The sequence below is a fragment of the Dama dama genome, chromosome 15 (assembly GCF_033118175.1).
Source record: "Dama dama isolate Ldn47 chromosome 15, ASM3311817v1, whole genome shotgun sequence".
NCBI classification, from domain to species: Eukaryota; Metazoa; Chordata; class Mammalia; order Artiodactyla; family Cervidae; genus Dama; species Dama dama.
Genome location: NC_083695.1, coordinates 81,180,385 through 81,252,473, shown reverse-complemented (window position 1 = coordinate 81,252,473; position 72,089 = coordinate 81,180,385). Strand labels below are relative to the sequence as shown.

At 38.8% G+C, this 72,089-nt stretch overlaps 1 protein-coding gene across 1 annotated transcript; it reads right to left on the bottom strand.

Annotated features, from left to right (window-relative positions):
* Positions 1-30,202: 30,202 nt before the first annotated feature.
* TRUB1 (TruB pseudouridine synthase family member 1) lies at positions 30,203-59,040 on the bottom strand. The gene is made up of 8 exons (XM_061162735.1): positions 58,712-59,040; positions 54,991-55,089; positions 48,455-48,510; positions 43,385-43,466; positions 34,950-35,022; positions 33,404-33,543; positions 31,298-31,354; positions 30,203-30,537 (listed from the first exon to the last, which is right to left on the bottom strand). The coding sequence occupies exons 1-8, from the start codon at positions 58,998-59,000 to the stop codon at positions 30,278-30,280; spliced, it is 1,056 nt and encodes a 351-aa protein (XP_061018718.1). The 5' UTR covers positions 59,001-59,040; the 3' UTR covers positions 30,203-30,277.
* Positions 59,041-72,089: the final 13,049 nt, after the last annotated feature.

Below are 72,089 nucleotides of genomic sequence, written 5' to 3'. Positions count from 1 at the left end.
TGATGTTACTGAATCTATAAAGGGGACTTTACAGGGGCTATTATAATCCTAAGGATTACGGGAAACAAACATGATTTTCTGCTGCACAAGAGAAGATCATAACTTTGGCGAGAGAGACAAAAGGTGACGGCTCACAAGCTGGGAATCTGAGTCCAATCACCAGCACCTGGAGGTTTATACTTCATTTCTATGTTGCAAGTCCTTATTTAAGTCAATGATGATGAGCCATCCCATCTATATAATGGACATAGAAGCCTTTCTCTTCTACAGAGATACTAGAAAGTTTAATGAGCCAACGTTTCCTATGTGAATTCACCAAAACTAAGGTGCAAAAAAAGTGAACTAAATACAAAGTAAAGAAAGATTATTATGTACCCAGTTAAGCTTCTTGGATACTACTGAATAAGAAAGGATGATTTTTCTGCATATTATTCTTACTTGACCCTCGTTTTCATGGTTCCTCTTTTTCTTTTCTCTTGGTCTCCTTTACATGAAAACACACATAAGACAGAGTACAATTTTCTTCTTTTTAACAGGATCCTTCACAGCAAGACCATAGGGAAATAGATTGCTTCATTCCATAAACGTCTATCCCTTGCTTTTGATAGATAAAGTATAATATGTTAGCTACTAGGGAAGCTAGAACATCGCTTTTGCTTTCAAGGGGTCTAAAACTCTTTGAGGAGTCTAAAATCACATAAGGGCCAGTAAGGCATGAATTTACAAAGAACAAAATCAAGCAAGTATTGTGCCAAAAAGATTTGTAAAACCAAGTTTATGGATTTTCAGAAAAAGGAAAACTCTTCTTGGAATTTGAGCTAGCATTTAAAAGTCAGGTATGGAATTCAGCATGCGAAGATGAACACAGGACGTTCCGGAAAAAGGCAATGGTGGAATGAAGGTTTGGAGGGTTGGTGGATGACTTGATTCCACAGGTGACAACTCAGTTGTCTAGTTTGGTTAAAAGGTGGGTTGTCCGTGGGCGGCTAGTCCTGTATTAAGCTGGAAAGTCATTTAGAGTTTGATTGAAGAAGGAACTAAGTGTCAGGCTGAGTCTAAAACAGTGTTAAGAACATTTTTTTTTTTTTTTTTTTTTTTTGGCTTTTAAAGATTATTATTAAACAAAAAACACTCTGACCCTCCTTTAAGAAAAAAAGATTATTATTACTAGTAGTATTGGGATTATTATTATAAACTATTATTAATTGGGGCAGATGGAGCTGCTGTGGCTGAAGTGCTTCCTCTCATTACACTCACATACTTTGGTGCCTTTAAGGAGCCCCACGGAACTCTGAGGACTCTGCAGAGGACCTTTGTACTTTGCAGGAGGCAAAGGGCAGTCATTAAATGTTTTTCTTTTTTAAAATATTTATAGGAGTGTAGTTCCTTTACAGTGTTGTGTTAGTTTCTGCTGCAGAGCGAAGTGAATCAGCTCTATGTATATTATCTCCTCTTTTTCGTACTACCCCCCATTTAGATCATCACAGGGCATTGTGAGTTTCCTCTCACTAGTTACCTACTTCATACATAGCAGTGTATATATGTCAACCCCAACCTCCCAACTCATCCCACCCCCACTTTCCCTCCTTTGTATCCATATGTTTGTCCTCTATGTCTCCTCTCTTTCTGCTTTGCAAATAGGTTCATCTGTTCTAAGCATGGAGCTGGCATAATCAGAACAGAATATTCTGAATATTCACCTGGTAGGACTTTTGAATTAATTGCCAGGGGATGGACCAGAGACAGGAAAAACAAAACAAAATAAAAATGTGCTGGCAGAACGTTTGGTATCTAGTAAGCACTCAATAAATGTTTGGTGAATGAGTGAATTATAATAGGAAAGAAAATACAGATTTTTTTTTCAAGGAAATCAACAGCATTTGCAGATTGATTATGGGAGACAAGAGGGAAGTTGTGAAAACATTCAGTTTCAGGTCTGGGTTCCTAGAAGTGTGGTATCATGAATAGGACAGGGAAAGCTTAAGCAGAACTGATTTGATGGGAAAGATTATCTGTTAAGTATTTGACAGGCTAAATGCTGAATACATTAGAGATATTCAATTGGAAACAACGCCTAAGGACTTTTGTAATGGGAGATAATGGGAGGCTGGGGCTTTAGAGAAAGACCAGGGTAATTGACATAGATATAATAATGTGATAAAGACACGTGTGGACAGGATGGGCTTGGGAAGTCAAAGAGGTGAGGCTGATCCTCGGAAAAAATTACATTGAGGACAAGAGGAGGAGGAGGGAAGCTGAAAAGATAATGGCATGGCTGGAGAGGGAATTAAAAAAAACCTCATCACTTCATATCCTGAAAACCAAGTGAGAGACACTTTAAAGGAGAAAATAAACAACACAGTCAGATGCTCCAAGAGCGTAAGAAGGAAGAGAACCAAGAAAAGGTCACTAGATGTGGAGCTTATTAGTCACCCTCAGAGAGAAGTTTCAAGCAGTGAGAAAGGAGGCCTGATTATCCTAGATTAAGGAATAAAAATTGATGGAACAAAATGGAAACAATGATATAGGCCAGATTTTCAAGAATTCCAGCAATAAGTGGAACAAGGGAATCAGACAGTAACTGGATAGTAAGACTATTTTTTCTTTGCTTTTTAAAGCTTGGAGAATCCTGAGTGTGTTTATAAGCACATTGGCAAAAGGGAAAGAGTTGATGGAGGGGAAGCTGTTGGAAAAAAAAGAAAATTACAATCACGTTAAATTTTCTGAGTAATTAAAACCATACTTTTCAAATTTGGAGATACAGTCAGTGAGAAGAGAATGAATGAAATGTGAACATAAGTCTTGTAATTGGATACTTATTGGATATTACAGCTGCATCTTAAGAAATCCCAGGAAATATACTTTACCTGGAAAAATGCTCTAGCATACCCAGTTAGTCATCTGGCAAGAGAATAAGCAGCAGTGTTTTCAGTTGGCACAGAAAACAGAGATGTTTACTACCTTTAAACACTGTTATGAGCCATCATAACATGAGGCTGTTTGTTCACTGCATGAAAATATGGAGCTGTGAGCCTTCAAAGAAACTAAGCTAATGTCCACATACTTTGCCTAAGGCAGATTAAAACTCAGTCCAAGCCAAGAGGAACCTAGGGAGCCATGAAAATCAAATGTCATAGGGCATCCTGTGGGTTCTTGGAAGAGAAACGGACATTAGGTAAAAAAATAAGGAAATGTGAATGAAGGATGTGTGTGTAAGTCACTCAGTCATATCTGATTCTTTGCAACCCAATGGACTGTAGCCTGCCAGGCTCCTCTGTCCATGGGATTTCCCAGGCAAGAATACTGAAGTAGTTTGCCATTTCCTTCTCCAGGGGATCATTACAACCCAGGATTGAAACCATGTCTCCTGCAATGCAGGCAGATTCCTTACCAGCTGAGCCACCAGGGAAGCCTGAATGAAGGATGGTCTTGAGCTAATACTAATGTATCAGCATCGGTTCATTAATTGTAATAAATGTAGCACACTAAGGTAAAATGTCAATAATCGTGGACACTGATGGCATGCAGGGGAACTCTGTATTGTTGTCTCAATTTTCCTGTATTCTAAAACTGTTCTAAAAAAATAAAGTCTAAAGGGAAAAAACAAAACAAAACTCACTCAACCTCAGGGCCTGGAAACCACACCTTAACTCTGGCTGTTTTTAATCTGTAAGACACTAGAGCATAAATGCATGGGCCAGCTGGAAAACATCAGTGAGGTTAGTATGCACAAACACACACTAGCAGGGAGAATTCATCAAGACACGAGCTCTCTGCCTTGAGATTCTTTTTTTTTTTAAGTTGAAGTGAGATCTGATCATACTTTCTGTTTCGGCTACTGGAAAACACAGAGGCAGATTTGGGCCGCTTCTGCCAAGCTTGACACTCACTTCAGTGCCATGATTGAAAACAGGGTACCCAGTCAACTCTCAGGTTCAAATCCTGCCTCCACCACACATCAGCTATGAAAACGGGGTCAGTTGCTCAGACACTTTGGCTCTGTTCTTCATCTATTAAGTGGGGAGGATAATGCCTCCCCCAGAGGGGCAATGAAGTGAGTTAATGAATGCCAAGAGATCAGAATGGTTACATTGTAAGACCTTAGCTACCTATTTGTGGTACTTTTGTGTGTTAGTCTGATCCTTTTCTTTCATTCAAAACCAAATTTATTTCCCAGCCCTCATGGTGCCTGCGCCCCAATGTCCTCATTTATTTATTTATTTTGTTGACTGCTGTGGGCAGCATGCTGGATCTTAACTGACCAGGGATCAAACCCGTGCCCCCTGCACTGGGAGCATGGTGTCTTAACCACTGGACTGCCAGGGAAATCCTTCATTTATTATTCTTTATTACTTTATTCTATCCTTTTGAGTATATTTCATCATGTCATTTTGAGTCTTTAACCACATTAATTTTCCTTTAGGTAACTTAGGGTTGATTGTGGAACTACTGATATTTTTCCTACTAGCATTTTTTTTTTTTTTTTTACAATTTTTAAAATTGTAAAATACACATAGAATTTATCTTAGTGGGTTTTAAGTACACAGTTCAGTGATGTTAAGCACATTGTGCAATCATTACCACCATCCATCTTCAGAACTTTTTTCATCTCGTAAAACTGAAACTCTGTACCCACCAAACAGTAATTTCTGCTCTTCCCCTCCCCACAACCTCAGGTGACTACCATTCCACTTTCTGTCTCTGTTATGATTTTGACTACGTCAAGTCCCTCAAATAAGGGGAATCATATGGCACTTGTGTTTTGTGACTAGCTTATTTTACTTAGTATAATATCCTTCACGTTTCATCCATGTGGTTGCATATATTAGGGAAGCTTCCCTGGTGGCTCAGATGTAAAGTATCCACCTGAAATGTGGGAGATACCGGTTTGATCCCTGGGTTGGGAAGATCCCCTGGAGAAGGGAATGGCAACCCACTCCAGTATTCTTGCCTGGAGAATCCCATGGACAGAGGAGCCTGGAGGCTATAGTCCATGGGTCAAAAAAGTTGAACATGATTAAGACTTTCACTTTACTTCCTTATCTATTCATCTGTCAACAGACACTTGGATTGCCTCCATATTTTAGCTATGTATTGTGAATAATGCTGCTATGAACATAGGTATATGGATATCTCTTCAAAATTCTGTTTTCAATTCTTTTGTGTATATACCTAGATGTGGAATTCCTGGATCATATGGGGGCTCTATTTTCAGTTTTTTGAGCTACCTCCACACTGTCTTCCACGGCAACTGTACTGTTTTACATTCCCATCCAACAGTGCACAAGGGAGCTAGTTTCTCCATATACTAGCCAACACTTGCTATTTTCTGGTTTTGCCTTTGTCTGTCCTAGAGGATATGAGATGTCTTATGGATATAAGATGGATCCTTATGAATATAAGGATATCTTTATGGATACAAGGATATAGGATGTCTATATATCCGAGAGGATATATTATGCCTATCCTAATGGATAAGAGATGGCATTTCATTGTAGTTTTGATTTACATTTCCTTTGCTATTAGTGATGTTGAACATCTTTTCATGTGTTTATTGATCATTTGACTGCCTTCTTTGGAGAAATGTCTCTTCAAGTCCTTTGCCCATTTTTGAATTGGGTTATTTGTTTCTTTGCCATTGAGTTTTAGGAATTCTCCATATATTTTGGATATTAATTTCTTATCAAGTGTATGATTTTCAAACATTCTTTCCCATTCTGTGGGATGACTTTTTATTTTGTTGAAAGTGTTGTGCTGCACAAAATTAAAAAAAAAAAAACTTTAATGAAGTCCTACCTGTCTTCTTATTTCTTCTGTTACCTGTGCCTTTGGTATCACATCCAGGAAATCATTATCACATTATGAGTAATTTTTAAAACACAAAAGTACAAATTTTATATGCATGTCAGTTGTTAGGACTTAGGTTGTTTGACATTTAGGACTGAATTTTAATATAATTTCTAAATGTCTGTGTTTGTGTGTATATATTTTATCTAAGCAACTAAAATCAGTCTGTTGAAGAAGATAGTTAACATAAATGAAATGTATTATTTTGTGAGGCTAAGCCAAGATCATTTTGATATGCTAAAAATTCCCAATATAAACTGCATCTGTTGGTTCAGTAAATAAATTTAATCATAAAAGCGTCTAAGCAGTATACTCGACTAATTTTGCTTGGTGTTAATAGATGTCAGAATGAGCTCAACTTTAACTCTGACCCCCCATATGCAAAGAACTGTCAGTCTCCTGGTCCTTCAGGTATAATGCTTATTTTTAACAGGGTTGAAAAAAAAAGAAACTGGTCCACCACTTGTTTTTTAAAATATAAGAGGTTCCTATATTGAATGGGATGACTGAGCTCATCATATGATAAGCCAACTTCCATATTAATGTTCAATCAGGGAGTCAGGTCAGAATGTTAAAAATAAAATTCTTTTCAGGAAGAGGGAAGGGTGGAGAGGTAAGATAGGGGTAAAGGATTAAGAGATACAATCTACTATATATAAAATTAATAAGCCATACAGATATATGGTACAACACAGAAAATACGGCAAATATTTTACAACTATAAATGGAGTATGGGACTTCCCTGGTTGGTCTGACTGTAAAGAATCTGCCTGAAATGCAGGAGATGTGGCTTCGATCCCTGGGCCAGGAAGATCCTCTGGAGAAGGGAATGGCTAACCACTCCAGTATTCTCATTTGGAGAAGTCCATGGACAGAGAAGCCTGGTGGGCTACAGTCCACGGGGTCACAAAGAGTCAGACACAACCAAGCGACTAAGACTTTCACTTTCTCACTTTCATAAATGGAGTATAAACTTTAAAAGCTGTGAATTACTATGTTGTACACCTGAAACCTATATAATATTATAAATCAACTATACCTCAATAATTTTTAAAGTAAAAAAAATTTACTTAAAAAAATTGTTTAAAGACAAATGTGTGTAAACTATCAATAAATGACACCCAGACCTTCTAAAAAATTTTCATAAAAATGCTTTGATAAACTGGATCTGTTTTACAGTTCTGCAATTCTAGTTCATCAGTAGCATGGTTGGGTCCAGAAGATATTAAAAAATAAATATTTTCAATGTATAGGTGTCTACATAGGTGTCTTTTGCATACATGCTTAGTCGCTCAGTTGTGTTGAACTCTTTGCAACCCATAGACTCTGGTCTGCCAGGCTCCTCTGTCCATGGGATTCTCCAGGCAAGAACACTGGAGTGGGTAGCCATGTCTTCCTTATAGATGTCTTTTCTCCATCTCCAATTCATTTAGTATAAGGGATGAGGTAGAGAATAAGCTTATTTCTCTCCTAGTGACAAGGCAATTATCTCAATATCAATTATTCCATGGTCAATTTTCTTCCACTGGTTCACCATATTAGCTCTATTTTATATTAAATTACTTTATGCATTTGAGTCTATTCCTGGACTTGATGTCTGCCTCATTGATCTGTTGGGTTTTTTTTTTTCCCTGCACCAGTTCAGATTTAATAACTGTTGCTTGTGGCTTCATAGTCCATTTTGATATCCTGTATTTTACATTACAGATATGCAACTTAACACTTCCTGGGACCAGGATCCTTTGCTGTGTAGGTGGAGATGGGTCAGCAGCACATTGTAAACCTCTTAGAACACCACACTTCTCTCTCACAGAGCTGCTTTTTTCCTTTTTATCTGACATTTGTGATTTCAGAAATTGAGTAGGAAGAAATCCCGGGTGTTCTGCCAGGGAACTGCCAGCTCCCTCTTGCTTTCATTCTCTCTTTATAGTCTTTTCCCCCAGTTTTATTGAGATATAATTGACATTTAACATCATATTCATTGAAGGTATGTAGTATAATGATTTGTTATTTGTATGTTTTGCAAAATGATTACAACAGTGAATTAACACCTAGCAGGTCATACAGTTACAGATGTTTCTTCTTATGATGAGAACTTTTAAAACTTACTCAGTGGCATTCAAATACACAATGCAGTATTTTAACTGTAGTCACCATGATGCTTCACATTACACCTCCAGAACTTATTTATCGTATAACTAAAACTTTATACCTTTTGTTACCTTTATCCACTTCTTCTGCCTCCCATGCCTGCCTCTGGCGACCACTAATCCGTTCTCTGTTTCTATGAGTTCAGTCTTTCAGTGTTCCATGTGTAAGTGAGATAAGTATTTTGCCACTATTAGTCTTTCTGTGTGACTCATTTCACTTAGCATAATGCTCTTGAAGTCCATTCATGTTGTTGCAAATGGCAGGATTTCCTTCTTTTTATGGCTGAATCATATTTCATTGTGTATATACCACATTTTCTGTGTCCACTCATCCATCGATGGACACTTAGGTTGCTTCCATGTCTTGCATGTTGTAAATAATGCTGCAGTGAACATGGAGGTGTAGGTATTTCTTTGAGACTGATGTAATTTCCTTTGGATATACACACAGAAGTCAGATTGATGGATCATATGGTTAGTTCTATTTTTAATTTTTTGAGGAAACTCCATACTATTTTCCACAGTGGCTGCACCAGTTTACATTTTGCAATTTACATAATATATAAACTTACATGTAAATACAGCTTATGTATATTAATTACATTAAAGCTGAGTCCTAAATACTACATAGTTTAGAAGAGATGAATAAGCATTCTGGGTAGATAGAGCATCTGCTATGGTTTTACATTTCTTTGAATCTCTTCTTAATTCTACTTGCAGGTCTCTTTATTCAGAAAGGATCAGATATGATCTCCATAAATTTTACTCTATAGAAATATACCTGAGTGTAAGCAATATCAACTTTCTTTGATGTTATTTTCCTAACAAGTCAATCATTTTTCCCTCCCTATCAGTTTCTAATTGAGTCAAGTATCTTCTCCTTGCTGTTAGTATCCTGCCTAATTTATGCTTTCATTTTCACTATCAGTTCTTATATGTTCATTCTTTGTTCAGCAGAAGGTAAGCAGCTTCCTTGTCTTTCCATCTCTAACAGAGAAAAGAGAGAAGGAAACATCACAGCATAATTAGAACAGGCTTTGAAGACAGATAACTCAGAAAAAGGAAAGAAGGGGAAGGCAAAGAGAAAGGAAGAAAGCCAGTTTATGTTTTCTTGCTGGGCTGGCTGCCAGATGGGGTGTCAACTTTTTCCAGGCTGTCAGAGACCTATCCACCACATGAAGAAGAAGAATCTTCCATCCACGCTTCTTCCTGCTGGGAAAGGCCCCTAAGTCTTGCCCTGCAAGGATGGGATGACTTTCTGGCGTATCATATACTCCAAACTCTGATTCGAAGGATGAGAAGGAGAAAAGGAGACCTGGCGATGGGAATGCCCATGGGCCTTTGGCCTCAGAGTCTTCTCATAAGAATGATCAGGATGGGCTGAGTGGCTCACTGGTCCTACCAGTGAACCAGTTTCTGAGTAGGATATGGTGACAGCCCTTTCCTAGGGCCTGGTTCTGTGTTAGTGTGACTGCTCTGCAGGGAAGAGGACCCAGCAGACTTGTGGGTCCCTGAAGGTGGTCACATCCCAGTGTCAGGGAGTGGATGCGAGAAAGCAGCCCTAGGAAGCCAGCAGGGCTGACCAAGAGTCTCTCCAGCAGCTGGCAGCTCACAAGCTGCTCTCTACAGGGGCCCTCCCTGAGCCCCGGGCTACACAGGGCAGCTCTGAACTCTTCCCCAGTGTGGATCAAGCTTCATCAGGCGTGTCTCTTGGATCCCTCCTCTGTCTTCATGGGTACAGACTATGTCGGTTTCACCTCAGGACCTTTCAGAGCCTCGATCCATGACCCTATCGTCTATGGCTCAAGCCCACAGGGGCCTCTTTCCTTCCAATTTTTGCTATGTCCATGCTGGTACGCATTATTGCATCACACTTTGGCATTACTTTCAGAAGAGGGAAGTAGTCGGTGTGGTCTGTGAAATATTATAAAGAATCACAATAGTTGAGTTTGTTACTGGCATTTAGTTGAAAGATAAGACATACAGGAAAAAAGAATCTGTTAGAAGCTCTTTATTCTATGAGCCAATCGGATCTACAAGGTAATAAGAGACCTGAAGTTTGATGACCAGAAGTGAAAATTAGTCAGTACCAAGTTAGACGTATGCTTTAAATCCTTAGTTAAAGAAACAAACAATTTGAAAGAAATACAAGATCAGTATTATTTTTGCAGACATACTAAAGGAACCAGAGAATTTTCCAAAATTCCATCTTTGGAAGTTTTACTTAAATGCATTACTTCCAAAATGAACAATAAGGTAGAAATGAAGGCTTGAGAAACAGAATATAAGATCTGAGAAAACATAATTAAATACTTCTCTGAAGAATTTCAACACTGAGGTAAGCTCTCTTTTATCACACATAGTTAAAGATCTCCCTATATTGGGGTTCTGGAGCATTTTCATGGAGTTTGGTTTGGGAGTTACACTGGATATAGTGCAATTGTTTGTTCTAGAAGATTCACGTGGGAATCGAGACATAAAAGACAACCCTTTGACCATATCCATGCAAGAGTTCATATCCCGCATAAAGAGGCTATTAATTTTTACACACTTAGGATCTGAAGTCGCAGCTTCTGGCCTCTTGTATGAGATTGTTAGATAACACTCAGTGACACACGCCACCTCTCTCCATCCCACCCTTGAAAAGGAGGCAACTGAGATCACAAATAATAGTCTGTTTACCCAACTGGTTACACCACTGAAGATGCATTTCCTGTTCTGAAGCTAAAATCTCTGTAATTTCCTATTGGAACACCAGACTTGGGCCTGGGCTGAGCACCCTATGTTTAAGGGGCACGAAAGCCACTCTCAGCTTCCATAAAATTATTCTTCCAAGAGAATTTACATGGATTTCAGTGCTTGTTATAGCTCCTTTGAACTTCAGTTTCCTCATCTGTAAAGTGGGGACAACAGTATCCTCCAGATTAGGTTGCTGGGGACACAAAGGAAGGCTGTGCAAGTGAGCTGTGACACAGGGCTGAGCACCCGAGGGCCCTGCCCCATGGATGCTGATCATTCATGTCCTGGCTGCCTGGCAGGCCCAGCCCTGCCCCCATACCTCCCCTCCCCTTGGGTCAGCCCTGGGTCTGTAGGATCCCCACAGCTTCCCCCAGAGTGTCCTGTCTGGGAACTCAGCTGGGGGTCAGTGCATCACCCATCAGGGAGGTGGATGGTGGACTGACTCATGGAGGTGACCACCATATCCGTCATGTGGTCCAGAGTCACGGCCCCGCACCCACCAGCTAGAGAACCACAAAGCCATGCATCTCTTTAAAGTTCCCATCTTAACTCAGGAAATTGAAGTAACTTTCAAGGGCAAACCTTCAAATAAACAAAAGGAAGACAAGAAAACTTACCTGCAGTTTTCTCCCCCAGAGATGGCTGTTGGCATTTCCAGTCTCTTCTGCTATGCCTGTGTGTATCTATATTTAGATAAAAGGGACCAAGCTGTTTTTCCTTTTAATGGAATATAGTGTATGTCCTCGGTATTAGGTGGTTCCCAAGAATTATTTGCTGAAATCATGAGTTGAAATCAGCAGTATTTTGAGGCCAATAGAAGAGATGAAGCAAGTTGAGGCTGCTGGAGTTTGCAGCCCCTGAGTTATGCTGAGCAAATGCTACTGGCTCCAGGCACACTGGCCTCACTCTATCAAATCTCCTGTCGTGATGCTGATTTGTTCCACTCAGTTTGAGGATCTGACCAAAATTATAGTACCTTGCTCCTGGGCTGTTGGTAAGATCAAATGAGATCATGCATCTAAAACACTTAATATAGAACCTAGTATATAGTAAGAACCAAATGGAGAGATAAGAACTGTGGAATATTCTGCAGCAATTAGAATCAATAAATGTGATATGCACACAGCAACAAGGATAAATCTTAGAAACCTAGTGAAGTAAAAACAGAAAAAGATATGTAACACAGTAAGTACCATTATGTAGATTGATAGGACAGGTTTACACCATTTGTAAGAATGCACACAAATAAACAAATACACAGTAAACATCTTAGAGCAATCACCTATTGGGGCAAGCAGGGCGTGGTCAGTGAGAGAACAGGAATGTGGCGTAAACAGAGGAAGGAAGAGCAGGCACTGGAAAATTGGCACTAAAAGGGCCATGGGGCTTCTCTGGTGGTCCAGTGGTTAAGAATCCGTTTGCCAATGCAGGGGACATGGGTTCGATCCCTGGTCTGGTTAGATTCCACATGTCACAGGGCAACTAAGCCTGTGTGCCACAACTGCTGAGCCTGTGAGCAGCAGCTACTGAAGCCTGTGTGCCCTAGAGCCCGTGTTCTGCAACAAGAGAAGTCACTGCAATGAGCAGCCCACGCACCACAGCTAGAGAGGAGTTCCCACTCACTGCAATGAGAGAAAAGCCTGTGAAACAACAAAGACCCAGCACAGCCAAAAATAAGTTAAAAAAAAAAAGTGTGCCGTGAACTGAGCAGTATAATTAACTCCATTCCCTGCATCTGAGGTTAAAAATAAAAAAGATAATAATAGTTATTATTAATACTCCCAGACCTCCCACATCCTTTCAACTGTAAAACATCGGAATATCCTTCAGACGGCATCCTTCTTGCCCCTGCTCAGGAAGGAAAGCGTTTTCCTCCAGCTTTCTGGGTGATTTAACACATCAGGGAATAAGTATCTGAAAAGACATGGAGCTCCCGTGTAGCCATTTCTGGACCTCAGAGCTAAATTGCAAAGTCGGTTCTACACATGTGGTTTCAACTATGAAATTAGGGCAAGGTAGGAAGCTGACACAGAAAAAAAAGGAAAAAAGATTTCTTATAGTGTTGCTATCCCTTCCAGTGGAAGGTCACCTGCCTCTTTTTTTTCCATTAGTTCAAGGCAAGATTGACTGTGGCTGCTATAGCATCCCTTCAAAAGCACAGCCTGTGAATAATGCTTCAGCAAATATGGGAGTGCATATTCACATTGGCCAAAAATGGAAACAGCTCAAATGCCCATCCACAGATGCATGGAAAAAACACAGGTGGTACACATACATAACAGTTTAGTTGTGAGAAAGGAGGATATCCTGCCAGTTGTGACAACATGGCTGGACCTTGAGTATATTATACTAAGTAAGATAAATCAAAAGACATGTGCTGTATGATATCACTTATACATGGACTCTAAAAAAGTCAAACCTGTAAAAAAAAAAATAGAATAAAATGCTGGTTACTAGGGAGATGAGGAATGGATAAGATTTACGGTATTTAAAGGTACAAACTTATAACAAGTAGTAAATAAACCATAGAGATCTAACGCACAGTATAACGGATGTAGACAATAATGTGCTATAATTATGTAATGTCATAAATATCACTAAAGATCATATTACAATACATAAATGTATCAAATTAGCGCATGGTATATCTTCAGCATACACAATAATAGGCTTCCCTGATGGCTCAGATGGTAAAGAGTCTGCCTGCAATGCAGGAGACCCAGGCTTGATCCCTGGGTCAGGAAGGTCACCTGGAGAAGGAAATGGCAACCCACTCCAGTATTCTTGCCTGGAGAACTCCATGGACAGTGGGGGGAGTCTGGGGGGCTACAGTCCATGGGATCACAAAGATTTGGACATGACTGAGCAACTAACACTGTACGATGTTACATGGTAAATTAATTCAACAAAAATTTTGTTGAAATAAGAAAAGAAAACCTATGGAATGGAAAAAAAACAATTGCAAACCATATATTTGACAAGGGGCTAGCATCCCAAACATATAGAGAACATCTACAAAAAAAAAGAAAGAAAGAAACCAAAAGCCCACAGCCTGATCCAGGAGCTGTGCTGTCCCCATCTGACGGCCAGTTGCACAGTGAATAATTGTGGGGTCTTGATGGTGCAGATTCGCACTTAGCTTGATCAGTGCTGGCACAGCAGAAAAGAATGGATGGGAAAATGTTTGGATTTTAGCAGTAACAGAGAGAAGTTGGAAAACAATTATTGGCCAAGCCTGAGAGCTCTGGTGGAGGCTGGTGTGGGACTGTATTTTCTTGCTGACAGCCGAAAGTGAGCCCAGCTTTAATGGAGCTATTTTTCTTCCTTTTTAAAGTTACCTCCAATTCTAATGATCAGTTCTCTCAAGAAAGCAAGAAAATGGATTGGGGAAGGGGGAGTTTGGTTTGTTGTTCTATTATCCGTAATAGGACTGAAAACATGTTTTCCCACCAGGTGTCTGCTCGTAAACACACTACTGCAGGTGCGCTAGTGTTTTTACAAAGGTGAACAGGTCTCAGCAGTCCCGGAGGGAACCCCGTTTCCGCAGCTCCAGCAGAACTGCCACCCTCTTCTTAGATGAGACATCTCACCCACTCCCCAGGCTTCACTACGAATCCTGTCCCATTCTCCTGCCTTGGCCTCTGACTGATCCTCTCTCAAAAGCCTCATTCTGTTCAACTTTCTCCTCCCACCTGCCAAGTCAGGGATGCTCAAGTGTGTGTGTGTGTGTGTGTGTGTTTGAGTTGTCAGCCCGTGTATAGACACGTTTCAGAGTCTGGGAGCAAGAGTTGAGTTTGAAAACAAAGTGGCATTTTGTCCTATTGCTTTGATTTCATTCACCATATTTAATGGGACTTTCTGGCTCAGACAGTAAAGAATCTGCCAGCAATGTGGGAGACCTGGGTTGGATCCCTGGGTTGGGAAGATCCCCTGGAGAAGGAAATGGCAATGCGCTCTAGTATTCTTGCCTGGAGAATTCCATAGACAGAGGAGCCTGGCGGGCTACAGTCCACGGGGTCGCAAAGAGTCAGACACGACTGGAGCAACTAACACTGGCATTAGAAATAACATCACCGGTGGATACGAAGTCCTTGTGCTCATCACAGGGGGATGTGAGTTTTTCAGAGTCTAAGAAACCTGACTCCATCATTAGATATTTTCAAGGGTCTAAGCAACAGCCAGTGATCAGCTCACCATCCCTGCCGCTGTTACTGGTGTGTCTCTCTCTCTTCCATATATTTAATTTCACTCTCCTCACTGACCTCATTTACTGTTACAGCTTCAGTTTTTATTTCTGTGTAAACAACTCCTAATCCTCTAGTCCGGAGATGCTCCCTCTCTCCCACCCAGCTCCTTCTCTCTTCCTCTCGTGCTCCCTTCCCTTCCCTTCCCTCATTCTCTCCCTCTCTCTCATGATCTTCTACGAGCATCAGCCTAGTAACTAACAGCAGGGGCTCTGGAGTCACAGTGCCTGAATGGAAATCTTCGCTCTGCACTAATCAACTGGTATAACAGGCAAGCTACTTAATTTCTCTATGCCTCAGCATTGTCATCTGTAAGATGGGCATACGGTACTTTCCGTAGAGGGCTGCTGGGAGCAGGACCTGCAGTAACTACTGGTTGTTTTCCTGGTCCCTTGGTCTGGAGAAATGCACACACCCAATAAATCTTACAAATAATTTTGAATGGCCTTTGAACCTACTCTTTTCAAGATCACCAACAAACTCTGGGGCTCCAGGCTCAGTGATCACTGGTCCTGATCTGACTAGTGCCCCCAGCAGCACTGACCAGTCCCCTCTTCAGTCTCCCCAGGCTTCCTCCTACCACCCTGGCCTGATCTGGGATGACTAAGGACTCAGGAGTCATTTAGCTTCTCCATCTGCACTCTCCTTAGAAGGATGACTGGTCCTACCCTACAGTTTTGAGCAGAAGAAAGGAGCTGAAGAAACTCAGCTCCTCAGCCTCCGTCTCTCCTCTGAGACCACGCCACCTGCCAACTCCTGAATATCAGACGCGTCTCAGACCAGCACAGTGGAGTCTCGCTGTCCTCCAGACTTCCACACTTGCTTATCCCTCAGTCTCGTCTCTGCAGGTGCTCAGAGAGGAGACCTGTGTAAGGAGAGAAAGGAATCCACTGTGGGATCCAGTCGAGAGCTGTGTGTGGCTTGGACTGGAGCTGTGCTATGGAGAAGGTGAGCGGTGGGCATGTACCAGCTTGTCTTGGCAAAGGATGGGGTGAGGAGGGGGGAAACCTTGGAGGCAGATGCCAATATGCAGTGTATGTGAGATGGGCAAGGTCGAGAGAGAGCGAACTTCACATCAAAAACAGTTAGAGGCAAAGGACAAGGCACGTTCTGGGCACCCGAAAGAATGTGTGTTGTGCTGCCTACCACTGGATACGTGTGGGAGATTCTCTCTTTTCATGAGAGAATTTTTAGGGAAGCTAAGTTACAGCTAAAGGGAATGGAATGTTGCAGAAAAGGGTAGATAAAGCCAACACAGATCCTTATAACCAGATATAATTGCCCAGTTCCCTAAATTAATTCTCCCAGTACTATATACAATGCTATATACATTAAAAAAAAACTTTTAAATGACATTTCAAACATGCAGCAAACTATAGGCTTGTGTTATAAATATCTTTATACCCACCACTCTGCTGTGATGTATATATACATTTTTTCTACTTTTTTATTTAAATATATTAAAATTTTTTTACAATGTTGTATTGGTTTCTGCCATACAACAATGTAAATCAGCCATAATTATACATACATCCCCTTCTCTCTCTGCCTCCCATCTCTCCAGGTCATCATGGAGTGCCAGACTGGGATCCCTGTACAACACAGCAACTACTCACCAGCTATCAACAAATATACACTATCAGGTGTGAGATGTAATCTATATATCTTTTTGGGCTTCCCAGGTGGTGCTAGTGGTAAAGAACCCACCTGCCAATGCAGAAGACATAAGAGATGATAGTTTGATCCCTGGGAAGATCCCCTGGAGAAGGAAATGGCAACCCACTCCAGTATTCTTGCCTGAAGGATCCCATGGACAGAGAGCCTGAGGGGCTACAGTCCATGGGGTCACAAAGAGTCAGACACAACTCAAGGGATAAGTATCTTTTTAACGGCACTTGCCTCTGTAGCATTATTGTGTTGTTACGAATTCACTTTATTTTCTTGTGTTATAGAAAATGCCTTGAGGGCAAAGCCTCACCTCCTCTTCGTATCTCAGAGGCATCTTACATGATGCCTCTCACACACAGTAGGTCTTCTAATCTTTGCTAAGTTAAACTGAGTTCTTGAAAGACCTTGAAGAAATCTTCAGGAAAAAAGAAATTGTGGCAAGCAGCGTATACTATTCTTATAGATTTGAGAATCTGCAGCTATTTTTAAGAGATATTAATTCAGAAGGAAGACTGTAAGAAAAAATAGGACAGTAGCTGCATCTCATGACATATAACTAAGAAAATGTATTTCATTTGCTGACATCCTTGGCTAACATTTCTGATTCTGGAATCAAAGGCACAGGTAACCCAAATCTCAACTTTCCCCTGTAGGCTTTCAATTTCTGTGCCATCCTACGAATGCTAAATATATTTGATTTATTAAGAAAGATTTTAGGCGTGTAATATGGTAACAATTTACTATCAGCTCTGGCAGGTTTATCGTTAGGCAATGTTAAAGCTTTTGTCAAGTCCCAGTTGCTGTGTCTCCTGCCCTAAAATGTCTTTTACCTCCTACACATTCAGGGAAGTGTTGTACTGACTGATCTATTAGAGCCTACCATTGTGCTCCTTGACACAGAGCTACATCAGTGACTTACCAGAACTCCCGGAAGAACTTGTCATATACCATGGTAAGTGAGACTTTCAACAGCCGTGGCAAGTAGTTAGGGTGACAGAGGCATCTGGTTGTCCGGGATAATCCCAGTTTAGACCTGCTGCAGATCAATAATGTCTCAATTATTATTAGGAATCCCATGTCTCATGAGCATCTGGGTTGAGATAATAAAACTATCTGGTCACCCTATCAATTATGACCTAAACTTTTTATATCACATGACTGCCATATGTGAATGAGGTTTCCATTGTTTTTATTTGCGCATTGTCCTGACAAATGGATTAAATAAGACTTTTTGCTTTGTTTTAGGAAGTCACACTAGACATCACAAACAAGTCTATTTTGGGCAAGCTTTCTGAAGAGAACACAAACTGAAATAAATCCGCTCACCCAGATGTTTCCATCACAAATTGTGCCGACACGGCACAACTGCCTTTCCACCGGGACAGAGCAAAGCGTCAAAAAACAGTAGGAACACAAACTTAAATTACACAGTAAAAATGTTCAACATTTAAAGTCTAGAACTGTGGTTACAGAATTTAAGTCAAAACCAGCTTAAATTTCAGAAACAACAACAAAGACCCAGGATGGCTTTTTATTAGAGAAATGATCTCTCTCTTTTATTTCATCTGCATCAGATTCAAAAAAGGAAAAATCATACAACATTAGAATAAATGTAGTTATAACTATGTTTTCAGCCTAGCAATTTCAGCTCAATTTTCAGCAGCAACGTTTCACTAGAATCAGAGATTTCTTAGATGGTTTAAAAACACAGTGAAAATTTGGCACTTTGGAACCTTACGTGAATACAGCTTTAACTTATTATTTTCAAAGAAAAATGAGATTTAACATTAAAAAACTAAGGCAATGCCCCTTAAGGTCCTTAAAAAAAAAAGAAAAGAAACTCAACCTGCTGTACACATTAAATAATTCAAATCAATGATCCTTTTAAGCCCTTAGCAATGCACGAACCAATGGGGAAAAGCAATCTAATACTTCATGCATTTAGGGGATTGCATTAGAAAGACTCTTAGCCTGCTTCTGCTTTTATAAATGCAAATATATGCAGAGCAGACAGATTGGGATCTGTACAATTTAGCAATGATCGAAACTTGTAATTTTTGAAAATGGGACAGATGTCCAGACTAGTTATATTAAGATGCTGCTTATTGAGGAAGAAACCAAACAAACAATCCAATTCCACCTCCTCCTTAAAAAGGAAACAAATAAACAATGCTACGACAAATTAGAATAAGCTGTATGTCATCTTGTTTCTTTTATAGAATCTGAAAGCTGAAAGACAGCTTAGGGTAGAGGAATAAATATTTCCCGACTGTATCATTCACTGCATTACTCATCTTCCTGTCCCTAAAACACAGAAATGGGGGGAAATGCTTCCCCATTCAAGGGCCACTGAGAGTCTAAAGGTTAGAGATCAGCTAGATCTCTGGTCAACAAATAAGGGCTGAATGAATGCCATCTTACTTTATTCACTCAAAGTTGTTGAGTGCTTACTGTCTTCCTATACTCGGAATATAATGGCTCCCAGGGCTTATTTGACGATATTGAGTGCCTACAACGTGCCAGGCACTGAGGAAATATGATGAAAACAGTAATTGCCCTCAGTCTCATGGGGAAGACAAGTAAATAAAGACTTGATTTAAATGGGGTGCTAAGTATGGTAATGAATGTATATGAGGTACCATGGCAAATGAGATGAGGATGGATTGATTCTGACTGGGTCATGAAAAAAGACTTTATTACTATACACTTGGGCTTTCCTGAGTGGTGCAGTGGTAAAGAATCCGCCTGCCAATGCAGGAGATGCAAGAGACGTGGGTTTGATCCCTGGGTCAGAAGGTCCCCTTGAAGTAGGAAATGGCAACCCGCTCCAGTATTCTTGGATAGAGGAGCCTGGTGGGCTCATGGAGACACAAAGAGTCAGACATGACTGAGCGACAGAGCATTCATGAACTATACGCTTTGAGACTTGAAAAATTGCTGAGTATGTTTCCTAAGAGTTTAAACAGAGAAATGTCATGATCGGTTGTGTTACAAAATAGCCACTCTGGAGGCAAAGTGGAGTATAGTAGCATAGGGAAGAGGCTAGTGGTGAAGAGGTCTAATTGTGGCAGCTGCATAGCCCCAGTAAGAGGTGACAAGGGCGTGAGCTAATAGAATGATGCTGGGCCTGGAGAAAGGATGTCTAGACATGAGATTCAACCAAAGTTGTCCACCACTGAGCTTCTGCTACATTTCCAGAGAGTTCCAATGGCTACAGGATCCACTCTTACACTGAGCTGGAATCAATCTCACTCCAACTACCATTTGCTGGCCTAGTTGTGCATTCTGGAGAAATTCAGACATGACAGATCCTCAAATGCTGGCTCTGTGTTCATGCCTGATTGCCATCAGTGAAATTCAGATAAAATATTTATATTCCTCTAACTAACAAAACAGCAGAGTCGGGACATACATTTCAAACGTGCCCTAAATCTCCTGCCCTAAACATTCACCTTCAAGGTAAGCTGAGATCTGCTCTGAGAGGCAAAAGCAGAGCAGTTGGTTTTTTTAAATCTTAAAAAAAAAAGAAAAACTAACAACTTCAGTTTCATAGATGTTTCCTGGGTTTTGAAATCATTTACCTTATGAGTTACCCCTCTTCTTACTTTACAGAGTCTACAAATGAGGTTCTTCATTCAAGAGAATAGGATATGGCCATTCTGAAGGCACCTGCTTCTCTGATCAATGGCCAGTGCTTTACACAAATAACAGACAGGAGCGCAAGAGATGTCATTCACGGTTCTACAACCCTGCTCTCTGCACTTTCACTGTAGAAATTCAACCTGCTGAAGCCACCACCAGAAGCCTACAATTCTAAGAATTGTCCTGGATTTCCCTCCGCAGTTTTACAAAGAGTCCTTCAACCCAGCCCAATCTACCTCCCAGAGCAAGATGGTGAGCAGAGGCCCTGGTCAAGCAGAAGTCTCTGTGTATGTCATCGGTATAAGGTTTTGTATTCAGGGAGGCCAGGGATTAATAAAATACTACTGAGTTTTGTTCAGGGAAACACAGATTTTTTTTTTATTATGAAAGTTTTCAAATATATATAAAATAAACTCACATATGACATTCCTTCAGATTCAACATTACCAATATCCGCCGCTCTTGCTTCATTTATCCTTTTCATCCTTTTTCTTTCCCCCTCTTTAACTTCCTTTTTTCTTTCTCTTCCTTCTTTTCTTCCTCCATTCCTCCTTCCTTTCTTTTGTGTAGTATTGTTAAGCAAATCTCTTACGTTATGTTGTTCTATCCCTATATGTCAGAGTAACTCTAAAACATACTTTCTAGGGACTTCCCTGGCTGTCCAGTGGTTAAGCCTCTGAGCTTCCACTGCAGTGGGCACAGGTTTGATCCCTCATCAGAGAACTAAGATCCCACATGCCACAGCCAAAAAAAAAGGGCATTTTCTTATACAAACACACTGACCAAATTCACTATCACACCTGACCAAATTAATGATCAGTCTTTAAAACCATCTAGTATCTGGAACACAGGAAAGTTTTAGAAGCCTTGCAATTTCTGTTGTTTTTCTAGGGAAAGACTATGCCACAGAGCTTTCTTAGATTATCAGGAAATTTCCCCTTATATTCAGCTTAAATTTGCATCCTATCACTGTATACTAGATCCATGTATCATGCTAAATAATTAATCTACCTTTTTAATGTCTACACATTTTGAGTATTTGTATATAGTTAGCTGGTTTTTCCCTTAGTCTTTACTTAACTGAACTATACATATTTAATTCTAATCTTCCCTTATTCATTGATGCCCTCAACCCCTTAATCATTTCAGTGCTTTGCTTTGAACCTCATCCAGCTGGTTTCCATAAGCCCGGTGATGAGTAGCCCAGAACCAGATGCAGTGTTCCAAGAGTGTTTGCACCCAAGTTAAACTGCTCCCCATTTCCCCCCCTGAATATTCAATCCCAAACCACAAGAGCCGTGCTCTTTGTCATATTATAACAGGAACAAATGTCTTGTTTTCTGCTTTGATTCCCAGTTATTTTTTGGCATTGCAGCATGTGTTTCATTCCTCCCACTAAACATCTGTGCTTCAGATCACTTTCCTCCAGATGTAACACAAACAGCATCTGGGAATCCAAAGAGCACAGAGACCCAGCTCTGCCACCCCAGCGATGCGGCTCTGCCGAGTCCCTTACTCCTCAGCGCCACTTCAAGTCCTTCACCTAAATAACAGGTACAGACATTCGTCCTACTTCACAGGACTGCTGGAGGGTCAAATGAGATGATGTAAATGAAAAATGTTTACTAACCATTCTTTAAAAAGATTTTTTTTTAAGTTAACTAATTTATTTATAGCTGTGTTGGGTCTTCATTGCTGCATGCGGGCTTTCTTCAGTTGTGGAGAGCAGAGGCTACTCTCCACCTGCAGTGCATGGGCTTCTCATTGCGGTGGCTTCTCTTCTTGTGGAGCACAGGTCCTAGGTGCATGGGCTTCGACGGCACCCAGGATCAGTAGTTACGGCTTGTTGGCTGCAAATCACAGGCTTCATTAGTTGCAGCGCAGGGGCTCATTAGTTGTGGCTCATGGGCCCTAGAGCACGCAGGCTTCAGTAGTTGTGGCGCACGGGCTCCGCTGCTCTGCAGCATGTGGAGTCTTCCAGGGATTGAATCCACATCCCCTGCACTGCCAGGCAGATTTCAATCCACTGTGCCAGGGAAGTCCAAGGTTTACCATTAACAACTTTAATGGCATATGTGTTTATGTGTGTGTGTTTATCTATCTATATCAGTACATGAAATATAGAAAAGGTGAACATTGACATTCGCTAAGGACTTTTTCTACTTGTATCAACAGCCTATTGTATCATTTAATAACCTCTGGTATCAGGAAATTCTTTCTTCAGCCGAGTTCCTCTCATCAAAACAGAATCATATAAAGCGTCTTATATACCTGGACTACATAAGCCATGAGAATTTCAGGTTTATCCTTCACTTACATGTAAATCAGGTATAGGACATTTGCTTCTGTTTACTACTTACTGAGTTCTAGGGAAGTATGCTAGAACTTTCAGGTAAATGCTGAATAAATAAAATAAAATGCTTTCATTTTACCTGAAAAATGACCTAATTTGGACTTCATAATTTCATCAAATAGTCACCACTGATATCCCCAATTTACATATGAGGAAATTGGGGCTCAGGAAAGTTAATTAACTTTCTTAAGGTGAATAGCTGAAGATAAGCAGTAAAGCTTGGTAAACCTAACAACTCCAGAGCCCTTGCTTCAACGATGGGCATGAGTTAATATCTCAAATAATAATCAGAAACCCCTAACTACAGATTAAATTCAACAAACCTACTATATGCCAGACACTTAGAGAAGTGAAAAGGAATAATTCTTTTCAGGAGGCTTACTGTTTGATCACAGAACTCATGGCTATTATAAAGGAACAAGTAATCATGGCTGTTACAATGATGACTCATGCCCACGGTTATCAGAGGCAACTGTACCAACTATCCAGTGCCTAAGAAAATGCTTGAAAGTGTTAGTCCCTCAGTCATGTCCAACTCTTTGCCATCCCATGGACTGTAACCTCTGTAGGCTCCTCTGTTCATGGGATTCTCTGGGCAAGAATACTGAAGTGGGTAGCCATTCCCTTCTCCAGGGGATCTTTATGATCCAGGACTGAACATGGGTCTCCTGCACTACAGGCAGATTCATTACTATCTGAGCGACACTCATGCAAAAAATCAGATTGGTTTAAGAAAACCTATTTGATGACTATTGCTAATCATTTTTCCTCCAGTTCTCTGGCTGTCAATTATCTAATAAATCACTGAATAAAATCTCTTTTTCTTTAAACTGTCCATTCAAAGATGTATTAACTGAGAAGGCTCTAGTTCAGACTTTTTATTATCCAGACTCAGTCCTGGATTACTGCATTAGACTCAGTTCCAACTGACTTTCTGTCTATTTCTACCTACTTTGGGCTTCCCTGGTGGCTGACTGGTAAAGAATTCCCCTGCCAATGCAGGAGATACAGGTTCAATCCCTGGGTCGAAAAGATCTGCTGGAGAAGGAAATGCCAACACACTCCAGTATTCTTGCCTAGGAAATCTCATGGGCAGAGGTCCCTGGAGGGCTACCGTCCGTGGGTTTCAAAAGAGTTGGACATGGTTAGCAATTAAACAACACTTCCACCTCTTTAGTTCCTGCCAGACATCACTGCTAGATAAACCTCCTTAAAATAAAGCTTCCATATGAACCAGTCCCTCCTCTGAAGTTTTACTCAGTTCTGCATTTCAAGGCTCCAAATGATATCATGACAATTTGCTTTTCCATACACAAGTTCTCCTCTCCACCCAGACCATCCTCTTCTTTGCTGATGGAATGTGCCTTGTATACCACCGTCTTTGGCGGAACTCCTCCCCTCCATCCGACTTGTCTCCTCTTTGAATAGTATCTACTGTTCAAGGCCCAACCCAGGTCTTCCTTCTTGAGGCAGCGGTCCTGGTCACTGAACGTCCATGTTCTCCTTCCTCTGTTTTCAGTAGGAGCTCAGCAAGGGTTTGCAGAAATTAATTATAGCTTCATTAAACGTCAATAGCACTTTCTGGCAATATCACCCACTGACACACAATTATGTACTGTCTTATGGCACTGTATGCATGCATGCTCAGTCGCCCAGTCGTGTCTGTCTGTTTGTATCCCCATGGATTGTAGCATGCCAGTCCCTTCTACCCATGGAATTTTCCAGTCAAGGATACTGGAGTGGGTTGCCATTTTCTTCTCCAGAGGATCTTCCCAACCCAGGGATCGGAGCTGGATCTCCTGCATTGGGAGGCGGATTCCTTCCCACTGAGCCAGCTAGGAAGCTCAGTGGTGTTACATAACTTTCTGTTTGTATATTTCTTGAGTTCCTATTTGAAGTAAAGTGAAAGCTTCTTAAAGGCCTGAACCACGTCTTCAAGACTTCTTCTGTATGCCATATATTGTTCCCCAGACAAAGGCATTGTATGCTTAAACTGACAAACAACTGACCCTGATGCTGGGAAAGATTAAGGGCAGGAGGAGAAGGGGGCAACAGAGGATGAGCTGGTTGGATGGCATCACTGACTCAATGGACACGAGTTTGAGCAAACTCCAGGAGACAAGAAAGGACAGGGAAGTATGGCGTGCTGCAGTCCATGGGGTTGCAAAGAGTCAGACACAACTTAGTGACTAAACAACAGCAAACACTTAAATAATATGGAATAAAATCACCTAGTCAACACCTTTAGATAATATAGCCAGTTCGGCAGGCCAAAAGAACAGTCACGACTTAAAATATCTGGCCTCTAAGTCTTAGCCTTACTAATGCATTAATTTGGATCTGATGAAAATAAACTGAAAATGCAAGAAATTCAGATGCCCTCAAAAGGATAAATACAAAGGAAAACACCTAGACACATTAGAGACAAACTGCTGCAAATCAAAGATCAAACCTTGAAGGCAGCTACAGAAAACTATACAAGCCAGAAGACAATTGAATGACACGAAAGTGCTGAATGGAAAGAAAAAAAAGTTAATGAATCTAGATATATATATGCAGAAAAACTGTAACTCAAAACAAAAGGTAAAATAAACACTTTTCAGACAAACAAAAGTAAATTCATTGCTCTCAGACTTGTGTAGTGAGAAATGTTAAAGGAAATTATTCAGAAAGGAGTATGATACCAGATAGAAATTTAGATCTACATTAAAAAATGAAAAACACCAGGATGTAGATAAATATAAAAGTTTTAAAAACCTTTTTAGATTTAGAAGTGTTTAGAAGATAACTAACAGTCAGGGGTCAGCAAGCTACAATATGAAGGTAAATATAGTTCTATTGAAACATAACTACATCCATTCTTTTCTGTGTAGTGTCAAGAGTTGTCACCCCTGGTCTAAAGCACCAAAGTAAAGATAAAGAACAATTTTAAAAACCCAATATATTGTAAAGTTTATAATATATGTAAAAGTATGAAAATAGCCCAAAAAATAAAAGATATGGAAATATACTCTTGTAAGATTTCTACCATATATATGAGGTGTCATAATACTATTTGAAGGTAATCTGTGATAAGGACATCTATCATAAACATAAAAAAATTTTAAAGAGGTAATATTAACAACGGGAGATATAATGGAATACTAAAAATATTCAAATCTGAAAGTTAATCAAGTGCCCATCATTCAGAAAAATGGATAAATGTAGGTATAGTCACACAATGGAATACTAAACAATAATGAGAATGACTTATGACTGTACAAGACGATGGAAGAACCTCACAAATATAATTGTGAGCAAAAGAAGCCAGACATAAAACAGTATATACTGTTCACTTTATTTATATAAAACACAAAAGCAAACAAAATAACAATCTGTAATGTTATATGTGGTTACCCTTGGCAGTGGGGTGGGGTTAGAGGGCTAGTGTCCAGTGAATTAGTAACCTTCTGTTTTTTTAATTTAGTTGTTGGTTACACAGGCTTGCTTTATGAAAATTTATTGGGTGATACATTTATGATACATGCAATTTTCTGTATGGATATTAAATATCTGTAAAAATTATAAATATACATATACTAACTTTTACTGATACCTATATAAATATATGATATATACTTAAACTAAACCCCTGATGAAAGAAGATGACAACACACACTAAAAGAGGGATTCTGAAAAAAAGTTGATGTTCTATAAACTTTAAAAAGTCACAGTAATTTTGAAATAAATATACAGGTAAACAGTACATTAAAATAGTAAATTAAAACAGTAAATTAAAATTGGAAATTCTCTAAGAAGAAGCACTGAGATAAAGAGCTGGAAAATATGAGAGTAATTAGACACAGAATAAAATGGAAAGACATAAATCTAACAGGACTGCTAGATGGAACAGATGTGATATTCAAAGAGATAAAGGATGAGAACTTTCCAAAATTGATGAACAACATGAAAGTTCAGGCTCAAAAAGAACATGCTCTGAACAGAATAAACACAAATCATCTATACTTAGAAACCTGTGTTAGTGCTGCAAAAATTCTTAGATAGACTAGCTGTCTCCTTTGTTCTAAAGATAAGAATACTAAGGCCTAAAAAGATTAAGTGATTTGCCTTAATCAAAAAGCTAATAGTAGAGATGGAAATAATCTTAATATGTTACAGTTTAAGGCTTACTTACAGATAAGAGGAACAAAATAGTAATTTCTGACTTCAACTTTCCTACTGGTATCATCATTTATAATAGCAATATGAGATATTACTGTTCACAGACAGAATTTAACTCAAGTTGAAACTATGAAGAGATTATGGATTCAAGTGCATGCAGTAAGTGTTTAACAAGTGATACTCAATAAATGATTAGGCCAGGCTACTGCTGCCTACATATGCCTTAAAGAAATAGTTTCAAGATAAATTTCCTATTTCAATTTAACTACAAGACCATTATAATCATTTCAACCCATAAAACTTATATTTTTCATATTCCTCTATTTAAATGTTTCAACATTTTAGAGTGCTTTTGAATTACAATTTTTCTATTATATGCATCAACATATAAGGTAAATTACTTTCTTCCTTTGAAATAGAACTAATTAAATCTCTAAATGCCCATGGTAAGTCTGATACAAATTTCAAACTGGTCAGAGAGACAGAAAATGTACTAAAGACCTGATATAAAGCATTCTTTTCTTATGTAGTACAATGAATAATTTCTGATGGTGGATCTGGAATAGGTGTTAATTCAAGTATTAAAGAAGAAAAGATCTAGTTAGGATAGGAAAGTGTTAAGTTTAGTTCTTATTCAAATTTTATAATTTTGAATCATCAGAGAAAAATTATATTATTTTAATGATCATGGATCTTAAAGCTATAATAAAATAATTCTAGGGCCAAGTCTGTTGACTTTTCAGACAATATTTTCCAGAAATATAAAAAAATTAAATGTCAAAATGAAATGATCTGTATATTCCAGGTGGAAGCATTTTCAGAAATTTCTAACACATGTTTTCTTACAAATAAGACAACTTTATTATGACATGAAATACACAGGCACAGATATTTCTTTAATATTTTGACTAAAGTGAAAAAAATAAAGCAACTGGTACTTAAATATCAGATTCAGGAGAAAACTAATTTGTTTTATGGATGAGTCAAACTTTTTAGAGCATCTTGATCAGTTACAGCTGCTTATGAAAGTTAATAATGTTTTTAATTTTTAATAAATTTTAACTCTTCATACTCATAAATCTGGCAACTATAAAAGAATTCTTAAAATTAGCAAATTTAGTCAGTAAAAATGAAAAATGAAACTAAAATAAAAAAGACAACAGACCATGAAAATACTTCTACCACGTATTTACTGCACAAATAACTCACACAAATGTATAAAGAAACCATTAAGACATTTATTTATATAAGTGACAAAGTATATGAAAAAGTCACACAGAGGTAAACCGGCAATTTTGAACTCTTATAACTTACTAAATTAGCAACAGTAACAAAAAAAACCCCCACCCAAAGCTGTAAACTTCTGGTGAACTGATATACTCAAATGGTAACACTGTAAAATGTTACAACTCTCTGGGAAAGCAACAAGGCAAACTTATTAAGAACCATAAAACTGTTTATATTACTTCATTTAATAATTCCACTTCCAGGAACTTATCCTAATAAAACTGAAAATAACCTAAGAATTTAGCAATAGGGAAATGGTTTAAATAAACTAAAGTAAAAAGATTAAATAATCATTATCAAAACTAAATACAAATAGGCGAATAATATGAAATTAAAAAATAGTTTAAAAAAAGAGTAATACAAAATGAGTGTTCTGAAGTCACTGTATCAGGGTGGTGAGGATTATGGGTAACTTTTCCATTTGGCAAAATTTTCTTCAGTGTTTTCAATAAAAGAAAACGACCGGCTACCATTTCAGAAAGTCACTTGTCTTTTCAAAACATTTACACTCTTTACCATTAGCAAATTATACATGCCAAAATGTAAGTTGAGGAACAGAGCCAAGATGCCTCAGGCGCTTTCCATCCCTTACCAGGCAGTGTGTGAAGGCGTCCTGGACCCTGTCCCATTCCAACAGGAAGAGGCGACCACTGTCACCTTTGATGACATGAACTGCAGGCCCTAGCCACAAACTAGTAAAAGTTTCAATTCACACCTTTGTATGTCTGAAGTTTTATTTAAGGCATTATGATAACTAGCTCTTTTCCTTACTATTTTCTGTGTCATTTAAGAAAGTGCTAACATTTTCGTTCTAAAAATGTTGACAATACGCTGAAAGTGCTCTACTGAAGCATGTAACTTCTTAGACTGAGTTCATATTATGTTCACCACAAATACGACCATTTTTCTTTACATATTTAAAATTTAGAGGTTGGAGGTTGCGTAACAACTATCTTTGCAAGAAAGACAATCCATAAAAATCTAAAAATCCTTCTTTGATGAAAATTTAACAACTCTTAACTTTGAAATTATATTTATTTGAATAAATGCAGTGGGATTTCAACAGACTGGCTGCATTATATATTGCTTTCCCATAACAAAAATATGAAGCACTCATTACACATGAAATTTACTCTTTTTGAATGTGACTGTTTTCAAAACTATGGTAAAGAGGGACATGGACCTGTCAGTAGGCCATTTGAATGAAAATGTTCGAGAACAACTGTTTTTCAACATTTAAAAAGACGGGATTAACTGCAAATACAGGGCAAAACTCAAAGTTTGTAAACATCACTTGAAAAAGCAAACTGCAAACAAAATACCAGGGGCTTGATACCCTAGAAAGAGGTGTAAATAAATACTAAAAAATAAAGAAAAGTTTTTAATTGAAGACACATTCTTTAGCTTAATTTTTAAAAATTAGGTTATTTAGTATATTGGCACAGGGTGGTCGACCTTACTGATTACCAGGAAAACATCTCATAGCTGCCAAAACATAAGCCATAGGAGCTGTCCTATGCTAATGGTAGAGTAGAGGTGAATTTATTTAAACATTTAGTCTTCTCTTTACATTCCATTAGTGGTAGCAGCAATAATTTGGTTCAGTTACAAATATTTATTATAAAAGTTTATTAGTTTTTAAGATCTAAACAAACACAGCTATTACCAAGATAAGTATAACATTATTAAAGAAATGTTCTTAATAATCATCAACTCTCTAAGACGTAAGAGCTAAATAATGGCTTTTTCAAACATAGTTAAGGAGTTTCAATAACCAGAGCCACCAGGAAGCCAAAATAAAGTCAAAGAAACAAATATACATTCACTTCATGACACCAAAGAAACATGTAGCCCATTGTTTTTCCCCTCTGATTAGAAAATATGGTCAACTTTTTCATAGGAAAAGACTTTTTAAGAGAGATCAAAATCAAAAAGTTGCTTTTCCTGAATCCGATCTAACAGCATGACAACATTCTACAGTACAGCAAGAAATGAACAACTGCAGGGCTATTTATAATTTACAGCAGATAAATTGTGTACCATAGAAACCATCAATGATGGACATTTTTCTTCATGCAAAAAAAGAAAAAAACCCAGAGGTATCATTTGTCTTTTGCATGTAGCCTGTCATTCCGCACACAGGATTCAAATGTCAACCAGGAAATGATAACAATCCCAAGCCAGTCTTAAAGTGTCTTAATTACATCATCTTCTCCCTTTGTCTCATTCAGAGTTATATACTCACAGCTCAAAACTTGCTCATTAGACTCTTCAGGTTTTGCTTTTTTAAGTGCCAGCTCTGCTGGAAGAAGAGATGAGCACTGCTCGAGAGACTGTGCGATGTCATCAATCGTCCATCTGTCTTCGGGCAGGGCATGCTCCTCCAGGGTGAAAGGTCCCTGTTTGGTGCGCGTCAGCTCTAGCACATTGGCACAGGAAGAGAGTTCTGTGGCAACAAAACAGAAAAAGAAAATGCATGATAAACGATTTAGTATTTCATAGTCTTACCATTTTTCAAATGACTGAGGGACTCAATTCAAACCTTTCAAAACTACCCTAAATGTAAAGTTGTAATAATCCAAAATAATAACCAGGAGCCTTGAGATTAAGAAATGATTAAGTAGCCAAATAATATTTACTAGCTCATCTAATAAACTGGTTAAAGTCTAGAAGGAACTGGCACTCCCTTTCCTTACGTAACCCATGAGTAACTATCCCTCTCACTCTGCAGAGGAGGTCATGAGACCTGTCCCATGTCACCACAGCCAGCCAATGGCAGGGCCAGATCTCCGATTTCCCGGTTGTTAGTAAGACGATGGCTTCTAGGTTGTTTTAAAAAATTTGACGTATAGCAATGAAAAAAAAATTTTTTTTAAAGGAGTAATCTTTTCTTCTTGTACCTACTTTGAGTTAAAACATTTTATGCTTGAAAAAAAAAATGCTGGTCCTTAGATTCACTATTCACATCTTCATTTTCTGTTCCTCTTTTTCTCTTCTCTCCCATTACAAGCATTTCACTGCAGCTATGGATGCTGCTAATTGTCTGCCATAAACCTAGAATGCTTTTAAGGTTGAAAGCACAGGCTTCATTACTGTTCCTAAGGCCAGTCAGTACTCAGAGATATGAAAAACGGAAAATTCCTTTTTCCCATCAAAAAGGAATATTACTCTCTAAATGGTAATTCGTAACTCATATTTATGCTTACCTTTGCCAATGTCACTGACCAAGCTTCTGATATAAAAACCTCCTCCACATTCGACATCTGCAATGTTAACAGTGACATGGTAAATTTCTAAGCTCCTATGAAATCCACTTTACATAGAAATGATGCCCCTAAACAAATGTAAAAATGCACTATGTAAACAATCGAGTGATAAAATATTTATGTGCTAAAACATAAATTATTCATCTAGTAGCATATGTGTGTGTGAGACTGAAAAGTCAGAGTGTGGAGAAAGCAAATAGCAGCAACTCACAAGCAGGTCTTAAATTACATGGCAAGTCATATCACTCTAATACTTCAGCCTTGTGCATTTAATAGGTTTTAAATAGTTAGAAATCTCAGCTTTGCTATCATGAGCTGCAGACTTAAAAAATTTTTTTCAGATTTGCACATCTTGTTCATTTAAAAGGTTTCAAATGGTTAGACATCTCAGCCTTGCTATAATAAGCTGTAGATTTTTAAAATATTTCCAGATTTACATACTCGAAAAATACAACAAACAAACAAAAATTCCCTTTTCAGTGACAGGATTATGTTTGGGGTAATATATTAAACAGAAAACTCAGCATATTTAAATGTCCTTTTGGAAATATTCCTAAAAAAAATCATGAAGTAACTTAAATCTACACAATGTACCAGAACTGACTACTGACTGCATGTCTAAACATCTTCTTAGCTTAGCCAGTATAAATCAAGTTTATTGGTTAAGAGCAAGGCTCTGGATTATTTTTATTCATCCACAAGACATCCTGAAAAGAACTGTATTTCCATACAAAAAGACTACATTCCACCTGTTTCTAGCTTAGCATACAAATAAAGTTATTTGAGGGAATTAATCAAAACTCCCCACCTGGGTATTTTAATTTCTTTTTTCCCCCATCAGCTCAAGGTTGGGAGCCACTGCTGAGATTTAAAAAAATGAGCACCAGGACCAACGGAGGTGTACTACATTCTTGCACTATATTTGACTTTGATGAAAAGAGTCAAATGTGGCCTACTATAAACTCCAATGAACAAATGCAACTGGAAAAATTTGAGGTTTGTTTTTTTTTTTCACTTTCATAGATAATATCTGCTTTGCCAACACAGCTGCTGCTTTTTCATGGAACATAGTAAAATACTTTTTAGCATATTTGTTTCATTGTTTGTCTAATATTTTAGAATCAGGAAACTTAAGGAGTGATTTCCTAAAAAAATTGTACAAAACCCACAACCTACAGGAACTTACACTAGATAATAACGTCAAAAGGAGAAAAAAGAGCAACAAAGTTTAGAAAAAAAGACTTGGGAAATTATTTCTAAAAGTCATCCTATTCAGAATGCACCATGAAATTAAGAGCAGCGTCAATTTCAGGGAGCAGGATCAATTTCAGGGAGACTGAAGATTAAGAAGAAATACAACTTTTGATTCTTCACAACTCTTACACATTCAGGGCTTTAGCTAGGAGATCATAAAATTTTCAAACAATAGAAAAAGTCTTCTTGGGTTTTAAATTTATTTCAAATATGGATTATAGATAAATTCAAACTGTTAACTTGAATTAAACTTTACTACATGTCCAGGAATACATTTCTGCATTACCCATTATTCCTATATTTTCATGATCTTTAGCAGTAATTTGCTGGTGACAAAGAAAAATCACTCAACTTTTAGAATTTCTTGTTCACAGACTGAAAATGCACTGTTTTAAAAGGACAAATAAATGTCAATAAAAAAACTGAGTGTAAACTATCAGGTACTAGCCAAAATGAGAAACAAGTATTCATAAGACAATAAAACAGAAAATACAAAATCTTGAAAATATGTATTCCTTACCTACTCTTCTCTACAGAGATCCAAAGTATGTTATTTACAATTTTATAGTAAGATAAGAAACTCAGACGATTTAGGACAACTCTGAACCCCTATATAGCCATAGGTATTCTCATCAGATGTGTTGTCAGAAAGTTATTAACAAATTCTAACCTTCTTTAAAGTCCAATTTAAAAAAATTTCCAATATCCTCGGGATCCATTAAAGTTACAGAAAAGTAGCCAAATATAAAAGTCACATGTAAATACAAATGATTTCCGATTTCTCCGTCTTACCTAGTGTGAAAAATGGTGGCTGGAATTTCTGAAGGGAGAGACTGTATACAGTAACTGGCCTGGCAGGCTTTGCTTCTACTACGTCACCTCTCTTCATCAAAGTTGAAAGTCTCTGGCCATCTTTCTTTAATGCAGAATAGCTTGCAAAGTACAAGAGGGAGACAAAGAGAGAAGAAGGGAGCAAGAATAAAGAGAGATTGAGAAAGTGATAGAGAATAATTCCAGATTACAGCATGAAGAGAAAAGATGATTAGCAGCCCTTTCAACTGAAAATCCTTCCAGGAATGAACTTTTTTTCCTTCTAACCTACTCCACACTGGTGTCGGGGACAGAGCTCCTAAATATCTTGGAGGCTAATACAATTCATTCTGGCACTCAGGGAGCAATGTTGTCAAATATTCCTCTTTAACCATCTTCCTGGAGATGGTATTCATGTCTTCACTAGTCCTCATTCTGGGTAAAGGGAACAAGGCATCCGGTAGCAATGATCTCAGCTTTATTTCCTTGAAACAATGTATTTCCATTGTAATTATATTCATTTTCACATAAAAGTTACCAAACTGTTTCCAAAGAAAAAATAAGCAAATAATCTACTTAACAGCACTTAACTTTGTGTGATTAAGTATGATTAGTCCACAAAAAAAATCCTTGGAACAATCACAGGGAAGAAAATCCTAAGACGATTCTTATAAACATAAATGTTTACTATATCTTAACAATAACGATCCAAAATAATGTTTGTTCAGATCCTGCTACAATTTTTAAGTCTTCCCATTTGAGGCAAAATTATAAAGAAACATTTCCCACAGACACTTCAGTGTTCTTAAAAAAAATTAAGAGTTTTTTAAAAAACCAAAATTCTAAAAGAAGTTTTAGTAACATATCCTGACACATTCCATGCCATTAGAAAAAAAAGGAAGCAATTTGCTTGAAATTATAATGTGCACAAAAATATGGCTTAGGTGGGAAATCAATATACTTATACTTTTAATAAGTTATAATTCTCATCTGTTTCATTTGTTGCAGAGAATTACGAAATATAAGATTCTGGGCCCAAAAAGAATGGTCCCAACACCTGACAGGAAGCGTCAACTGGACTCTAAAGCATCTCGGATGCCTGTACCAGATGGGACTGGTCCCTTTTCCTGCTATTCTGGGACAAGCAACATGTCTGCTGCTCTCCAGAACTGCCCTGATGACTACAGGTGGAATCAGAAAAACCAACAAACCCTCGAAGAGCACAGATGTCAGGCTGGGGCAATATCCAGGGACAAAGGAGACTACATCCCGTGTGTGTATGCGCTGTGCTCAGTCATGTCTGACTCTTTGTGACCCCACGGACTGGAGCCCACCAGTCTCCTCTTAAAGACACCAGAGGCTCTGTATCCTATCTGAATCAGGGTCACCTCTCTTGACCAGTTGCTAGGTCTAAAACATGCCTTGCCATAAAGTAAAAGGAAGCCACTCTCCTTTTTCTTCATTAGCGCGATGTCAGCCACTGGAAAATAAAATTAAACATTTATTCAAATTCAACAATTGAACTTACAGGGGAGGTACCTGCATTATATTCCCAGTGAATTTCTGTAGAATGCCTTCAATATCTTCTTGTGTTATTTTATCTGCCAAAAATGAACCAAAAAAAAAGTGTGACTAAAACAATCACAGAAGTACATGGGCTATTTTCACAGTACTGACAACTCTGAAAATTAAAAAAAAAAATTTTTTCAACAAAGCACTTATTACATTATACATTTTACAGGTCAAATTCTACCTTGTTGAGATGGATAAAATACAAAATAATGAGATAAAAGGGGGAAAGTCTTATACTGTCCAATATTAAAACTAAATTCAACTTCCTATGCTTCATTTTTTTCTCCATTAAAAAGAAAACAATCGTTTTATGTACATTTACTACAATCTCACTAGGGCCTTCAGAAAACCTGAGAAAAATGCTGCATTAGCTACAGAAATGGTCCTGCAGTGATCAAAAATGTGGTGATTAGAAAGTAAGTAGAAAAATACCCACAAAGCTATTTCTAAGCTTCTCCAGGGATCAGATATTATAAATAACTAAATAAGTTATTGAAAGCTATCAAGTACTAATCACATTTAAAATTTTACCTGATAGATTTCAAAACTGTTGTATGTATGGGATGGTATGAATTTTCTACACTCAACATGTTAACTTTGTCCCCAAATAAAGCTGAATTTATCTGTCTCCTTCCCTCCCTTCACTGCTCTTAGAATTTCAATCCCGAGTCTGGTCTCAAAAATAAGCCAGTGTAAGAAAGGAAATATATTGGGTAGATTTGGGTTTTGATGTCATGGAAAATCTGAATGAACTTTTTGGCCAACCCAATACATAACAGAGATTTTATCTGTCTTAGTCATGTTTTCAGCTTTTGTTTGATACTCTTTCAAACAAAATGATGCAATATTAAAATACTGCTCTATAATTTTAACAACTGGAAACTAACACACTGAAATTCAATAGTTGGGATTTTCACATATAGATAACTATACAAATTTCATATTCAGTAAAAAACTAGGTTACAGAAACATTCTATTACTTGTATAAGTTATAGTCAATGGAAAGAAATTAGTCTTTTTTTTCACTCTGTAGGAAATTTACTTGAACTTTTTATCCTGGTATATACATGTTGTATTTGATCTTCTTATTTAAACAATATTAAACAAAAACTAATTACTGTGTTTTGAATTACTGTACTAATACCAGAATAAAAATTAAAAGACAGCAAGGAACACTGTCCAGATTTTAATATCAGTGCAGCAAGAGAGCTTTAATCTCTGTGTGACCTTGATCCTTATGAGCTATACATGAACAAAAGACCAGAATCTACTAGACTCAAACAGAGAACAGCTACACAACTCAAAAGAATAGCACCTAGCAGCTCCATACAGGTAGAGCTGAAATGCCCATTTTGTTCAAATTGTTGTACAAACAGATGTATCTCATGATATGAATGAGGATTTTTTTCCATGAAAAATGTTTCCTCTCTTGAAACATTAAGACATAATTACTGGTGATATTTTAGTTATGCAAGACTTCCAAATCTAGACAGCCAATGCTACCACCATGCTGGCAATTGCTCAGAGAAATGCCACTGCTGATAAAATTGCTACAGTTCATAATTTAGTCATCCATACATTTAAAAAATAAGACCAAACAGCTTTCTAGTTCCACCAAGCTGGTCTCTTTACTAACATTTCTGCCAAGGCCAATTCCCCTGTCCTGCTTGGGGGACTCTCTTTTACTGAAATTTTCCCACACAAGGTGACGAGATGTATTCTTTCTCATTCTACACCTGCCGTGGTGTCGCCTTCTCTGACTTAAGATCCTAGGCATGTATGGTTTTGTTGTTCATTCTGCAATTAATCATTCACAGTTTTTAACAGCTATATATTTCATGTGTGTGTGTGTGTGTGTGTGTGTGTGTGTGTGTGTGTGTGTAGGTATTATCTCACCAATGGAATTCTAATCTCCTAAAAGGCAAAGATAGCTTTTCTTCTTATATAATGCACACAATTAAGATGGTACTCGAGACATTCTTGTTGAATTTAATTTGCTGAGGAATAATAAAATCTCAAGGTCAAAAGAGCATTCCTAGTCACCTAGGAATCATTTATTTGATGCTTGAATCACCAAACAGAAAGCCTATGCAGCAAAAAAATTTTATAAAATTCAATGGTTGCTCATGATTAAAAAAACAAACAAATGGCAAATTAGGAATAGAAAGCAATTTCCTTACTTTGATAAGAAAACTAAAAAGCTTATAGAAAAAAATCTATAAAAATAAGGTACAAAAATTGCTCTTTCAGATAACAAGACTTATTCTAAAACTATAGCAATTAACATAGTTTGGTGTTAACACAAGGATAAACAGACCAAATGCAACAAAATAGATTCTAAACAAACCCACGCTTATAAGATGCTTGATTTGTGATCCAAGAAACAAGGTAGTGGGGAAAAGTGCTGAGTGAACTGGATATCCATATAGAAAAAAATGGTAGACTGTAGATGTAATGTGAAAGGCAAAACAATAAAGCTGCCAGAATATAGAAAAATATCTTAATGCTTTTGGCATGGGAAAAGTTTTCTTAAACAGGACGCTAAAAAATTAACCATAGACTAAAGTAAAACTAGGAACTTCTATTTTCCAAAAGATGCAGCTAAGAGAGTTTTGTAAAAGACAAGCTACAGAGAAGACAGTATCTGTAACACACGTGATCAAACAGAAGAGCACATATCCAGAGTTTTTTTTTTTTTTCTTCCATAAAACTCATACAAATGAATGTTAAAAAAAAGAGTGACTCAATAGCGAGGGAAAGAAGAAACAAAACAAAGAAATGGGCAAGAGACCTGGACAATAAACAAAGATGGCTTAGTACCCAAAAAGCATATGATAAACTGCTGAATCTCACTGTGTGTGTTAGTTGCTCAGTCGTGTCTGACTCTTTGCGACCCCACGGACTGCAGCCTGCCAGGGATCCTCCAGGCAAGAATACTGGAATGGGTTGCCATTCCCTTCTCCAGAGACCCTTTCTGACCCAGGGATCAAACCCTGGTCTCCTGCATTGCGGGCAAATTCTTTACGGTTTGAGCTGAATCTCATTAGTAAAGAAATTAAAACCACAGTGAAACACCATGACCTACTGATCAGAATGGCCAAAACTAAAAACACTACTCATTATCATGTGTTGCCAAGGATGTGGTACAAGTAGAATGCTTATACACTGCTGGTAGAAATGCAAGGTTGTACAACCACTTTTAAGAATTACTTGACAATTTCTAGTATAGTAAAATATGCACTTACCCTATGACCCAGCAATTCCACTTGGGTATATATCAAAGAGAAATTATTGCACATGTCTACCAAAAGACAGGCATAAAATACACATAAGCAGCTTTATTCATAAAGTCTCAATCTGGAGTCAACACAAATGTCTCATGACGGAAGAATATGTATGTATACACACACACATCTCTCTACATATTTTATACAGATGCACATAAAAGTATGAGTATGTGAGTGCTAAGTTGCTTTAGTTGTGTCCGACTCTTTGCAACCCTATGGACAGTAGCTCGCCAGCATCCTCTGTCCATGGGGATTCTCCAGGCAAGAATACTGGAGTGGGTTGCCAAGCCCTCCTCCAGGGGATCTTCCCAACCCAGGGATCGAACCTGCGTCTCTTATGTCTCCTGAAATCGTAGGTGGCTTACCACTAATGCCACCTGGAAGCCCACATAAATGTCTATGTACATATACGGGCTTCCCAGGTGGCACTAGTGGTATAGGAACTCACACGCCAATGCAGGAGATGTAAGAGAGGCAGGTTCGATCCCTGGGATGGAAAGGAAAGATCCCCTGGAGGAGGGCATGGCAACCCACTCCAGTGTTCTTGCCTGGAGAATCCCTTGGACAGAGGCTTTGGTGGACTACCATCCAAAGGGTCACAGAGTCAGACACGACTGGAGCAACTCAGCACACGTACATATATGTACTTTTTCCACACAGTAGCACAGGCAAAGCTATACTATAGTTTTAGGATTATCAGCAAAGCATTGGACATCAGAATAGTAGTTATATTTAGAAAAGAGAGATGTTGTAGTCACTGGGATGGGGCAGGAAGGGGGCCTCTAAGAATTTTTAATTTTTTTTTTAAGGATTTAAAAATATTTATTTATATTTTTGCTGTGCTGGATCTTCATTGCTGCACACGGGCTTTCTTTAGTTGTGGCAAATGGAGGCTAATCTCTAGCTGCGGTGCGTGGATTTCTCACTGTGTGGCTTCTCTTGTTGCATGGGCTCTAGGGCGAGTGGGCTTCAGCAGCTGAGGCACGTAGGTTCAGTAGTTGTGGCTCATGGGCTCTGCAGTGTGGGCTCAGTAGTTCTGTCGCGAGGGCTTAGCTGCCCCATGCCATGTGGAATCTTCCCAGACCAGGGATCAAACAGGTGATCCCTCACCACAAGGTGGGTTCTTAACAACCGGACCACCAGGGCAGCCCCTCTATTTCTTGACTAGACTGGGAGCTGCATGGATGTTTGTTTTGTGATAGTTCATCAAGTTGTAAACTTATACTTTCTTCACTTTCCTTTATTTGCATGATACTTTATAAGAAAAAAGTTTCAGTATAAACAAAAGGTACCATGGGATGACTGATACCCAGCTACACCCTAGCCCCAATATAGTGTGTGCCTTATTTGTTTAAATGACAACTGGAGACCCAATTCAACTTTTCAGCTTCCTCTAGGAAATGTGGGCAAGCCAGACCACAATCCAGGAGGAGCCACTCGCATCAGATACGACGTTAGTGGCATCCATTCGAGAAGACTTGGCAACATTCTATTACGGGACCAAGAGGTGGTGGTGTTTGGAACAGAGGATTAGCAAGAGATGGCACTTACAGTTTACATTTCTTGCCTCCCAGTAATAAAGGCACAGGAGGCATAGAAAAAAGCTATTCCCATCACCAGAGCAGTAAGGCCTTCCCAGAAGCTTGGCTCACATCCAAGACAGCCTGGGAAGCCCACAGCCTCAACGTCCTGAGCAGATGAGCGCACTGGAGCCGTGTATCCTCAGAGACACCGGCAGCTGCACCTGAAACGTAACACCTCACTGTGGATGAGAAAAGAGCAGCAGAAGATGGGAAGATGCTATGCCTTTTCTGGGACTTCCCTGAAGTCTTTTCAATGCCTCTATCACCAGCCTAGTTTAGTCATACCCACTAAATACTTTATTCTATATGCCACGCATTGCTCTAAACACCAAAAACCAAGAGAGACACGGTCTCAGCCAAGCTTAGGAATTAATGTACAAAAATTTATTAAATAAATGGCAAAAAATACTATTTAGAAATAACAAAAGGTGTCAGGATAGGGAATAAAAGAGCCCTATTAATAGGGTTTGAACGCTGAGTCTGAGCTAGACTCATTTTGTATGGCTAAAAATAGTAATCTGTCTAGATGGGATAGTGACCTCAGGTCCTTCACATGCCGTTTACTGCATAACCCCTTGTTTTACCCAGATGGCGGTTGCTTTCAACAGGTCAATTAAAAGCTGTATTTTTTATTGCTGTAATGACTGGTGGGTGGCGATGGCAGCAGCACTTAATAGGTGAGGACTAGGGATGCCAGACGTCCTGGGATGTGCCCGGGGCAGTGCAGTGAGGAGCTGTCCTACGCTCTGCCTGAGTTCCGGACATCTGCCAGATGCTCAAGTGGGTGACCTTCTGTTTAGAATTACTTTAGGCTAGGACCGGGCTTCCCTTGTGGCTCAGCTGGTAAAGAAAATCCGCCTGCAATGCAGGAGGAGACCTGGGTTCGATCCCTGGGTTGGGAAGATTCCCCGGAGAAGGGAAAGGCTGCCCACTCCAGTATTCTGGCCTGGAGAATTCCATGGCTTGTATAGTCCGTGGGGTCTCAAAGAGTCAGACACAACTGAGCAACGTTCACTTCATTTAGGCTAGAATCTAAGTCCATTTTCCACTTAAATACAGCATTTTTTGTACAGTCTTGTTTATTTGCTAAGTTGCGTCTGACTCTTTTGCGACCCCATGGACTGTAGCCCACCTGCTGACTCTGTCCATGGGATTTCCCAGGCAAGAATACTGGAGAGAGTTGCCTTTCCTTCTCCAGGGAATCTTCCAGACCCAGGGATCAAACCTGCATCTCCTGCACTGCAGGCAGATTCTTTACCACTGAGCCACCGGGGAAGCCCCAAAATAATTCTCTTCTTCAGTTGCTCCCGCAAGGATATACTGAACTTTCCAATACTGAGTCATCAACACAACACACCTGTCAGCCTGCATTTGACTTGTGGCATTCACAGTGATTGATGTGTAAGTATCTGATATATATACGTATCTGATTACCTATGAAGACTTTCAGTGTAGTAATATCTGTGTATTTACATACTGATGTAACTATTTTACTATAAATTACCTTTATTTCTTCTTTCTAGTCCATTTACTATAGTACATTGATTTTTTTTTTTTTTTTTTAATGTGTAGGTAGGGGAGAAAAACTCTGAGTTTTCTTTCAGCATAATAGAGAAGGCATTACAAAATACTGGTTATAGGTCTTAGGATTAAGTCTCAGAGGGTTGAGAACACAGGTCCTAGTTCTCCATGTGACACGAGTTTCTTAAGGATACAAGGTAGGTTTTATATTTATTTTCCCCTTGGCACCTGCTGTGCAGCTTAAACAGATGACAAACTACGCTGACTTACCAAAATCATACAGAAAAATCATGTCAATCAGCAAAACTCTCTGAGCTCTCATTTTCTGGGACGACAGTGTTCAGTCAACTATAGGGAGCTCTCCCTTTCAGGGCCTAAAGAAAGTTGTTTAGTTTTTCAGATTCTCAGATTTCAAGATTATAATGAGATGATTTTAACACACTAACATACTTTCCTTAACGTAAGTAAGGACGTAAATGGTAAAATACAAAGTAGAGTTTTTAAAAATTCCAAAATGCCTCAGGGTAGTCGTTCTCATCGGTGTATGTTCAAGTAGTTCATTACCCTGGTCCTCTTGTAATATTCCCTACTCAAAGAATTGCACCGTCATGTAACAGTTTTAAAACCCAGAAACCTAGATCTTTTTTAAACAACTTCCTCTCTGTCCCCATCCAACCAATGAGTCTCACCAATTTTACCACCTCACCATTCTTTTAACTATATATAAACTGACATATAATGTAGGATACTCTGGAAATCTCTGACATCCTCCTAGGCCTCTTTAATCTCACAAGCATTCTGGCTGAAGATTATGGTTGGGTTTCCATTAAGTGGGCATATGCTGTTATTCCATAATAATAATAATAATAATGATTTCAAGGCTAATTCAACATCTATTTTTTAAAAGACTCAAAATAAATTGGTTGATTTTTCTTTTCATTATGGTGCTTGATTAATCATGCAAGATACTAAGCCACATATAAATGTTAACAGGACAAGAGAAGCCATTATGAACAAGGAGAAGGTTGGTCTCTCTACTGGGGAATATGTAATATACATTAAGACCACTCAACACAAAAACACAGGGAAGCAGATGTTAGACTGCCTAAAGCTACATTAAAAAAGATAACATTAAGCACGGGCAAAAAAACAAAACAGAACAGAAAGCTTACAAATAATTCAGTTGATGACATAATGATGTAGGTGAACTGACCGTACAGAAACCACAACTGCTGCATTATAAATAGCATAAGCACTATGAGAGTTGCTAGGAAACCATTTCATTTATCCATCCTTTCTTAAAGAAGTGAAAGAAGGGATGGTAGAAAAATTAAAGTGCGCCCCAGTGAGTTCTCTTTATTTCCAGAGAAATAGCTTTTCTTTTGTTATATCTTTTTGCATACTCCAAAAGCACAGGAATATGATCAATTTTAACGTATTAAGCCTAGGACATTTATTTCAACAGCTATGGGATAATTATATACACCAAAACCAAAACAACAACAATGACACAATGCAGGTAAAATCGAGCAAGAGAATTTCTCTGCTTTGTTTCACCTAGGACTAGGAAAAATGTCCTAAATCGTATCTATTGTATATGTGGTTTTTGCCAAGGGAGTTATTTGGAAGAATTCTGCACGTTAAAAAAATATTGAGGTGGGAGGGGGGTTCAGGATGGGAAACACATGTAAATCCATGGCTGATTCATGTTAGTGTATTGCAAAAACCACTCTAATATTGTAAAGTAATTAGCCTCCAACTAATAAAAATAATTGGGAAAAAAATATTGATTATAGGAAAAGTCAATTACTGCAATTCTTTACTAATAGGCATACCATATAAGCAACAATGTAATAAACAATTTCCAACCTTTTTAACCTAAAGAAATGTACTGACAATTAAAATCACCGGAAACATAAGAGACTTATTTTTAAATTCCAAATTCAGAGAAAGTTTCTTTAAATATTAGAAATAAGGACTACATATGACGAGCTTCATACCATAAGGTTTTTCTTCTGTTACTTTCCCTGTAGAATCTAGCGTGTCAGTAGCCTTCCCCAGTTCCCCAATGGCAATATATCTCTAGAGGAAGAGACACAAGAGAGGGAAACAGGCCATAAGGTAAAGAACTGTTATGCATGTCTTAAAGCTTATACAGAACCTTACTAATAAACCTAACTGATACAAAATAAAAGGCAAAATCAATAGACTGTAACTGCTTGGTTAGTTGTTGATATGTGGGAAGCACTGTATAGATTGAGGAACTTTCACAAACTTTCCAAACCAGCCAACATGACAAAGAAAAACCTGATTTTATTGATAATCAATGCTTATAAATATACAGTTGTTGGTTGTTCAGTCACTAAGTTGTGTCTGACTCTTTGCTACCCCATGGACTGCAGCATGCCAGGCTTCCCTGTCCTTCACTATCTCCCGGAGTTTGCACAAACTCATGTCCATTGAGCTGGTGATGCCATCCAACACTGTACAAAAAGTTTTAAAAAATCAGTTATATGTGAGACAGCAGAAGAGACACAGATGTATAGAACAGTCTTTTGGACTCTGTGGGAGAGGGTGAGGGTGGGATGACTTGGGAGAATGGCATTGAAACATGTATATTATCATATGTGAAACGAATCACCAGTCCAGGTTTGATACATGAGACAGGGTGCTCGGGGCTGGTGCACTGGGATGACCCAGAGGGATGGGATGGGGAGGGAGGTGGGAGGGGGTTCAGGATGGGGAACACATGGGAAACGCATCCGTGGCGGATTCATGACAATGTATGGCAAAACCACTACAAAATTGTAAAGTAATTAGCCTCCAATTAAAATAAAATAAATTTATTTTAAAAAATTAAAAATTAAAAAAAATAAATTTTCTACTGGGCAGTGAAGATTGTGAAGGAAAAATTTTTTATATATCTAGGAGTAGAGATAATGGTACAATAATCCCCTACTTAACATCACAGGATTCAATAATCTTTTGTTTTTGTTCAGTCGCTAAGTTGTGTCCGACTCTGTGATCCCATGGACTGCAATAATTTTATTCCACATGCAATTAAAATTAATTTTTAATTATCATTTCTTATATGAAATACCAAGCTCAGTCTTAGGAATTTGATTATGCATTTAAACAAAAGCTAAATACATAAAAACTAGTATAGCAGAGATAATGTACATATGTGTTTCTTGTAAGGAGAAATGGCTACGTCTTAAGCTCTCTGAAAGGATAAAAGTCACTTCTCAGAACTGCTCATTACTCACAAGTGAAGAATTAGATCACTCCTAGTTAACTGAGGATTGTTCTGCTTTCTATCTTGGGTCACACTGTACTACATATTCTTTATTCTCTTCTCGTTTGGTCAAATTCAAATTTCATTTTGAGGATCACAGGAATTAGCGAGAAAAATGCAAGGAACAGAATTCTCACTGAAAAGAATCGGCAGTTATGTGAGCAATTTAAGATGGAGTACTTTGCAGAAATATGAGTTTATTAATGATAAGCTTATTATGCTACCACACCGAAACATGGTTTTGAATATCTTCATTAACAAGGAACAGCTCTATACAGCGCATAAAATGTTAAGTCCTTCAAAATTTTGAATATAGTACTTATGAAATATAATGAATATTAATAGAGTGTAAAGAAAAGGTACAAATTGGACGAACCTCTGGAGAAAGTGGATTAGAGATGCTCCAATCTTAAGAGAGCTGCTGCTAAGTTTCACAGGAGGAGCTTTATTAAAGTCACACTTTGCAGTTGACACTGATTAGGTAACCTAAAAATGCTTGTGTACACCTGGGGGAAATTACTGGCCTCTGAACACATCTGGGGGAAACATCTGTATACCCCAGTGATGATACCCATTCAATAGTTGGAGGGGATACAAAGCTGCTTTCTGCTGAAATGCTGGCTTTGCCTACAGGCACTATGGTTTATCCCCACATAGATATGCGAGTAGCATTATACCTGGAAAATGCTAGTTAAGAGCATTTTCATGGCACTAGCAATCTCATAACAGAACATCAACCCTTCCATGGCTCATCTGGTTTCAAAAGCACATATAAATAACCAACTTTTAATCAGCAATATAGGAAGCTAATAAAGATAACACTCCAAAACCTCATCAAAGCCTGTTACTTCAAAGTACATCTGCCATCCAGATTCTCCTGAATGACTGGCTCAAAGAAAGTGTAATTTAGGGAAGACAGTAAAGGGACTGTGAATCTATTGCTTTCTTCTGGGTAAGCTATATTCCATACTTAGATCAAGTTAAGTCAAAGGGATGTGTTCACCTAACTCCCTTAGAATCATTCTACCTGTTGTATTTCAATGCAGAGCCACTTATACACATGTTGTAGAACTATTTTTGAGAACCACTATCTATCATTCAATCTCCCTTACTGTAAAAAATTTCTTTCTGACTTTAATACCCAGAATAAAGTCTCTTCCTTAAATAACCAGCATGCTTCCTCTTTCTCATCAATGCCATGTTTTTGCCTAGGCCATCAGAAAGTCAGAGATAGAAATAAAAGGAATGAAATTAACTGCATTCAAGATTTCCAACAGAAATTGCTTGAATAAAATTAATGTCTATGGCATCTGTAGTCAGAGCGATCCAACAGGCCTGTAACTCAGGAGAGAGAGATTTGGGGATAGACGAAACACGTGGAAACAGTAATAACAGTATTTACTGAGCAACTTTTGTATAACAGGCACTGTGCAGAAAACCTATGTGCTTTTTTTACATAATACACTCAGAATCCCAAAAGAGAATGCAGCGAGAAAAAAATGACTCAAGATAAAGCTGATCATTGGCAGAGCAAAGCCTGACAGAAGAGAAAGCTAATGATAAAGACAAGGAAAGGCTCTTTCTTAAACCTTGCTCTGATCTGACTGGGCAGGAATGCATATAAGGAGTGGTGGTGGTGGTGGTGTAGTTGCTAAGTCGCATCTGACTCTTGCCACCCCATGGACTGTAGCCCATCAGCCTCCTCTGTCCATGGGATTTCCCAGGCAAGAATACTGGAGTGGGTTGCCATTTCCTTCTCCAGGGGATCTTCCCAACCGAGGGATCGAACCCAGGTCTCCTGCATTGCAGGCAGATTATTTACCGGCTGAACCACAAGTACATAATTTAAAATTAAAAGTGTAAGAAATACAAACAGCTACCAAGATAATAACAACTCTTATATTGCAAAGGTGAAGTACCCAAGAACTAGGTCTCTATAATAAGAAGCACCTGGAGTTTTCTACTTACATTACAGTCATCTGAAGATCAGCGATTTCACTGTAGTCATACAGTGAGCTTTCCTAGCTGAATACCAAAATGATTTGTGATAAATAAAATTTAAACAAGAGCCAATGATGCATGTATTTTTCCAGTCATCATACTTCTGGAAATGTGTCTGGAATTTACATGTAAAACCTTTCAAAAACATATAATGTGTTACATGTACTTATGGGTTTTTTTGAGGGGGGGATGTATAATGAATATTTCAGTGAACTTAACATTTTATCTTGGTGGGGAAAACAAACAAACAAACAAATGCCTTAATGTAAAATATATCTTTTGTTTTATTAAAAAGTGACTTTTCATTATAAAGATTTTGAAGAATACCAAGTAGTATGAAAAAAGAAAATAAAATCACCCATAATCTTGTCTCAAAATAACCATGGTTTATATTTTAGAATTAAACATATATTAAGCAACTGGAAAATTCTGTACCAGAAACAGATTCAAACTCTACGTGTCAGTATTTAAATACACTGTACAAATTACTGTACAATGTCAAACTCCTCCATTCTAACACAATTGTTACATTCTGTGATTTTGGAAATTCTTCCACTTATCTAAGGTATGAAGATCCTTCCCAACTGAAAGACAGGCTTTTATGCCAACTACTAACTAAAATGGGATGTTAAAGGCAATAGGCTTTCCAGGGCTTTTCATTTTAAGAAAAACTTACTTAGACCTCTGGCCCTCAACAGTCTGGCCCAAGGGCCAGTACCCACCACGAGATAAGTTCAGAAAATGAAGGTGCTTAGAAACTTATTTAGCAATTTGATATTAATTATATTTTTAATAAAAGTCTGCAGTGAAATGGTAAGTTTTTTAAATGGTCTTTGACCACAGTTTCTTTTCTAAGGAAAAATTTGGACAGAAAGCACTTTACCAACTATTTATAACCCACTTGCAACAAGGGTTTTAAAACAAACAAAAAGTTTAGTCCAGGAACTTGCTGAAATTCTCCCCTTCCTAATGGCATATTAATCTTCCTTCCACGTTTTCCACATTTCCTATCTTCCCCATTTTCACTGGTCCCAAGTCCAAGCTAATAAAACCAGCATCTAGCTGCTAATTAGAATACAGATATTATTCTCTCTCTTAAAGCTGGAAGAGGCCCAGAGAGGTGAAACACTGACATCTAGACATGTCTCTGGGCTCCTTCCACCTTGCCAGTTCAGTGACGGTTCTCACTCAAGGCCTAAAGCCCAGGTTTAGAACCTGTCCTGTCCCTGCTTAATCCCTCCTCCCTCTCCTATTCAAAGCCTTAAAGATGCTTTTGGATGCAGTCAAGGAATGATGTAACATCATCTTTAAGAAGCCCCATTCTTTTAGTTAGTAAACATTTTGTAAACACTGAACAAAACATGTCTTTTGTTGGAAACTGCATGGCTTACAAAATGATATTGTTTCTACAAAAATTCTAAGGTTTAAAAAAAATCTTCTAACAGAATTTATGATCTGTAAGTTTTCTTTAAGAAATATAATTATACAAACAAAAAGAAACATACCAAAAAATCCCTCACAAAAACTAAACACATCTATTTTTAAATTATAGGTACCACAAAATTTTTGCTTCGGTAAGTCAAATTTACTTTTCAATTATGAATTTACAGTCTATTTTGAATCTCAAATATCATGATTATAGACACTGTGATTAATACCCAGGGTTGACACTCATTCAAGCAAGTTATACAGTTTATTTTTTAACTGATAAAATCCAACACATAGGTCATTAAGAAAACATTCAAGAAAAACAGAACCATTCCAGTCTTCTTACCTTGGACCCTGATAACATACTGGTCAGCATTTTTGTTCCCCTTCCAATTCCAACCACTACGAATCAAAGAAAGAGATATTATGACATCTTATTGTGAAAACTAGGCTTTAAAAAGATGCTTTATGACATACATTGGGCACAATTTCCTGGCTTATGTAAAGTTAGAAAAAGCATTTATTTAGCATAATGTCAGGGCTCCTATGACTCCAATCAGTTGAACTTGTCATGCAAGTAAGAAATTCTGAAGTGGGGGTGGGGGAGAGACTTTCTTTCTTTCTTTAAGTGTGAAACATAATATTAGAAACCTCAATCCAGACAATTAGATAACAAAAAGTTTTGAAAAAATCTCCAAGGACTCACTGGAATTTTACATGGGCATCAGTGAAAAAAAACGCTACAGTTAATCTTGGTATGATAAACTCTCTGACAGGGTCCACTATTAAACAAAAAGCAAAAGCTATCATCATAACTAATGAACCATTTAAAGATGATTTGTGCCCAGCAGTATACAATCAAGAAAATAGAAACATAACAAATCAACCAGACACAAAGAATAATACAGGGTAAAATGTGAGTCTGGAGAGTAGATGTTTGCATGGACCAAATAAAAAGTACAATGGCCCACATGTCTCCTCAGTTTCAAACATTATCCTTGTAACAAAACATTTCACCAGCCAAAGATGAGAGGATGTAATCATTTCTTCACTTAACAGCAAGCAAAGTTTCATAAGAATGGAAGTATTTCTCATTAGTGGATACAATTTTGCAAAAGCACACACAATACAACCGTCGCAATTCAGAATTATAAGAAACAAAGAGAAATGACTGGCAAGTTGAATGAATTATCATGAATATTTATAGCAGATATGATCCACTGAGTTTACCATGTATCAAATTCTACTCTAAGTGCTTTCCGTTCATTAGCTCATTTAATCCTTAAAACAAGATGATACGATTATCCCTCTATGATAGCTGATGAAACTGAGGCATAAGAGTCTAAGAACTCTGCCCGGTATCTCACAACCAGTAAATGCTAGAATTAAAATTCCAACCAGACTAACAGCAGACCTCCTTCTCCTCATCCCCCTGCCAACTTACTCATCCAGGCTTTCCTCTCACTGCCACCAGCCCAAATCAACCTCCCTGTTCTATATCCTATCTCTTCTTCTTCCAATCCATACCATTTCATAACCATTTCTGAAAACTTCAAGGCACAAAGCTCCTGAACAATCCTCAATAGGGTCCCAATGCCTACAGCACCAACTTCTTAGTAAAGTATTCAAAGTCCGTCCTTTGAAACACAGCTCACATCCCCATTCCTTCATAAAGTCTATCCCAAAGCCCCTCTCAGCTTCTTTGATAGTCATAGTGGTTCAAGGGCTAACATTAACACTCTCTGCCTTCGGGATCCTCTGTTGAGCTCAAATGAGAGCACCTGCTGCTGAGGCAAAAACTTTGTATAATCATAACAAAGATTCAATTCAGTTTCATTCCATTCAAGAAACCACAATCAATATTTTGCAAGCAGCTACCAGGCACTCCATCCCAAGGACACTTTTAATGGAATAGCACATATCCTGACTTTGAAAGGGCTTATAATCTCATGGGCAAAATAGAATACAGACGAGGGAAACTGCAAGTGCTCAAAAAAAAAAAAAAAAAAAAAAAAGTTGCCTGAATTAATGAGAATAACATTAAATAACAATACAACAATACATGATGTGTCAAAATGAACACACAGATGATAACTACTGTAGGAGGTTACTCTACATGGCCGCAGAGTCCAGAGAATGCTTCACTGAGGCATTCAGAGTTAGGCCTTTAAGAATGTACAGGATTTGAACACGCAGACGAGAGAAGTGTGTTCTAAAGAAGGAACAAGTTGACAAATTCTCAGACACAAGGATGAGCACAGTAGGTTTATCAGCCAGAGTGCAGGGTGTCTTAAGAGCAGGTTGATGTGTCTGATTCTATCATAGTTAAAAGGCTGGATGGATGACGATTTCTCTGCTGCTTCAGTGATCCACAGTGAAACAAGAAGGCATCTTAGAGTAATCCAGCTTGTACATGTATACAGTCTCCTCTGTCAAGGGCTCAGTTGTTTCTGACTCTTTACGACCCCGCTAGGCTCCTCTGTCCGTGGGGATTCTCCAGGCAAGAATGCTGGAGTGGCTTGCCATTTCCTCCTCCAGGGGATCTTCCCAACCCAGGGACTGAACCCACGTCTCCTGTGTCTTCTGAATCCACTGTAGGTGGATTCTTCACCCGCTGAGCTACCGGGAAAGCCCAGAGTATATATATAATAGCTCAATTTTAAAAAATCTGCATAGGCAAAAAGCTAGGGAGAAATATAACCACAGTGTTGACAAAAATTATTGCTGGAAGTTGGAAAATGGAAAATTTTTACTTTACACTTTATGTTTTCTTGTATTTTCTAACTTTTTTCACCATAATTTTCTAAGTTTTAAAGTTAAACTTGAAAATAGTATATCAAAACTTAGTTCCATTTTAAGTAATTTATACTGAATATCATCTTCCTACTGCTTGTGCAACGGATTACCAACACAGTGGTTTAAAACGACACAAACTTATTATCCTACAGTTTTGGAGGTCAGAAATCTGAGGTGACTTTTACTACGGTACAAATCAAGGGGTCAAGACACTGCCTTCTTTTCTGGAGGCCTGAGGGGAGAACCTTTATCTAGAGGCTTCCCAGGGGAGGTTCCTTGCCTTTTCCAGTTTCTGGAGGCTCTTTACCTTCCTTGGCCCAGGACCCCCTTCCTCATCAAGGCCAGCAACCGCATCACTGCAACCTCTGCTTCCATCGCCACATCTTCTCTGACACGCTTCTGCCTTCTCTTCCAATTTATAGACCCTTGTGATTACGCTGGATCCACCAGGATATGCCAGGATGTCTCTTAAAGTCAACTGATCAACAACATTAATTCCATGTGCAACTGTAACGCATCCTTGTTATGTAATCTAACATATTTATAGGTTCTGGAGACTGGGACATGGACATCTTCAGTGAAGTCATTATTCTGCATACCACAGAGTTTTTCAGAATTTTGTAAGCCCTCTTTATAGAATTATATATGCTTTATATATAATATATATGTATTATATGTAAGTTATTTAACATTTGAAAACATTTTATAACTATTTCTAGTACTTATATAAAATATAGGCTAATAGAATTATAAACCTGAATTTCAGATTATATTTTAAATTGTCAGCTAAACTCTTAAATCTTTACCATCAATATTTCCCCCTCAAAACAGCAAAAACAGCCTAAAATGTTGAAAGTAAAAGTATATTTCTCCACTAGGTCCAGTTTTGTTAAAAACAACAACAATAATACAAAAAGCCCTTTAACAAAGCTCTTCACAGGGTAGAGTATATATCAGTATACTATAGACACTTCCTGCTGCTGCTGCTGCTAAGTCACTTCAGTCGTGTCCGACTCTGTGCGACCCCATAGACAGAAGCCCACCAGGCTCCCCCGTCCCTGGGATTCTCCAGGCAAGAACACTGGAGTGGGTTGCCATTTCCTTCTCCAGTGCATGAAAGTGAAGTGAAAGGGAAGTTACTTAATCGTGTCCGACTCTTAGCGACCCCATGGACTGGAGCCTACCAGGCTCCTCCGTCCATGGGATTTTCCAGGCAAGAGTCCTGGAGTGGGGTGCCATTGCCTTCTCCGAGACATCTCCTAAGATATTCCAATAAACCTTCTGAGAATTACAGTAGATGTTATCACTTTTTAAGAGATAAACTGAAATTCTGGGAGGTTATGGGATTTGCTCAGGGTGTACGTACTTAGTAAATAAAGTAGCCAGTATACAACCCATGATGATTACAGCCCAGTGTTCATTTCACCATACACCAAAAATCAACTTTGCTTAACAGTCTGTAGAATTTAGACAACAAACTTCCCTTATTCTGTAACTAAATATCTACTTTTTAAAAAACTATTTCTCAATAGAAATCACAGGTATTAGGGAAAAAATTAATAATTTTGACATACAAACACACTATTGAAGGACATGTGTGATCAAATACAAATTAACCCTCTAAATAGAAAATTATTTCCAACGCAATTTCTTCCACTCATACAAATCTCTGCCAAATGCCACCCCTTCACAATACTAAAATGGAAGCTTTCAACAAGATCCCTTAGATTTAGGGTAAAAAATAAACTTCTTTACCCAGTGCCTTGAATATCACTATTTTCTGCATGCCAATGAATAACAACAGTCATAAATTAATACAATTGGTCTATTCATAAATAAACGCATATTTTATCCCCTTTCTTCTTGGACTTATGTTCCTGTGCTTTAGAAAGGGGCTTCCCAAGCGGCTCGGTGGTAACAAATCCACCTGCCAGTGCAGGAGACACAGGAGACGTGGGTTCTATCCCTGGGTCAGGAAGATCCCCTGGAGGAGAGAATGACAACCCACTCCAGGATTCTTGCCTGGAGAATCCCATGGACAGAGGAGCTTGGTGGGCTACAGTCCATAGGGTCGCACCACTGAGCGACTGAGCACGCATGGACGGCTTAGAAAATGGAAGAGCTTAAGAAGAGCTGAACTGACAAGAATCATGAACCCACTTCTGGAAGGAATGGTAAAGAATGCTGACTGATTAGTAATTTCTGCTGTGGACATGGGGAACAAGGGCAGGAGTACCAGCTATTTGCCATCCTAGGTTAGGGCAGAGACTTTAACACTTAGCACGTCCAGGTTCAACTTTTGATCTTACCACTCACTACCTACAGGACCTCACCCATAGTAAGTGCTCAATAAGTGATTGTCAATTATTATGGTAAGAAACAGTAGTTAACGTGTCAGAATTTGCCTATTCAAGTTCTCTAACTCAGAAAATGAATTTTCATGTGTTTTTTCCTGTTTTAACCTCAAGTAAAGATGTTTCTGCCAACATGCATCACATAAAATCTGTAATTTTAGAAAATGCAAATCATATACTGTTTCCAATTTTCTTGAAAAATATAATTTTATTCACCAATTTTATCCTTTTCTTCTAAATAAGCATTCATTTCCTTTGGCTGGCTTAGATCAGGTTTGTTTTTATTTGCATCTAATTTTAGCTCTAATAAAATGATTGGATGCTCTAGCACAGTATTTTTCAAAGCATGAGTCACATTCCATTAGGGCAGCATGAAATCAATTTAGGGGATTATGATCAACATTGTAAAAAAAAATGGAATAGAGTAAAATAAAAAACACCAGGGCATGTAAAAACGTAGGCTTGTTCCATAAAAGTTTGTTTCTAGTATGTGGGGTAGGGGGAAATAGGGAGAATTCCAAATGTGTATTTCTGTGACTATGGATACAGTTATTAAAAAGGTGTCTAAAAACATACCCCATCCTGCGGATACACACTTTGGCAGTCTAAAAAGATAGACTTCAGGATTTCTGCATGTGTGCTAAATCATCTCAGTCGTGTCTGACTCTTTGCGACCCTATGACTGTTGCCTGCCAGGCTCCTCTGTCCATGGGATTCTCCACTGGAGTGGGCTGCCATCCCCTGCTCCAGAGGGTCTTCCCCACCCAGAGACTGAACCTGCATCTCCTGCAGATCTTGCACTGCAGGCGGATTCTTTACCATAGAGCCACTGAGATGTTCCCTCAGAACCTCTACTAGATGCAAAAAAAACCCAAACAAATTAAAAAGGTGGAAGAAAAAAAGACAAATGACTCTTCTTCCCTCAATCAATTCTATCAATCTTCCTCCACATGTAGTAAGACACTTAACTAATGTCCCCAAGAGAAAGTGACTTCCTCTGAGGAACTACAAGGTTCATCTTCTGAAGATACAGGCAAAAAAACAAAAAGAGTCATATACTGTGTCAGGAGTCCCCAAGACTATCCCACGCTGAAAGATTCATCCATGGCTAAGATTTACCTACAGTGACATCCTAAGGTTACACAGCTGCATCCTCTATCCTGCCATAATCGAAAAAGGAATAACATGTGTACAATATTCCTGCTCAAGGGAGCCCATTGGAAACCCAACATCCAAAGTTTTTATTGGAGGGGATGAGAGGAATGGTTATCCAGGCACCCTCTCACTGCATGGTGGGACAAAAATTGCAGATTCCAAAATGGAGAGCAGGTGTCCAGCATAAATCTCACTGCTTACACAAACCACTGAGGCACACCAAACCACGCTTATCGGATGGAGAAGGGTGGGTTCAACCCCAAATCCAGGTCCCCAAATGCAGGCAGGCCCTCAGAAAGATAGTGAACTCAGGCTTGCTGTGTTAACTCTTTTCTGCACAGATACACACCCTTTCTCAAGGTCCATCCACACTCCACACATGAAAGTGGCTATTTCTAACAGCCTTCTATACCTTGTAGAAGGGCTTCTTGAGAAGATGGCACTGTAAATCTAGTAGATGTGAAATATTCCAAGTAGATTGAAAATAGCATAGCTTTAGTCAATTTTGTCTGTTCTTAATCAATATTTCTTTCTATATAAGTGGCAGTTACATCAAATTTCCATTCGAATCTCTTACCCAGGACTCCTCGGGCTGCACTGTCTAGAGTCCCTCCGTGCCCAATTTTCAAAGTCTGCTTTTTCCTCTTGGTCCATTCTGGAGAAGGCATTCCAGCTTCTTTAAGAGTAAATGGGATTTAAAAAAAAAAGAAGAAAGTAATTACTGAGAGAAACAAAGTAGAATCTCCATTACCATAGGATGAGGCGGCATGGATGGAATACTCAAAACAAATAAAAAGCATCGTACAAACTTTATATATTAAGATTATAAGAACTGACTCATTTGAAAAGACCATAATGCTAGGAAAGACTGAAGGCAGAAGGAGAAGGGGGCAACAGAGGATGAGATGGTTGGATGGTGTCACTGACTTGATGGACATGAGTTTCAGTAAGCTCTGGGAGCTGGTGATGGACAGGGAAATCTGGCGTGCTGCAGTCCATGGGGTCGCAAAGAGTCGGACACGACTGAGTGACTGAACTGATTACAACATTACTGAAGAACAGACTTTAAATATACAGACACTATCTAAATTACAAAGAAACAGTATTCCCAAATTAGTTGTCAAAAAACTAGAACCCATTTTGTAAGGGAAAAAAAATTTTTTTAAGTGGGTAAATATCCACACTAATCCACAAAGATCCAGTAAATTCCTGGCAGTAGTGGGCTGGTAGATGGAGGATGATGAAAAGAAGTTTTTACATAGGCAGCTAGTTTTAAAAGTCCTCAATTCCATCTCTAAAATCTCTCTTGTCCCCTGGTGTTCTCTGCTGGCCACTCCAGCTACCTAAACATCTGGAGTATATCTCATACAGGGTTACTTCTGAGAATACTAAGTCCCCAGACTATCTGTATATCTGCCCTCCTCTCCTAATCAAAAGTCACCAATTCCTTAAAGAAGCTAATCTCAACAAAAGGTTACATGGGAAGAAGGTAACAGTTTAACATGCCACTTATACTCCAAAGCATTTAGATTTTAAAAAGAGAAAAGGAAAAAAACAAAATATGGCCTATCTCATATTCCTAGTGTAAAGAATAAAATCAAATAATGCTACCTGAAAGTGCTTTGGAAACTCAAAGCTCTATACCAACATGCTGTTATCATCATCATGGTAAATAACAATATATTGAGAGACTACTGGCCACCAGACTTCAAATGAGCATGGAGACAGAAGCAGGAAGAGCCGTCTTGATCTGTACCTTTCCAAACCCATAAAACGTTCCTTACTTGCCAGGTGGCGCTAGTGGTAAAGAACTCACCTGCCAATGCAGGAAATGTAAAAGACCAGGATTTGATCCCTGGGTTGGGAAGATCCACTAGAGAAGGAAATGGCTACCTACCCACTCCAGCATTCTTGCCTGGAAAACCCATGGACAGAGGAGCCTGGTGGGCTACAGTCCATAGGGTTGCAAAGAGTCCAACATAACTGAAGCGACTGAGCATGCATGCATTACCACGGACACAGAGAAGATGGAAAACAGAGTAAAAGAAACTGAAACGCAAGGACAGATCAAGGTAAGGAGAGAAGGCGGAGCCACAGCGGAGAAGCCAGCTGAAATGGCCAAAAGGATGCGCTGGGTTGTAATCACCACTTAATTACCACCTTAGTGAGTTAGAACTCCGGTGTCTGGGACATGATTCTAATGTTACTCTCTGATTACGACATCCCCATGTTTGGAAAGACATGAGGATATGCTTTAACGTGAACCTCTAAGGTTAGGCTTAGACTTCAAACCCTTCACCTTCACCTGTAACCCATTATGGCTCTCTCATACTGTACTTATAGAAACATTTTGGGAACTCTTTGCATTTTTAACTTAAAGGTGCTTGGAGAATGGAGGCTCTAAAGTTTACTGTCTTCCCTTTGTGCTTTTCCCTTTTTCCAAGTTTGAAGACACCTGGCCTCTACTATGTTGGAATCTGGTTCACCCCACTGGCATCATGGATGATGAATATTTACCAAGATCTTTTATAGCTATAAAATTCTGCTATGTTTTAGGCCTTGAAGGTTTCAAAAAGACAGAAGAGCAGAGATTTTAGTGCCAGATGAATCAATGTAAAGAAAAGCAAGGAATATTAATAGAGGCCGTGACAACTAACTGTGGCCTAAATCAGCGACTGTCAAACCCGGCTGGCATTAGAATGTTGTGTTCTGGAATCTGTATCTTTAAGAGAACCTTCCAGGTAAATTCTGACAACCAGTCAGAATAGCATTTAGAAAGCCCTGGTCTAGCTAACATAAATATAGAATCAGCCAATCACAAGCAATATAGAAATGGAGAGTGATGAGAATGTCTACTTCTGAGTGAGTGGCCTCCAGAAGACAGTTCAGCAACAGCTTGGAAACCATCAATTTTAACTAAGTTTCAACAAGAAATTTCAGTTCCTGGAGATCAACTAACCAGAAAGCCAGGCTATGGCTTTAATCCTATGAGAAACCCATCTGAAAGAAAGAACAGAAATTATTACTTTGAGGAACAAAAATGCCATAGCTTAGCTAACAAAGAAGGCCAAAGGAAAGCAATTCTATGAAGGAATCAACTCCATGATGACACCACAAGGCTTGTCCCTGATGTAATTCCTTCCTTCAACATCCTTACAGGTAACAAAGTATAATGAAAGTATAACAAAAGAATGAGCAGATAAAACACAGGTATTAAATATCTTCAGGAATTTACCAACAAACATCTGAACCTGTGTCAGTTTTAATTAACAAATTCCTACCAGAATACTTTGTTTTTGCAATAAAAAGGGAAGCAGTAACATTTGCCAGGGGACACTATTCAAAGAAATTTCCTGTACTGATTTGATGGAAAAATAAGCCAGGGCCAGACTTTGGAGGGCCTTGAAAAGCTAGTTAAATAGTTTTATCACCAAAGGCTACAGAAATTACTACTATGAGCTCAGTTAAGGAGGAATCGGTGTCTTTCAGATTTGGCTTATTGCAGGTGTCAAAAAAAAAAACTAAAAGTTCCTTGATTTCACTGTATGAAACGAACTACTGCATTGACAAACTGTGAGATCCTTTAGAATTTTCTAATATTCTCCCAGTGTATATAAAGAAACAAACAAAAAGAATGCTCTAGAAATGACCAAGTTATAGTGTTCAATAAAATGTGGTCCATAGACTGCTTACACCAAAATCACCAGGAACAACAGTTTAAAGATGGAGTTTCCTAAAAACACCCCATACCCTCAGAATCACTATTTCTGAGAGGGTAAGGATTAGGCATCGGCATCTGCATCTGTACAAGAGACTTTAAATAATTCTCATGTCCACTCTGTGAAAAACACTGTGTTAAGTCTTGGTTAAGTAATATCCACATTTCCAACATATTTTTAAGAAAGCAGCTTTGGAATGTAGAGAGCCAGTGATTCATTTGGGTACAGTTCACTTACGTGAGCCAAACAAAAGGTTTCTGAGGGATTAGATTACAGAAAATTGGACTGCATGCCCAAGAGCAGAGGTTTATTTGTGGGTGTGTAGATTTTGTTTTTTCTTGTTTTTTTTTTCCCTTGAGAACGACAACTGCCAACTAGGCTACAGGAGTTTACGTTAGGACAAGTCTTAGCCGGAGACGCTCCAGATTTCTGTCCAGAGTTTATACAGTGGTCGTTCTCCCTTTCCCTTCCTTTTATCACGTGAGCCTTGAAAGGGCAAAAAGCCTAGCGTGCTCCCTGCGGCTTCCGCTCTCACGGCGACCGCATGGCCTCCGCCTGGTCCCCACCCGGCTGCAGTACCTGCCAGCAGCTTCTCCTTCAGCCGATTCAGCAACTCGGCTGAAGTGGGCCCTTTGGGCTTGTGCACAGCGAACACGCCGCTCAGCGACAGCAGCTTAGTAGCCAACGTGGGCTTGGAGACCGTGGCTTCGGATCCGGTCCTGGCCGCGGCCGCAAGCGCCGCGGCTGCAGCCATCGCTGAGGATGTGGCGGCCGTTGCTGCAGCTGTCCCTGCACTTTCGGGGACTGGGGCTGGGTCTGGTTTCAAAGAGGACGACAACACCACCGCCGCCGCTTCAGCAGCTGCCATGCTTTTGTAGTCCACACCGGTTTTGTAGCTTGGAGTCGCACGCTAATGACGCAACAAGCAGTGCGCCCGACACCCCCACCCCTGCCTTTCCCTTGCTTCGAAGCTACCCGGGTGGGTGGGATCGCAAGGGCTTGTGGGAATTGTAGTCTTTGCTTTCCTCGTGCTGGCTGAGAGTCGCTGACCCTTCTGAGGGCTCTGATGGAGTAGTTTTCCTTCTGTCATCCTGTTTGCTTGTTAAGTAGGGTTAATTCGGTGCCGCAGGTGTAAGTCACAGTTTCCGAACCCAAACACCAAGCCTATGTAGATTTTCGGCGAGAAATATCTTCACATCTCTCCCCTATCCCTTTTAAGAATTAAGAAGACCCAGCATCCAGGAACAGAAAATTTACTAATAAAATGCTGACTTCTGCTGCAGCTTGTGAAGAACTACGGTTCCCGTGGTTAACTGCTTTATTCAATGTATTGTGCTCTTGGATTCATAATTCAGAATTAAAATACACCTAGACGTAAGCTCTATTAGAGCAAAGAATCTTTTTTACCTAGTTCACTGTTGTATTTCGGTGCCTCACACAGAGTAGGCACTTAAATATTTGGGAACACATAAATGGATACGAATTCTTCAAATTCCTAAAAGAAAACTCTAGGCCAAGCCAGTGCTAAATCTTGTGGGTTTATTTTGATGCCCTTCATGCAAGCCTTTCCACACCTTAAATCCTGCAACTCACATTCAATTCTTAAGAATTCTAAGACATTTAATAGTAATTCTTCTATGGATTGCATTCTTTAGTAACACATTGCTTAGGCATTATTGCAGTTCATAAAATTAAACTTTCCTTTTGATTTGAGACCTCTCGAAGTTATTCACTCCCAAACAAGATTCAGGAACACTGTTCTGATCCTGATAGAAGGCAAAATGAAGAAAAATTCTTCATTTTACTTCCCCAGATACATTAAATGGTATTATGAGTATTGTGAGACAGATCAAGTTTGTGTTCACTGTTCTTAGAAAATTCCTTACAATCACCCTTTCTCTGCATCATCTTTTTTCCCATTAGTGTCTAGAATCCTAATGATGCCTCTTAGCTACTCAGAATCACTCATTATGGGATCCCATTTGAATTTGCCCCATTCCTTCAAGAACAGGAAAAAAAGAACAACAATGTTTAAAATACAATAGTTATTTCTTCCTATATTTCCAACCCTCCCCTGCTTCAGTCAGATCACCAGACCCTCATTAAATCTTTGGGGTGCCCAACAACGTAAATGTACCTAATGCCACACAACTGTACACTTTTAAATGGTTAAATGGGAGATTTTATGATATATATTATACCAGAAAAAAAAAAAAAAAGGAGGAAAAAAACCCAATATCTGAGGAGGAGTGGAGAAAGAGAGAGAGTTTTTATAGGGTGGAAAGCTGAAATTCCTAGAAGGAATTTACTTGCTCTTGTGGTCTATTATAAAAACCTAAGCTAAATGAAAACATTGTATGCAGTCTACTTTGGATGCCAGAAGAGAAGAGAATTGTTTTGAAAAGAAGAAGAGAGAAACTGAGATTGACAGGTCCCATAATTAGTGACCATCTGAGACTCCTTCAGGATTTTCCCTTTTTCAGAAAGTTTGCTTGACTTCAGATGGGATGGCTACGACTTAGGGAGCAAAGCATCCTTCGACCTTTGTAAAGTTTCTGTTCTCTCTTCTGGGCGTAGAAGCGGAGAGCCAGGGACTTTGAGAGAAAGTACAAAGCAGGCTTGTACAATGATGACGTGGAGATTAGAGAGCCGATACCAGTCGTCTAGACATCAGTAAGCTTCTCCAATTCTGTTGTGACTCTAGGGTTGGGGGAACAGAGGGAGGTCATAACTGGGGGTGAAAAATAACACTTTCATTTGAATTTTCCATAGGCCCAGTGCAGGATCAGAGGTAATTTGATTCAAAGAAAACAACGAAATAAGTATTTCTTGTACATTTTATTTCCTGGATGCCAGGGAACAGTAGAGGGCCTCCCAGGTGGCGGTAGTGGTAAAGAACCTGCCTATCAGTGCCAGAGTCCTAAGAGATGCAGGTTCGATCCCTGGGTCAGGCAGATCCCCTGGAGAAGGGCATGGCAACCCACTCCAGTATTCTTGCCTGGAGAATCCCATGACAGAGGAGCCTGGCGGGCTACAGTCCATGGGGTCGCACAGAGTTGGACACGACTGAAGTGACTTTGCATATGCAGGGAACAGGAGAATTAATTCAACTCTGTATCATATCTTCATTCTGGTCATCAGAAGCACCAACTTCTAATTTTCTGAAGTAACCAGCAGCTCCCACTTTGGGTGAGCATTGCATTTATAAGTTATTTTAATATATGTGTGAGTTAGGATTCTTTATTTGAGAGTGACCAAAACTGATTCATTTCAGCTTGGAATTTATCAGAAGGATTTGTTTTGGAAAAGTTTATCAGAAGTGTACAGAATATTATGCAGAACCTTGGAGGTTCTTTTTGTCCCTCTCTCCCCACATTCTCCTTTCATGCTACTCTCTTGTATCTTTTTCGTTCTTCTCTTTTGCTTCTAACAGACTCCCCCTCCCCCCCCCCCCCCCCCCGCCCACTCCTTACTCTACATTCTTGATTCAGACCATCCTGTTTTGATCCAATTCCAAAAATACCCTGGATGAAGCCACTTCTGGCCATCTACCAAACATAGCACTTCACTAATTTCATTCCTTAACTACAGCACTTTCCTTGCTGCTTTTCCTGCTTGCTTTTTCTCCATAGCATGCTTTATCTGACATACCAAATATTTACTTATTTTGCTTACTGTCTTATTTCCTCCATCAGGACGTAAGCTCTGTGAGAAATGTTTGTATGTTTTATTCATTGCTGTATCTGCAGGACCTGAGCTAGTGTCAGATGTAGCACTCAATAAATAGTAGTTGAAGAAAGGAATGAATAAACATGACAGCTTCAGCAGAAACCGTGTAGATAGAGGAAAATTAGCACCAGTTCCCAGAAAAGTAGAGTGCTGGACACAAAAAATATGTATATTCCCCCTGCAGCTTATATCATGTGGCTTCAATTTTTAAATCTCCATTTTATATGTGTGGAACTGAAGCAAAGAAAAATAAGATTACTTAATGCTATATAAAACTTCAACTTTCTAGACAAGCTTCCATGCCGTCCTCACCTACCCATGTGCCTTGAAGGATTGTTAATTAACAGCAATTAAAAATTGACAAGACTTTCAGGTTTTGTTCCAAATCTGTCCCTGGCTCTGCCTTGGTTGCATCGCTGGGGCACTTCTCTGGTTCTTGCTTTAAGCAGAAATGCCTGAGAGAGCTATTCTTTACAAAAGTTTCTGCAGTTGTTGGTCATCTGTGCCACTTTCTATAGAGATAGAATCATAGAAAATAGTACTTGATGAGGACGTACAGAGAATATAACCTGAGTCTTTCATTTTAAAATGTGCTGCTGATACCCAAAAGAGAAAGCTCAAATCTATACCATGGACTTGACAAAAGCATAGATTTTTAAAGTTTAGAGAAAAGATGGATATGTTTCATTGCATGAAATTTGAGAGAGCCAGAAACTCTCCAGAAAGAAACTCTTCTGTTTATTGCATCAAGAATTGTCTTAATAGGGAGGAATATGGTAAGATAATTAAAGAAACCAGTAGCACAAGGATCTCTACTGTGAGCTGAAGTAGATAAAAGAAATACATTGTGATTTCTTTAGAGCAGAACTTCTAAGAAAGTTTAAATAAGTATTTTAATTATTTTAATTTTGACTATACATTTCTTTGTAATTAGGAAAAACATGTAACAATAAAATATTTTTTAAATTAGGCAAATAATTTTTTTTAAAGGGTAGACAATAAAAGATGAATATGAGAAAGTACCACAAATATGTAGCAGTAAGGCCAGAAAAGTTTATTGGGAACAGGAAGAAAATACCAGAGACAGGAAAATAAAATGGAACTTTTAAAGAAGATCAAGAAAGAGATATATTTACTGCTTGAGGCCAATAAATAATAAAGGTCAAGCAAAGTTTCTACTTCGCCTGTCTTCTCCATCAAGAATGATTTTTGGATGAAAATAAATAGTAATCAGTTGATAGGAGGAGAAGGATGTCCATGGGGGACAGAAGGATTGGAAGAGGACATCACTGTACTCATTGAAATTAAATCTCCTAGTCCAGACAGTTGCATCTAGAGGTGGGGAGAGAGGAGAGATATAAGAACTCACAAACAATATTGCTTAAGAGAACTAACTTTTGTTGAATACCTATGCTTTGTGCTGGTACTTTACATTTTCCTGGAGTTTTCTATAGTAACTCTTCAAATTATGCTTGCGAAGAAAATACAGTGTAGGCTGGCTGCCAGAATTTCACTGCAAAGCAGGTGTTATTATTTTACAGATGAGGAAAGTGAAACTAAATGAGGTTAGATAATTTCATTGAGGATATATAGTTTGCATAAAGTGAATGTGCCAGGGGTCCCCAAGACCAGTCTTAGACTGGATTTGCTTGAAGAACAAGCAAAATTCAGAAGAGCTATAATGCTCATGATTATGGTTTATTACAGAAAATGGATACAGTTTAAAATAAGGAAAAAGAAAAGGCACATGGAATGAAGGCACCAGGAGGAAGCAGGAGCGAGCTTCCAGATGTCCTTACTTACTGCAGTCCCAAGGACAGCTCTTACCTCTCCCTTCAGTGAAATGTGACAATATGCGTCAAGTGTTGCCCATCAGGGAAGCTCACCTGAGACTTGGTACCAGAGTTTAACTGGGGATCAATTATGTAGGGATACAGGGCCTGTGGCCTCCCTGGTGAAGAGCTCAGTTAAGAGCCCTTAAGAGCTCAGACGGTCAAGAGCCTGCCTGCAAAGCAGGAGACACGGATTCAATCCCTGGGTCAAGAAGATCCCTTGGAGAAAGGAATGGAAACCTACTCCGGTATTCTTGCCTGGAGAATCCCATGGACAGAGGAGCCTGGTGGGCTACAGTCCTTAGTGTTGCAAAGAGTCGGACCCAACTGAGCAACTAACACACACATGCAGTGCCTGTATGACTAACCTTAGGGGCTCAGTCTCTAGCCTTCCAGAAGTCAGACTGATTCAGTGTAGCCTAAGGTCTCAGGTACAGGGAAGCATCCTTGTCAGGCAAGATACACCAAGGGCTCAGAGGTTATCTCCCAGTAGCTTGACAAGGGCTAGTCTTTCCTTTGAATGTGCAGAATTAGCACAATGACTCATCTGATCCACATGGAACTCATTAAACAACCCTGAGCAGTATTATTGCAAGGTAAAGATGAGGAACTGAGGCTCAAAAAGATTAAGCAGCTTGTTGAAGTTCCAACAGCTAATAAAAGGCAGTTAGATTTAGTAGAATTCAGGTTTGCCTGACTCCAAAATCCATAATCTTAACCAGTTCTCAGTGACCTGTAATCAGAATGGATAGCTGAATTCAAGTGAATTTTTACAGAGATGAACATTAAGTCCTAGAATATAGATGCCAAAAATCAATTTTCAAGGGCAAGTCATAGAAAACATGATATGGAATCCACCTAAATGAAAAAGTTGGAGGGATTTCTGTCTACAGTGAGCCTTACACAAGTGCATTATAAACTTTATATGAATATTAAATGATCACCAGAACAACTAATGTAACCTTGGAGGCAATCACAGAATTAATATGTCTGGAATGAGGGAGGTATTATCCGGCCCTGATAATATGGCAGACTCTAGGTAGTGTTTCACACTCCAAGCCTTTCCCTTTAGCAAAGATCTCTGCCCTCTCCTTAGTTTTAGTTCAGTAACAAGGCAATCTGATAAACTATTCCTATGAAGGTATGATGTTGACTCAGATACAAGTACTACCTATGTAGGTCAAAATGTTTGAATATCAGCAATTTCAGTCTAATATAAACACCTAATAATAATTTAATGTGTCATTTCTCTAGAGGTATTTGCATTTTAGTGTAGAAATCCATGAGACAACATTTCAAATCAAGAAAGGGAGAAACTTGTGAACTTGGAAACATTCTGATGCTTGCCAAAGTACACCATACCCAGCCTATGTTTTCTTGACAGTTTGTTCCATTAAGCTATACCAATATCTCTTTATGGCCCTGTCAACTCATGTCCATTCAAATAAATTAATGTTCCTATCTCAGCTGACTCATTTGGCAGTAAAAGCTAGTTTACATGCCAATGCATTAGCTGGCTCATATGACCCCTCTATCAAAAAAGGCATGTTTTCACAGTAATAAGCAAGAAGGAGCAATATACCATTTCTTGCCCAATGTAGTAGTTCAGTTTAAACAAATGTGAAAAATGTAAAGGGCAAAGGAATGGAAAAGAGGAGACAATGCAGAAAGACTTGGGATGATACAGATATCTTACAATGTATAAAATAAGAGTACTTAATGTGTTATGTTTTTAGGTCTATAAAAAGATAATTGTAACTACTTCTGAGCTCTCAGAATTTTCATTAAAAGGGCACAACTGATTCCCTACAATGTATACAATATTATCAAGGTACATTAAGGACATTTAATAAACTCTCAAATTAAGTCAATATACACAATTGTAAATATTAAATTTTATTAAATGGTATGAATAATATAAAGTTGATAGTTTAATGTAAACTAAATATATGTGATTTTATATATGTATTAAAGTGAAAGTGAAACTCACTTCAGTCGTGTCCGACTCTTTGCGACTCCATGGACTATGCAGTTTGTGGAATTCTCCAGGCCAGAATACTGGAGTGGGTAGCCTTTTCCTTCTCCAGGGGATCTTCCCAACCCAGGATCGAACCCAGGTTTCCCGCATTGCAGGTGGATTCTTTACTAGCTGAGCCACAGGGGAAGCCCTTTCACTTTCACTTTTATATTAAGCAAATTACAGATACAGAAGAACAGATTACTCTGGAGTTGGTTAAATGTTGTTTTAATGCTGCAGAAGTGACACTGCAGATCTGATTGTATGTTATTTAACACTTATTTGTACAACAAATGTTTATTATGCACTTGCTCTGTGATAGGCATGTGAAATAACTTTCATATTGACCACAGCTGCAAATAAAGTCATTTATAAACAGCTTGGAGAAAGTGTTATCAGTATCTGTTTTTAAGTGGGCTCTGAGGATTTGAAATATTTAAACCCGTTCTACATTCACATTCCAAAGATAATGTACAAATTGTCTTCATTGATTAACGATGCTATCATAAGCTGGGGAAATGTCGTTCTATGACTTCAGTTTTCTTTAAACGTTTAATAATGTTCTCCACTAGAGGAAGGGTTTAAGGCTGGACTCAGAGACAAAGGTGATGGATGATTCCCATTACCAGGTTGAATGAAAAGCCTCTTATTTAGCATGGACTCTGCCTAGAGGCTAGCTGAACAAGAAAGCTTTGCCCGGTCATTTGTTATCTCAAAATTCCTGAAAGCTTCAACCTTTTCTTTTACTACTTAATTGAATTTAGAAAATTATGATTTCTTCCTTTTAAATATTTTACATATTTTTACATGTAAAATTGATTTTTTTTTTTTGGCCTGGAGAAGGTTTGGATATGTTCCTTTAGTCTGTGATTTGCTATCTATTCCACAATTTTAAAACATTATAATGTTTTGGCTAAGTTGGAAAATAAAAGTATGTTCTCATACTTTGGAGCCAAAGCACAACTGCTTAAGTTTCTTTGCTATGTAGATATACCTTGGCTCCAAAAAGTTCTTGATTTTTGTGGTTAGCCTGAAGAAAATGGAAAACTATTTCAAAAAAAGCAAAGCTTGAGTATGAAATCCCGAAATTACTTCTTACTATTAAACATTGGATAACATATAGTATGTTATACATTTATTACTATGAAATAAAATTAATATTTTATGTCAACGAGAAACAAACTTTTTAAAGTACTATTAACTTCAAAAAAATGTGTTTCACTGTACCAGATCTTTAGCTGCAGCTTGTGAGCTCTTAGTGGCAGCATGCGGGATCTACTTCCCTAACCAGGGATTGAACCTGGGCCCTCTGCATTGGGAGCATAAAGTCTTAGCCACTGAGCCACCAGGGAAGCCCCTAAAAACTTAAACATGAAAAAGTTTTCTCTTCTCTTTGACCTCCTCTCTCCCCGCTACTGTGCACTGTGTTTCTATATTAGGTATTGACCAAACCTCCCCATCAGCAGAAATACCTGCTCAACATAAAGAGCAACATTCTCCTAGTATCAGCAAGTATGTGCCTGCGTGCTCAGCTGCTCAGTCATATCCAATTCTTTGTGACCCCGTGACTATAGCCTGCCAAACTCCTCTGTCCATAGGATTTTCCAGGCCAGTTATTAATAAGTCATGTGTGACTTTTTGCGACCCCCATGGACTGCACAGTCCATGGAATTCTCCAAGCCAGAATACTAGATTGGATAACTGTTCCCTTCTCCACTATTAGTAAGACAACTCCTTAAAAGATAACATTTCTTCTTGATCTTGTAAGGGACCCCAATGACCCACTACTCACTAGACTGTATAAACTGTCAATAATACATCACTTAAGGTACCGCTCTCTGTCTCAAAACCTTATACAACTGTTCTTTGGCCCCAAACTTGTTCTTAGGTTCTGAGAAACAGTTCTTAGACCTTTCTGAGTGGCTGTTCCCAGGTTATAATACTCAGTTTGGCTCAAATAATACTTTCCATTTCATGAACTTATTTACAAAACAGAGACTCACAGACATAGAAACAAATTTAAGGTTATCAAAGAGGGAAGGTGAGGGGAGGGATAAATTAGGAATTTTAGAGTAACATATATACAGTGTTATATATAATACACTCATATACAGTATTATACATAAAATAGATAACCAACAAGGACCTACTGTAAATCACAGGGAAATATACTCAATATTTTATAATAACTTATATGGAAAAAGAATCTGAAATATATATATGTATATCTGAATCACTTTGCTGTACTCCTGAAACTAAGACAACATTGTAAAATCAACTATATTTCAATAAAATAAGTAAATAAGCAAGATAGCAAATCCTAAGAGTTCTTATCACAGGAGAAAATTTTTTTCCTTTATTCTTTTCTTCTTTTTTAAAAAAATATTTGGCTGTGCCCAGTCTTAGTTGTGACATGTTGGATCTAGTTCCCTGACTAGAAATCAAACCTGGGCCCCCAGCATTGGGAACTCAGAATCTTAGTCACTGGATCACCAGGAAAGTCCCTATTCTTCTCTTCTTTTTCAATTATAATCTATATGAGAAGACAGATGTTAGCTGAACCTATTGTGATGATCATTTCACAATATATGTAAATCAAACCATTGTGCTGTATGCCTTAAAGTTATACAGTGATGTAAGTTGATTATTTCTTAGTAAAACTGGAAAAACTTACACTCCTAAAAATTTTTTTCTGTTTCTTGGATCGATTGATTTTGTTGTTGACATTACCCTATAGACTTCATAATAGGAATCTCAAGAATAAGACCTTAGTCCATAATAATTTTTCTTCTTTTTTCTTTTTTCTGTTTGACTCTCCCACTTTGAATAAGCACTAACTCACTATGAACACACTGGTCATTTTCCCCAGAAATAAAATTTAGGTCTACTTCACAGGGTTTCCGAAAGTGTCACTGGCAAAGCCCACTGGCATAGGGGTGGGGGATAGGATAAGGGCTAACCTCTTCTTCTGTGCTTAATTTGGTTTCACTTACCTACATGCGGCACCTGCAGTAACCTTGCGCCTAACACGTGGGATCAGCATTCTCACACGTGAGATCAGCATTCTCAGTGCAGAACTGAAGCACCTGGCACGTGCCTTGGCGGGCCGTGTGCAGAGGTGATGCACCTGACACCTCAGTCACCATGGCAACAGGGAGCGGTGTGCAGAGATGCTGCACCTGGCGCTGCAATCTGGATCCCTGGATCCACCTGCGCCTGCCCTGCCCACAGACCTTCATCCCTCCCCCCACAGATGAGATCTCCATAAAGCAGCCCCACCCATGGCCAGTCCGGAGAGTGTGTGTGCCCTGGAACTATGACTGGCACCTCTCCGTTTTGTTTTGTTAAATCAAAAAGACAACCTTTCCTTTGCCTCTGAACACTATTTGATCTTTTTCTACTGAACCAAACGACAGCGAGCAGCAGGGCCGCAGCTGGGGCCTGACTCTGGAGGGTCAGTAACAGAAGGAAAGAAAACAATTTTCTCTCAGTTTGGTGAAGATCATTCTCAAACTCAGTGTTACTGGGCATTGATCTGTTTCTTAAGCTATAAGATGGGAACTTCAAGTTTATGTTTGGTTTGTGAATGAATCATGCCGGCTCAGCTAATGGTCGAACTATCCTGCTAAAGGTTATATCCTACCTGTAGGGGAGGAAAAAGTTTTCCTTCATCTCCTTAGGTTCCCTCACAGGGTCAGAAAATTAAGCTGGCGGATTAATGAGAGAAAAGCATATACATTTTACTGAATTTTTATATATATGTGGGAGACTTCTTAAAACAATGAAGACCCAAAAAAGTGACCAGAAGAGGAGGCTTTTATACCTTTCAGACAAGGTATAAACCTTGTCCAACCTTTTTGGCACCAGGGACCAATTTCATGGGAAACAATTTTTCAGTGGACTGGGGGGTGGGGGTGGGGATGGTTTGGGGATGATTCAAACACATTCATTTATTATGCATTTTATTTCTATTATTATTACAACAGCTCCGCCTCAGATCATCAGGCATTAGATCCTAAAGGCTGGGGACTCCTGTTAAACAAAGAAGCAATGAATAATTGACAAGGCAGAGGGATTTGGGATTGGGGTGGTAAATGGTGAAGAAATAACTAGTAAGGGTTAGTTTAACAAGGTTTGTTTTGTACAGATTTCTAGGCCCCAGATTCTTGGCTCTAGTGTGTTAAGAAAGCCTTCTTTCCTCCTGGCACAGAGAGGGTACCTTTCACATGGGAGATTTATCTCCTGCTTTCAGGGAAGAAAAACAAGGGGGTAAGGTCAGAGTGACCTTCTCGTTTCTGCCCTTTTCTCACATTCCTTCAGCTGAAGATATTCAACATAGCAAGGTGACAAATTTTGGAGTAGCATATCCTGAGCCCCATTATAACCAACAAATAAATGTATCTTTGTTAATAAATACCTCTTCCAGGGGAACATCTCTCTTTCAGTCTCTTTCTCTCTAATACATATAGTTTTAAAAATAATATTGAGATCCTGCCATCTAACAATATAAATATTCCATATTTTATCAGAAAGCTGGGGTACTTATGATATTCATAAAGCTGCCTATCTGTGTAATTCATCAAAGAGATGAGCAAACCCACATATGAAATTTTAACCTTGATTCCTTTCAGAGTTTAGAACAAGCCAGCTTGTTTTATTAAACATATGTGTCTAATATTTAAGTATTTCACATGCATAAATTCTATTTTCTGATTACCATGAAGACACATTTAGTTCACACTCCAACATAAAATAGATAGGGATGCCAGGCAAGGATTTTTAGACATGGTGTCATTTTACTGAGAGATACATTCTTTGCTGATAAATGGCTTTGAAAGCAGCTGTGTGGCCCTCCCCTTCCTCATCTCCCCCACCTCACAGAGGGTGTCAGGGCACCTTTATAACCTGCCTGAAGAGAATTATAATCTGCAATGTGACTTTGCCAGCCATTAATCTTCCTCCTGTTTTAGAGTCTGAAAGGAGAAATCCCTAGAGCATGTTTTCCCCTGGCCTCCGAACCATCCTGTTAGCTTCTTTGGTCACAGATAAAAGAGCAGTCTTGTGCTCATGCAGCGGGTCTCTGGGGGCAGAGCCAGCCACACAGCTCGATTCCTGTGATTTTTCCACGAAGGATTCATGCTTGTCACCAACAGAAAATCAACCCTATCAACGTCAGTTAAGGTGTCACTATAAGCAGAAGATGTTTTCATGGCCTGGACACAGTTCTGAAAATAAGGAAATGACACATGCCATTGAAATCTTAAATACATTATCCTTCAGGGTGTGGGGGAAAGATTTCTTTTAAAAGCTTTCATAAAATAACATTTTTCTGCCAGCAGCAGCATTTTATCACCAGTTACAATAACCTACTCGTTAAATGCATGTCTTCCCTTGGAAGTCATGAATAAGCCAATTCTGATTCCTGGGTACATAAATTGTCTAGGATGTCTCTTCCAAGTGCCAGATTATATGTCTATCTTCTGCCCACAGAAGAGCCCTGAGCTTATCTTACAGCCTTGCATTATTCACTGGAATGCTCTGGCGAGGCAGGGTAAAGAGCACCACTCTCAATCAACACTGTGTAAATCGCACCACTTAAAAGCATCTTCAACATCTGTCACTAAGGCCCATGATCAAAATGACTGGAAGGTTCACTGATATGTCCACACTTAATTCTTTTTTCACCAAGCACCATGAATTAAAACTCAGAAGCAACGTTACCTCATGGGTCACTGGTCACTAATTGTTCCATTTAACATTCATCAAGCACTTCCTGCAACTCCCTTTGTTCCAGGCAGCAGGCCAGAGGAGCTTGGGGGCATACACGTGCTCCCTGGCATGGCGCAGTGCTCCCAAGTCCCTCAGAAACAGACCCAGGAATTGGCTAGCAGTCTATCAGTACAGGAGGGAGAAAAGATCTATTTCTGGGTATCCTAGTGGTGCTCACAGAAAAATCATTCCGGGGGCTTCCCTGGTGGCTCAGATGGTCAATAACCTGCCTGCAACACAGGAGACATGGGTTCTATCCCTGGCATGGGAAGATTCCCTGGAGAAGGAAATGGTTACCCACTCCAGCGGAGAATCCCATGGACAGAGGAGCCTGGTGGGGGCTGTGGTCCATGGGGTCGCAAACAGATGGACATGACTGACGGACTAAGCACACAGACACAATTCATGTGGATGGATATGTTTGTAAAATATTTTTTAAAAAATGAACTACAAGAAAAATTAAATTTAAAAAATCCACCAAATATGCCATGTGATTTATTATTATGTATTATTACAGTTACTATGTTATTTTGTATTATTATAAAATTATTATTACTCTGTCAAACTGCTAAAAAGTTCCTAAATGCTTACTTTCAATTTCTGTATTTAG

Excerpts from the sequence above, each read along its gene's own strand:
- TRUB1 (XM_061162735.1), bottom strand. The coding sequence starts at position 59,000 with ATGGCAGCTGCTGAAGCGGCGGCGGTGGTGTTGTCGTCCTCTTTGAAA. Across the intron at positions 48,511-54,990 it reads TGCAGCCCGAGGAGTCCTGG|TGGTTGGAATTGGAAGGGGA; the intron begins GTAAGAGATTCG and ends TTTGATTCGTAG. Across the intron at positions 30,538-31,297 it reads GGTCAGTGACATTGGCAAAG|AACTCTCTTCCTGTGCCAAT; the intron begins GTAAGCATAAAT and ends TTGTTGCCACAG.